The sequence below is a fragment of the Myzus persicae genome, unplaced genomic scaffold, assembly GCF_001856785.1.
Source record: "Myzus persicae strain clone G006 unplaced genomic scaffold, MPER_G0061.0, whole genome shotgun sequence".
Lineage (NCBI taxonomy): Eukaryota > Metazoa > Arthropoda > Insecta > Hemiptera > Aphididae > Myzus > Myzus persicae.
In genome coordinates, this window is record NW_019103958.1 from 31,962 (window position 1) to 103,440 (window position 71,479).

A 71,479-nucleotide genomic window follows, 5' to 3' on the forward strand; every position below is an offset into this window, starting at 1 on the left:
AGGAGTTTGATGTAGGGAAATTATTTCCAAGTATCGACATGAGTGTGGGTTGTGTAAATGAGTGCGTGGGTAGTAAGTAACCAGTAAGTGATCATAAGAGATAGGATGTTGACTACCTAAAAAACACATAAAATGCTTTTAAAAGTGTGAACGTACTATAGTATGAAAAATGTAACAATACATAAAAAATACATTAAAAAACAAACAAATTCAAAATAAAATTAGTATATTCTGAATCGAAGGAGCAAGGAACAAATTTTTAGCTAAAATTAAATTTTATAAGATTAAGGGAAAAAAATGAATCTGTCATAAAACTTGGGTAGTACCTATTAAAAAACAACTTTCTTGAATTTTTTATTTATTTTTGTTCAGCAATATTATAAACATTTGAATATTTTATTTTTATTAAATACACCGGATGAACTCTTTAACATATATGCACATTATACAATATTATTTATTATTACAAAAGTTCAAAAAATTTGGAAAAGTTGTTTTCAAGTAATCAAATGATACATATCGACTATGCTCTATGAAAAGTTCTAATATTATGTTATAGAAATTTTATCCGATGACTAGAATAGTTGTCATGGATAAAATTTAGGTAGAAAACACAAACTTCATCCCCTTAAGAGGATGTAAGATGTAGGTGCATTGTCTCCAACCAAGGTTGGGCAAGTTCACGAAAATAATTAACTGTATACTACAAGTTAAGTTAATTCAATTAAATTGAATTTAGTTAAAGTTAATAGTTAACAGAGAAAATATTTAACTTGATAAGTTTTAAGTTAAGATGGATAGTAAAATAAACTTAACTCAGTTCAAAATAAGTTAACTTTTTCAAACTTAATATTTACTTAATATTTTTCATATAGGTATATAATACTTTTTAGTCATAAAATGTCCTAATCTTTTAATTTATACAAACATTTAATAAGACATTTAACACTGTAAACATCAAATTATTATGATAGATTATTGAAAAATAAATAACTAAAATCGAAAAAAAATCAATAAATAAATATTAAATAATGTCTGTTAGTCCCGTATGATACAAAAAGAAAATTAACTTAACTGCACGTTAATGATATTTGTCTATAAAAAGTTAAATTACAAAAATAACAATTTTAAACTGAATTTTAATAAGTTAATAAGTTTGAAAAATTAATATTTAATGAACTTTTTGACAAATTAATGCCCCCCCCCCTTTGTCTCTAACTCACCCACAATATAGTAAATTTGAGTTTAGCCCAACAAATTATTGTGTGTGTTATGTTCATGGCCTACAGAAGGTCTGGTTAGTATAACCATGTGTGAGTATAATAGATTAGTTATTGACAAACCTACATTTTAGGTAAGGATATTCTCTAAGGTCTCTCTGTAATGTAGAGTAGCTATCCCCTTCCCTTCGTAAGTCTCTGAAGCCTGACTTAGAGCACAAAAATGGTTCTACAACATGGTCTAGACTGTCTATTTAGAAAACAAAAAACAATGCACTGATATGGTCTTAATATGACATTTATGTATTATTATACATTAGCAGTTATTTTATTTTTGTCCTTTTAATCAAACTAGTACATTTTTAACGACAAACACAAATAGTTCAAACAGCTATTTAATACTACTCATCGGGACTGCTAAATAATAGGAACTATTTTTTTTTTTTTTTAATAAAGAACATTGTAATATATGATGAATATACTGTTAATCAAAATTTAATTTTTATTTAGTTCGAATACATTGTGGTCTAACTCACACATTTCAAAAAGTACACAGCCTAATGTTATGTACAGATACTATATTATTATGTATGCGTATAAAGGTATTAAAATGTCTATAATAATACTAAATTGGTAACAAATAACTAAAAAAAAAAAAACAACAAAATTATCATCTTTTCGAATCAATATAATATAATATTAATAACATAGTGAATTGTAACAAAAATGTACAGTAAGATGCTAAGTATAGCAATATGAAATAAACAGCAATGACGCGTATAACAGTTGGTCAATGGTGGGGAGAGGTATATAATAAAAATCTGTTCGGCACTTACTGGATGGACACACATAACACATTTGTAGCGTTCACTAGAATGCGTTATACATCCAAAATTGAGTAAAGCCTACTCACTGTAAGAAAATTGAATAAACATGGTAAAAACTTGCATTTAAAAATAGGGGTCGACTGGAGGGGAGAAACATAATATATTATAATATGGATGTTATCACAGATGGCGACGATATATAAAACAATTAAAAGGTAACAACATTGCATTGCTGAGAGGGGTATAATAAAATGGGCGGAATTAAAAAAGACGCGCCACTTAAGGACTCGACTAGACTTCAAAAACAATAATAATATTAAAAATAATAATAATAATAATAATAATAGTAATAAAAAACACATTTTATAAATTTTCCTACTGTACATATTATAACAATATGGTTGGAACTAATGGAAGTCTCTGGTAAAGAAGTCGCAACAAAGTTGAATTGTTAAATTGTGTTATAGGTATCCAACATTTTTTTTCATATCAAAATAATAGTTCATATGATATTGTAGTCTTAATTATAGTTATAACAAAACGTATATAAAAGTTTTGAATGTAAAAAGGTGGAGGTTGTGTTGCGTCAATTTTACCGGAGACTGAACATATTTCACACAAAAATAAAATAACAAAGGTATACATGTCATAAATGTTTAACGATTAAACACAATATTATAAAGCTATAGGTGTATATACTTAACAAAAAAAACTTAACAAAATTAATCAACATATAAATAAAACCGACATGAGAGTGCGCATAAAATGCTCTTGTCAACAAGTATGTATACTTAAAACAACTAAAAAGCTCAATGGAAAAATTAGAGAATATCTACTATGTATTATAGTAATTAAATAATGTCAACTATAATGAATATAATATATGATATAGGTATTGAATAGTATACATCACTAGTCTATGAGTATAGCAGTCTAAGCGTATAATAATAATAATAATAATAATAATTTAATATAATATGCAAAATGCAATTTTACAACATAAGTAGTATATTTTTTTCACACTCAACACAAATTATATCACAATCTAACATGATATTTCAAACACACTATTTTATCCTTTATGATATTGATGTATAAATATAATATTGGAATTAACTTGGTAACAACAAAATAGCCGAGCAAACAATAATGCCTAATATATTATATAATATGTAATATTAAAAAAAAAAGAAAACAAACTTTTGATATTTAGTAACAAATGGTATAGTAATATTAGAATAAGATCACACTTATATGCCTACACTAAACAGCCTATGCCGAATAAAATTTTGTTCAAAACCGGTTCTACAACGTATATAAAATGTATAAATAATGCAATAAATATGAACTTGTTTATTATGTACTGGTCGAATCTTAAATGAATAGTTTAAAATCAAATTTATTCTAATGTTTAATTACTCAAACCAGAAATTCAACTGAATCGTAAAACTAGTGAACACAGTATTTAACATTTTAAACTAATGAAATGGTAAATTTGAAAAAGCACTTTGTAATTTTGTATAATTTACTCAAAGAAATAGATTAAAAATGCTTCACATGCCAATATGTATATCATATGCCCATAATCAACACATAAGTGATCAAATATAGGTATTAGTATTAGTCAGGCGCGGATCTAGAACATATTTACGGGGGGCGGGGGGAGAGCATTTTAAATAAAATTTCAGCTTAAGTCTGATAGAAACATTGTACATACTATGTAAGATAATAGGTAAATATTTTTATTTAAATCCCAGTTTAGCTTAGATTAGATTTTTGACAGCGACCGATAAAAACGGATACAGCCGAAACAATGCATTTTTTATTGGCTACCGAAAATAGATATAATAGAAAATTTGCCAGAGTCTACGGTGGGGGGGGGGCATGTCCCCTTGAATCCGCGCCTAGTATTAGTATCGACCCAATATGTTTGATAAATCACCAATACATGTAATAGATCTCTTTTATATATTTTTTGATAAAATGAAAGAATATTTTTGAACATTTATAAACCAGTTTCAAATTTATATTATATTTTTAAAAATATATTTAGATGAAAGATGAACCTTAAAAAATTTAATAGGAATCATGAAATTGTATTAATTAAATGTAAAAATTAATAAGTGGTGATTTATATGTTGTTCCGATACCAATAATACGTTAATTATATGTATTATATCCAACAGAAAATAATGATTCTTGTTTTAAAAGTTAATAATAGTTAGAGGCATACAAGTAGTTTAACACTAATCCATAATTTTCTGTTGCGTCAATATTAACAAAATACACACATACTCTTAGTAATAATTAAGTACACTTTTTAGTTTGAACATAAGCAATTAATTTAAATAATTTTTACTGACTAAACTTTTTTATATACAGCCTGTAATGAATATAAATGCCAAAAAGAATTTATTCAGGAACATATTATAAGATTAATTAAATTTCTACTCAATTATGTGGGCAAACATATTTCTTAAAACTAGGATTAAAAACTGTTGAACACATTTAGAGACATTATAACGCAAGACATATGGCTGAATTAAAATAATCCAATGGAATTTTTTGTTTTAGTAACGTATAAGTTACTTACACATTATTATCTCCATCATTAAATTATGAACATGTCAATCAATTTTGAAATCCATAATAAATTATTTTTGGATAAAGTTCTGTTACAACAATGTAATATATTGATGATTATAGATCAAACGCATTATTTTGATCTAATTATTAAGCTTTTAGTTTTTGAAACAGGCTGTATTTATCACTAATATGACAATAGAATAACATTTTATAAATATTCAAGTTGCACACTCATATTTTAAAATTTAGAGTGAATTACGGTACTCAATATGCAGGAACAGACAATTGTTTATGAAAAGTTTAATAAGCCCAACTCTACGTCGAGCAATGAATACTTAAGGTGTTATTATTATTATATTGCAATAAAAAAATATATACCATATCATATTATGATAATAATATTTTAATAATTGAAATACTTAAATATGTTTAAAAAATTTTGTACTAGAACTTTAAGTACTAGAGCTATTTTGCATACCCGAGTACTCATTAATCAAAAAATAATTCAAACTTGGATCTAATTTGTTAGTTAAATTCAAGTACTCATGCAACCTCAAAACATGTTATAATTATTAACTATGTAGTAAGTACCTAGTATCAAAATCCAGGAACAAAAATTCTGTAATTGTCGTGAATTTTGTATTACAAAAATTACTTATTCTAACTTACTAATTAAGTAACCACGGGTATAAAAAAAAAATATATGACTAGTAGACTTGTCACTTTTGAGTTGAATTGCCACTTGCTTTAAAGAATCCTAAAAATAAAATTATTGTTAATTATGTATTAGAAAATAATATTTAACATTCTACTGATATAATAATATATGATTATACCAATATTATTATATTTTAATTAAATAATATTCTTAGCAATTTTGGTTGGACATAGTTGATCTGCAGCCCCTCTGGCATAGTTTTTAAACAGTAATTTTTAATAATTTTTATATATTCATGTTATTTTTAAAAACTACTTACACTCCATCAAAACCATAGACTTCCAAAACTTTTATTTCAAAATCCCGACTTTTACACAATGGTGGGTTGTTGAATGTAGAACAACCCTCTGTTTTTCCATATCGGACGTTTTCATCCATCCATATTGCTTGACCGTCACTGTATTAAAAAGAACATAAACATTCAAAATAATCAAAGCAAACTTAAAACTAGTATGCAAATGGAATAATTAATCAAAAACTTTACCCTCCGCCGATGGTTATCATTTTTTGATCAGCTGCCATAAACAGCTCATTGGCATGATGTACATTATCAACTTCCATACCAACCCATGGGTATTTTGCCTTACCCGGATATAGACTGAATATGAATGTCTCACCAGTACCAAAATAAGCTTGTCTATTTCCACGATCATCCTTTTTGTTTCTCTCGATCCACTTAGAAGAACAATATGCACCAAAAACCTAAAATAAAAATGGAATACAAGAGAATTGTTAAACAGTGCACTAAATTAAAGTATGTAGATATATTATTTTATACTTCATTATTGCAAGTTTTTATTAGTAGAAGTGTTGGTTCATGGTGTTCAACTCTAACATAGAATGTAGTCAAGCTACAGCCATGCTCTTCAGTTGTGTAAAGAAGTATTGGTTGATACATTGTTATCCTTACTGGCAACCAAGACCATAGTGTAAAAAGCTGAAATTAATTAATAAAAACATTTATATGAGCTTATCATTAAATTTAAGCAATTTTATATATTAAGTATTCAATTCAAGGCGTGTAACCATATAGATGTAATACATTTGTAAAACCATTAAGAACATGAACAAAACTTGAATTGGTGAAATCAGAAATCAGAACACAATTAAAATGTTGGCTCCAAATCCACTAAAATGTCAGAAACATTTTTTTTTGTTTTTTTTTTTAATAACACACAAAATAAAAAAGTAACAAATAATATTATACATAGTTTATACCCCAATATTTTAGGGAAAAAAATGCTATGTTTATCAGAAAAATAACTGTAGAAGTTTTAAACAAATTGTTCACTAAAAATGTTGATGTTGTTATGTATTGTACCAATTGAATATCTTGGAGATTGGCAGTGTAATATGATGCAATAAACAGAATCGAAGTTTTCCGTTATGATAAACCAAAACAATTTTAAACAACAAAATATTAACATGTTGTGATATAAATAATTCAGGTTACAAGCCTTGATTTTTTTCTAATAATGTACAATATGATATATTATTTAATTTAATACTAAAATAGAATACATTTTGTACAACTAATAATAAAATTGCTAAATAATACTTGCTCTTTCGGTAGTTTAAATAACTTGTAGACATAACTCATGCATGAATACAATATTTAAAATGTATACAACTTACTAAAATCCAATTTTATTTCATACAAATCGCATTGAATAAAATTATATTTTTAACATATAGTTAGTTAAATGCTAAAATTATGGATGCAGCCAATAAAAAAAATAAAACAACGATTATTTTGAATTAACCTTAGTTTTCATAAAGATGTAATTAATACAAATATGGATGTTGTAGCCACCTAATTTCGCTTTGTTTATCAAGTAATGTAGAACAATTAGAAAAAAAATATACAAAACATTAAACCTAAAAAATGCAATGAAAAATAGATGTGGGGACTGAAAAGATTAAATCACTAAGGCAGTATTTGTAGCAAATATTGGTTGGAAATAAATGTAACAGACAATTTTTTATGTATAAATGTACTTCAAATCATTCTGATCATAAAGTTAATTTAAAATTATGATTATAAAATTAATTGAAATCATAAGTTAACTTTATTTTGCTTTTCCCCATAAATGTGTTTTTTCCCCATTACGTATTCTACATTTTATATATTTTTATAATTGTATTACATTAGACTTCTATATTGTTGTCAGAAATAACTAATAATTTACATCTTCAAAACATGATAGGTAGATGGCAGATAAAAAGTAGTTAAACGAAGTACCAGCAATGTAGTTTTAGCAGAGTGATATAGGTGGAAAATATCAGTAACACTCATAATGGCAGTAAAGCAATGCGTCAAATATTAAGCCATTTAGCTTACAAGAAACTTGCTTTCATATCATCAGTTGATGTAGAAAAATAATTTTGAATGTATAAAAATATATAAGTATTTCCCTAATAGATTAAGCCTAAATTAAATAAATATTTTTTTTTAACTATTTATGTTGCTACAAAATCCAAACCTCAATAATAAAAAATGTATCTGAAACACTACCGAAAGATAAACTTCAGCTGCTATGCATTAATAAAGTTAATGCCTTAACAAACAATTGTTAACATACTTAACCCCTGAACAAATATCAGATGCAATAATTTATTTTTCAAATGATAAGTTGTTATATTAGTGTTTATAAATAAATCTAAATTCATTTATAACATACTTCAATTATTATTGTCTAATGTGCACTTATGATGATTAAATAAAAATTGTAAATTTATCTATATACAGTGATTACTTAAGTAGTTGGTCTGTGTAAACATATACATAGATAACACTCATTGTCTAATATATATATTCTAATATTACTAAAACAATTGATTAACAACACTGGAATTAATCTTGCAAAATTAAAATTAAAAAAATTAAACTATAATGTATAACTAGGGCACTCTAGATCTATTTTCTAGATTTCTAAAAACATAATTATAAAATATAAGCTAGTTGCATGTACTCAAAAAATATACAGAATAAAGCTTGGATAAAAAAATATAAATTAAGTTCAAACGTTCTGCAAAAATAAATAAATAAAATATTTTTAAATATCTCGATTCAGCTGCAGTTTGGATAGTAAACTTACATCCTGATGATTAGCTATCAAAGATCTGATATTGTTAATTGGATAACTGGCCATCGTGGAAGCACGAGGGCTTGGTGAATGTTCTCCCTGAATGTCAGCATAACACATACAAGTTTATTACCAAATGTTATGTTATTGATAAAATGCAAGTATGATTCACTATCATTTGAAGATTTTAATCACCGGATTGTATGTTTTGTATTTAATTCATACATTTTAAGACTAACAGACAACTATAAAAATCATTAGATTCAATAATACAAATCGACTTAAAATAGTTATACTATCAAACACAATACTTTCTTTAGAGCCAATCACAGCCAGGGCCATCCCGAACGAAATAAAGGGGGGGGGGGGTAAGATGCATTAATGTGCCAATTCAAAAAGATTTTCTCGCATCGCTTAACAACTATCTCCTACCTACATTGCTACATGCATAGTAATCGGTAGACACTAAATGACATATTTTATACCATATTATAAAGTATAAAATATTTTATCCTGTTCTCTATTTTACTATCTTTTATAATATATTTTTCATCACATCTCGTCTAGAATATTAGAATAAAATATTTTCAACAGCAAAATGTATAGCACCGTTGCATATTAGTTCTACTATTATGGAATGATTGAAATATATAATGACACAAATGACAAAATAAACAAATATTCAATAACAATATTAATTAAATGGTAAATACTGTCAATGCTGACTATATAATATAAGTGAAACAATTTTAGAATCTTATCACTTAGTCAATGTCTAGGTAAGACGAGTCAACATAAATTATTTGAATTACTTCTATAAATAGAAATTACAGTCGTCAGCGCACAACAATTTCTCATCAGTTATCATAACAGTATTATTAAAAATAATTCAATGATTAAACGAATGTACTCATATAGGCAAATTTGTATACTGTTATAATATTATATAATATATACAATGTTAGGTACTTAAATATTATTATAGTATTTGTGTTGAACAATTGGCAATAGAAAATTAACTTATATTTCTTCATATTTTATATATTACAATATTTTATTATGACATATTTGTACTTTGTAATATTTACATAATTTATTTAAAAATTGTAAAAAAAAAATTATAATTTTCCGAGGACCAACTCAAATACTTAATACATCACTGTGCCAACTGACATATACATATTGTATGCTTGGGAGGGGGACACATCCTAGAACCTCCGTTTGGAATAGCCCCGATCACAGTATATTATAATCCCTATTATTTATGGAATTTATAATGTATAATTTTTTAGTAAAAATAGTGAAATTAATATTTTTTTATTGAAACTAAATATTTAGAATCTTATTAGACGAGCAACTACAAGAAAATTATAATCCGAATGATATTTTGAAAATATAATAAAGGTTAGCTATACTAAATTAATAATCAAATTGACTTTGATTGGTCAGTTGGTAATAATTCAGATACATAGAATGGATGTTTGGGATTGGTTTGTTTACTTATATTTAAAAATATTGGATAAATCATGTAGCTTTGGACCTGTAGCTTAATTTTTTTTACATACATATTATTATGTAAGATGTATATTATATAAAATTGATTTAACAATAGAATAGATATTTAACAATAACAAACTTAAAAACTAAAACAGGATGAATACAACAAAATGTAGAAGTATGGCTATATGGTAAGTATATAATTATTTTGGATTAAGTTGGTTATATTTTGTTTACTTCTTTAATTTTTATCTTTATGACCTCTTTATACTCTAAAAAACATTCGAATATGCATGTAACTATGCTCTAAAAACTGCAGTAAAAAACCTTTGATTACAATAAATACTAAATACTCATGATGAAAAAATATATCAATTAGCTTTTATAGTTTATAAATAATGCCTCGATCAATATCTACTTGATTACATCCCAGTATTTCAAACTTTCATAAATAAATAAATTTTTTTTTGTTCATGATTTTGATTTTAATTTTATTAGATTAGATGGGTGGTAAATTATTTTAATCATTTAACTGTCTAAATATTGATTGAATTCTGAAAACTGATGTTTTTGAACTTATTTTGTTTTAGGTTCACATTTAGAAGAATGGTGCTTACTTACATCAAAATTATTTTAACAGTGTTAAAAAAAATTTTTAAAAATTTTAAATGCATTTTAGTTATGAAAAAATATATGATTATGCCAAAAACTTAGAAATATATAATTATATACAAATTGAAATTGTATACATTGACAGGATGTCTTCCTGTCACCTTAAATCGATTATTTTACCTATTGTTTAATATGACTTGTCAATATAGATATGCAAATGCATAAGCTTACAAGACCTGGTTATAAGATTCATTTCCAAAAATATGTCTGCTTGAGTAGTTTGTGATTTCAGTAGTAATTCATACATTAAAAATTGCATTATGACAACATTGTAATATAATTTGTACTGCAAAAGTATATTAACTATAATTATGATTGCTGAAAGTTAAATAATCCCCAGTCGGATTAGAGCTAAAAATTCAAGAGGTTAAGACAACAACACAAAACGCAACTAAATCTAAGTAACTTAAAGTTGTTATCTCAATATTAAACCATAGAAGAGTTTGAAAATTGCAAATAGATTAATGATGTATTGAGACATTGCTAAAATTGAGTGAATAAGTTAAACAAATGGCTAACAATATTCATAAAAATTGAAGAAAAATATAAGTACTTAAGTTATTTAGGTATTTTATTTTTTAGGTATAAAAAATAATAACTGTTCACTGTTCAGACATTATCAGCAATTATAAGATTATTATCTTACTGTTATTTCACTAAGCACACTTACTAAATTATATGGTATTATACAACTTACCTCGCGAATAGTAAGTGTATGAGAGGCCATCTGAATATTCATTTGAGATTGACTAGTAGGTAAATTTTCACTAGAACAGGAACGGTTTAATTTATTGGAACCAGATAAAACAACTTTACTCTTCAATATCATCTCAGTTTTCACAAAAACTCTATGAATGTATGCTGAACTAAGACCTCGAATTTTAAATGCCGTTTTAAGCATTTTTTGTGGATTTGCCTAAAATAAAATAATTAATATATAAATCATAGCTATTATTTATTTAGTCTAATTTAAGACAATGTATATTTTAATTAGGTACCGGCATTTGACGGCAAAAATTCATCAAAGCCACGTCTACTCCATGACTATTTATTTCTTCGGCCCAAATAGAATTACTTGTAGTTGAGTATTTGTAAAAAAGTTGCAAGATAGCCATTGCCATACGATATAACACTTTAATGCCTTCGTGAAGATAACAATCCATTACACGAACCTAAAATCAAAATATTATATGTTTCTTAGCATAATATACCTTAAAGATACAACTTTATTATATCTAACTAACTGCATGATGAAATGGTAGTCCTTGAAATATCCACCAAATCCAATCCATGTACATTTTTTCTGATTTTTTTACTGGACAATGTTTCCCAATGTGCCCTGCAGCAGATTTCTAAAAAGGTATTATTTTATAAATTAAAAAAAAACCTATTATAATATTTATAGTTTGATAAAATGTAGGTACGCACAACATGTTTTCTACATATATTTAATACAGTTTTCCATGTAACTTCATATAATAATTTTGTTTGTGTTACAAATACTAAGTTCTTGGACGAAACTAAGCTTGTTAGACTATTATAGCATTCCTCTTCTAAAAAAAAAAAATACAAAATACAAAATACAAAAAACAAATTTAAAGATAGTTTCTTAGGTAAAGTATGTTATTAAAATAATTATAATATTAAATTCAAACCAGGCATAAAATGTAGCAGCAATGATGTTAACGAGTATATAGCAGGGCTATAAGTGATGTCTGGACAAGCAAACCCCAGCACGCAAACAATTCTGTCAGTAATATTCTTGCCTGTTGAATCAAGATGATGTAAATGTCTGTGTTTTGACTCAACAAATGTCGGTAAAATAATTGGTTTATCTGGAAGATCTAATAAAATGCAAAGAACGTTTAAATTATTTTCAAAAATAAAAGCTTGAATTCACAACTTAATCTTAAAAAAGGTACCTACCTACCACCAACTATTTTAAATCAGTTTTTAAATATTGACTCTTTCAAATATCAATAGAATTGTTTTTTTTTTTAAATTAAATATATTAAATCAGGTGAAAAACATTAATTTTGTAGGTAATAGAACAGTGAACAATAAGCAGGTGCAGGAGGTTATTACATATTATATTATTGTGTTTTGTTTAAAAAGAAAAATAAGTAGGTAATTTGAATGATCACAGAAAACAAAAGATTTAGTAGGTATCCCTGATCAGTGTTTAACAAAGCATATGACAATAAAATATTGTGCACCTCTACGAATAAAATAATTGAAATATCTCATAAAAATATCAAATTCTGAACCTACATAATTTATTTTTACAGTTTTTTAAAGTAAGATATATATTTGGTAAAAATGGAAACATTTCTAATTGAAAATTCTTAATTATTATCAAAAAAAAATAGACCTAAATAAAGATTTATACAAAACAAATTTCTCAGCAATACATTTTTAAACAAGAAGTGCCCATAAGTAATTAATTTCTTTAGGTAATGTCTAAGTTTTAGAAATGGGTGGAAAAATAAGATAATTTAAGAAAAACCATGATAAACTTCTTACCAGTAGACCCAAACAATTGTCGTACAAGATCCCAGTAGAATCCCTCTTGCATGTTGTTGCTGTTGTCAGACGCGTGTTGTCTGCAAAGCGCTGGCCATAGTTGAGCCCTGATAGGATGGTTGGTCGGCCAGCAGTTGTCACGGAGAATTTTCTTGACGTCCTTCTGGAAGCCCGCAGCGAGGAGGTTCTGGATTTCGCCGAAAGACTTGAGAGCCTGCTTCTTGGCCGTCAAGGGACTGCCGGGGAACGCAGACGGTGGCCCGAGTGCTGTCGGCAGTGGCGGTATACCGTCCACGTTGACGTGGGGCTGGTAAACGTCCGCCGCGGACGACAGCAGCTCCTCCTTGGCTGTCGACGACAACATGGCGCTGTCGGCCACCACCATGGGGACTGACTTAGGTGTAGTCGTTGACGGTCACGAACTTGGTTTTTCTGGCGTTTGACATCACTGGTCCTGATCGCCACCTGCAGCGGACCCGGACCGAGACGCGAGGGCGCGAACGACGACGACAGACCGACGGCGGCGGAGACGGCAGCAGCCGACTGGTGTGTTCATTTCGCCGATGGACGACGGTGTTTCGCAATATCAACAACAACAGCAATGGTCACAATTGTTATTATTACCGTCGTGGCGGCGACACGAACTGATCATCATCCGATCGTCGTCTGCGGCGGAGAACCTCTCAAAACCCGCGGTGCATTATCACTATCGACGGTGGCGGCGGCACGCGACATTCGCCCAGCGCACACCTCTCGCGCGTGCGCGCCCGCGCTCGTGTGCGTCCCGCGACGCCTGCAAAGTCGACGTCGCTCACTTCCCGTATTGCGTACGCGGAGGCGCTAAGACACTACGAACGATATTATCGCCGTCGTCGTTTGGCCTGCGATTCTTCGGCACTCGGCGGCGGCGGCAGCAGCTCCTGTGGTCGGCGCAACCGCCGACGACGACGGTTAATCGCCCGACGTCACCGACCGCGACCGCGGCGGTGGTGGTCTGAAGACGACTAAAACAATGATTCAAATATTATTGTTATTATCAATGATGGCCATAACAATAATAATATTATTATTATTATTATTATTATTGCCTATGACAACAACCGTTTATCACGATATTGATAATTACAATTGATATTAAGCGGCGGCGGCGGTTTTATCACCACGAGATCCGTCACAGAATTCTGTGATTCGTCGTCGTCGTCGTCGTCGTCGTCGACTCTACGTGATAGCGGCGCGGACAACACCTTATCTTGTTATTGATTAAAATGTTCTGGTTCGCGCCGAGCACGACTCGTTGTCGTCGGCGGCGGCGGCGGCGGCAGGGTCAAAGGAATATAGTAGGCGCCCGTGCGGAGACCTCGGTGACGGAGGAGGCGGCGGCTGGTAGGGGAGGGAAAAAAAAGGGTTAAGTCGACGACGTGAAAGCGGTATCTGTGCACGCACGAGCGGCGGTGGCGTTTATACAAAGACATACGACATGGTATTATTATTATTATGTACTTACAATTTAGTATTTACATACATAATAATAATAATAGTAAGAATATTATATAGGTAGAAAGGTGTGCATATACAGGACGCTATATAATAATACGGATATAAAGGCACGATGGCAATAATAACAATAATAACAATAATAATAGTAATAATAATGTTGTTATTATTACGATTATGACGTTGTGGCCACGACTTCCAAACGGCTATTAATGTACAGGTACGAAACGCTTTGAGCCCTTATCGCCAGCCACGTCCTCTATCGATCATAATAATATTATCAAATTATAGAGTAGCCACCTACGACCTACCCCTTTCTTCCCACTTTCCAAAAACCTACGTAGGTACCTACCTATATCGGTTCGCGAATCAGACGGCCGTTGTCCGTGCAGCGTATAGGTACGGACGGCAATCCTGGAAATCGGCAGGTGGCGGTGGGGTGGTGGTGAACTTTTTGATCGGAAAATCCGGCGAAAATCGTCACAGCAGGACGCGGTCACACCTGCGAACACGCAGAAACACTATAATAACATGTCGCTGTAATAAAATAAACATTAAACACATGTGTGGTGTGTCAGTGCGACAGCAGTAGTGAACACTCAAATGAATGTTTGACTTTGACTATCAAAGTTCGATTAGAATATTATAATAAGTAAATATTATAATTATATCAGTATCATGTATACAGTAGGTATACATTATTATCTAGAATAAATAAAATAAATAACACTAATTTGATTTACGCTGAGCGTTAAAATAATAATAATTGGTGTCAAACGGTCTGCTGTCACCTGTGAAGTAATTTCACTTCGATGAATGAAAAATAAGATTATAGCCCATATTAATATTAATATAATAGTTGGACGAAAAATTAGAACAATTTAACATAACATAATAATGCAGTACACCGCCCGAACGAGACGCGACCGACGACTGCCTCGCCTCGTGATGTTTACGATGCACATTTTAATAATATTGTTAATATTGTAATAATATCGTATTTCGTGTTATGCACATCGGCGAATAACATTATATTAGCGTTTAGCGGTCGTACGCATAAAATAATAATATTATAATATTATATTATTACGAGTAGGTGGTATTATCATAGTATAAAATATGTATATAGGTGCCTACCTAATGTTTACGCAATAATAATAATTATTGTTTATGACGGTTTATTAGCGATGGCGATACCTATATTATTATTCACTTAATTGTCTGAATCAAACAACACAACAATAATAATATGATGCGCGTATATAGGTTCTTATATGTAAAAAATATAAGAAAACAAAAAAAGGTGGTCGTTTATTCCCATTCAAAAGCCAGGAGCTTATGCCGAAAGGGTAACATGTAGCTCGCTAGTATTATTTGCAATGTTCGATAATGTAATATAATAGTGTAGGTATGGAATGTGTACCACATCGCAAAAGTTAAATATTAAATAACATGTTTTAATTTACCAACAATTATTTCTAATCGCGGTGCTTACCTACCTACCTATATGTAGTTACCCAACAGCTGTTATATAGTGCTGTACATTTTATTATATGTTTCAGTTACTGTTTGTTTTGTTTCTACCTATATCAGTGCTTCTCAAACTTTTTTGTCATGAGGCCCCCTGCATTTTATGTAAAACTGTCAAGGCTTCCATGGTCAAAATCATCAACTATTTTTTCTTAATTATGACGTACTAAAATTACATGACAATATATTTCACACAGATAAATATTAGGTGTAGTCAATTTATGTTTTTTTATGTAATTTTGAAAAAAAACTTTTTTTTCATAGACGCTTAAGGCCTAGAGAAAATAGCATAGATAAAATAAATATTTCTCGGTCCTCTAGTCATACAGCCACGGCTCCCTCGTGGCCGGGGCCCCCAGTTTGAGGAGCGCTGACCTATATATTATCGTATCTGGATACTGATTTACATAAATTTTGTGTTTTTGTTTACGAGGGCCTACACATTGGAGTTATTAAAATGATTTAATAGTAAATATACACATATCAGTATACGTCCTACTGGAAGAGCATTAAATGCATTGTATAACCGAATAGTATAGGATATATAACCTTGGCCTATCGAGAATTAACCTCATTAGACCGTATATATTCAAAGTGGTAATCGGAGAAGTCGCGGGTGTATTTCGCAAGTGTCAGTGCCACACTTCCACCCCGTGTTCGCGCAATTCCCTAGGAAAAAATTGATCGTGCTAGAGCGAAACAAATAAATTGTTCCAAGTACGTTGTAACAATGTTCGTGCCCTGATTTACACGTTGTGAGTGCAGGCGGTGCGAGCTGCAGACAATTTTTTTTCTTATCAGACATTATATTATGCATTCGAGTATAATTATGTAAAATAAACTGTTAAACCAATGAGTAATTATTAATAGTTATTATTAATTTAAATTTTATGTTAAAATTGTATAGTATTACTTTAGTATTAGTAGTATATAGTATAATCATTATTTAGTCATAAGTATTATAATATCTTCATCATCTTTGATAACTACAAAACCGACTAACCTAATCGTACCTTTTATAAAATAATGTATAAATATTTTATGAGTCATGAATCACGAGAGATAGGTATTTAACATATTATAAACAAGTGTTTTTTCTTTTTATTACCAACGTTTTCTCCTCCACTCTTTGCAGATTTGTCTCAGGAAAATGTTCGATTCGGAGCCCAGCAGATAATATCAACTAGAAAAATATATTATTTTAATAAGTATTATAAACAATATATTAATATTTAATATACCTAATATTTTTAACACTTTCCGCAGATTTGTCTCGGGAAAATGTTCGATTCGGAGCCCAGCAGATAATATCAACTAGAAAAATATACTATTTTAATAAGTATTATAAACAATATATTCATATTTAATATACCTAATATTTTTGTAACAACAATATGGCAGTCAATATGGTCAGACTACAGATCGGACTATCTATACCAATACCGAAGCCTGCGCATAAGAGTTAAAAAGTTAAGTTAATCTTAACTTTTTAAAAAGCATATTTCATTAGCTTAATCTTTAACTTAGCTGATTATTATTGGTATAAATAACGAGTTACTTTTAAATTTCAATCAAATCCAAGTAACGTTAGTTTATAAATAATAAATATAAACAAATTATTATTGATGATGCCATATATTGCATAAACATTTACTAAAATAAGAAATCAAAAATCTGATCTAATTTAATTCTTGTTCCATTGGTGACAAAATTGTTCAATAGAAATAACTTGATAAGTTAACTATTGTAAGTTTCTATATAGCTAGGTATCTATAACTTTTAACCTAACCGAGTTCAAACAAAATCAGGATGACGAATGACTTTAAACTTTTTTAAAGGTTTTCCATCAACTTGACTCAATTGAAAATTATCGTCAACTTTCCCAGGCTTGTCAGACTTTACCTATATCAACGGACTTCGGAACGTGTATCGTAACACTTTCGGGGGCGTAAATGTCGAGTCGTCGTGGGTGAGAGGGAGGTGGGTGGGAGGTGTTATTGTACACACACCAGCATGATATTATAATAATATTATATTATTATAGTCGCAAAGCAATATATCGCATTATAATAATGTACAGCAGCAGCGAAAAAGGTTTATGCGATGAACGAGTGGTCCCGCTGACGGATTGCCAGATTTCGTTCTGCTTTCGCACGCACACACACACACACACACACGTGAAAAAGTATTTGCACTATAATACTATTATACACGTGTTGGGTGTGTGTGTGTGTGTGAATCATTTTGTTATTTTTTTTTTCTCGACAAGTTTGAATTATTTACACAGAGCCGCCGACGCGAGCAATAATAATAGCTCGCGCCGAGAGCAGCCGCGAGAAGAGAGAAAAATAAAATAAAGGCCGCCGCCGCCGCCACTGCGCCGTTTGGCCGGCGAAAATATAATATTATTATATTCTGCGTTGTAATAATAATAATAATAATAATAATCGAACAATTTCGTTGTGCGTGCGAGTTTGATTTATTTCGCGTACATAATATTATAATTATTATTATACTTACGTTATTTTTATTATTACTATTATTGTCGTCATCGTTACACGCTCTCGACGACTCTATCCCCGCCATCCGCCTGCGAGCGGTTTGCCAACCGATTTTATCGTTCGTTTGTTTTCACCCGATCGGAACGACGATCGCTAGTGATGGCAAAACGGCAGCGGCCGAGGTCCCCCGCACAATATTATTATTGTGATAGAATTGGGAGAAAATTGTAATTTTTCACGCTGTTCATTGGTGTAGAGTGATTAGTCTAGAGATTGATGAGGGATCTATGCCTATTTATCCTGGTCGATCGTTTGATATGCCTGGTCCGCATTTGTCGAGGGGGGTAAAACATTTACATTTTTTAATTTTTGTTTCACCATATCTGATTAGCGATAAAGTATTGTTTTGACATGTTTTCTTTCATACAGTGAGTGCAAAAATTATTTATGAATTATAATATGTATATACTTAGTTAAAACTATTAAAACTTAATCCCACAACATTCATTTTCATTTATTAACAAATGCATTTTTTTTATAAATAAAATGTCACCATTGATTTCATAATTTTAGGTTATTTATAAAATTAAATATGTTTCAAGCTCCTGCATAATAATGTTATGATAGATGTCAAAGCAAAATCAACCAAGTATAATTTTAATATTTTGAGGACTTATGTCTAAAAACGTCAAATATATAATAATTATCAATCACTAGTGTGCTGCTAGGTCTAATTTTCAAGCTATATAAGCTAATTACCAATTATAAATAAACTAGAAAACAACCAAAAATAACGATAAGAAGTCAGATCTTATTAGTAACCACTTATTCCGATACCAACATACCATACTTATTAATCGGTTAGTACCAGACTGTTCCAATTACTTAATATTAATTATTAATCTGTAAGCAGCTGCTTTAAAATGAAAAATTTGAAATGTTTTATATCACATTAATACATTATGATTATGATAATTGTCCCAAAAAATCCAAGGTTGGCCAATGGCCCCTACTTGCCACCCTTCAGACCCCTTGATGCTAAGACAGTGAGCACAGAATTTGTTTCAAGACCTAGGTAACATATTTTGACGTTTACCTATTCATTTTTTATTTCATATTTTATCTTTCGATGCATATTTCGGTTTTTTTTTGTTTTTTTAGACATTTTTGTTAATAATTATTAATGCAACATGTAATATAGAAAACAAAATATTATATTTTTATATTTTCGATTAATATCGAAATAAAAAAATAGGTGATGCAGTACTCGTAAGTATAAACGGCTATCCCAAATATATTATATAGGTATATGAAATTATTTTTTTTCTGATAGATTAAATTTAAAACTGGCTACAAAACACAGATGTTTTAAAGAAAAATACCTATTTTTAGTAGTGTTCCATAATTGTCGAATTTATTATCTCAATTAAATATTCGGAAAATAAATGTCGTTTTTGCTCATTTTTTAGCGCATGTTTAAGATTATTTAACACACATTCGGTTAGTATACAATGCATACAAATCCGCAATCTGGTGATTAAATACATTCCACTTGTTTTGGGTTTAATACATGGCTACTGCAGACGTGTAGGTAGGTGTGGGTGGCGTTGGCAAAACCTTTTTAAAACATCGCACTTATTTTTGAGTCTGTCCAGTTTAACGCGGACGACCTATCAAGATCGACGTACAGGGCCGCGGTCGCCCGCCCGCGGCATTGGATTTATTTTAGTTAATATATATAGGTACCTACTACCTACCTATAATATATAGTATACAGTGCATAGGCCCAAATCACTCAAAAATAGAAGGGAGCCTTAAGCACCCAAGACATTTTAGAGGATGCAAAGCCGTAGAGAATATCTGTTACATTTTTTATTGATCTATTAATGAAATAAAATAAATTAAAGATTAAAATCAATATTGTATAGCGCTGTGAATTCAAATTCACCGAAGGAAAATGCAATCTATTGTAGAAAATAACTCTCTGAACACAAAGTTTGTTATAGGTACAAACGAACTCAACTTAGAATTTTATTTTGCATTTTATGAATTTTTTAATTTCAGGTATTTCTTAGCGTTTATTGGTTAGTTTTTTATTCTTTATATTACTTTTTTGGATATTTTTTTACAAATCAAATTTATTGAAAACTTTTTCCAAACATTTTTGAATTATTTTTTAATACCTACTTAAATCTTTGGTTTTATACAATTTTGTATAAGGTTAAAAATGTAGTTTTTTTCTTAGTAGGTACAGCTATTGGTAGATTTTCATACATTTTATATTTTGTATGCATATATACATTATACATATAGTGCATTTAATAGTGAATTTATTGAGATTTTAAACGAATCTTTTAAGGAGTTTTTTATGCATTAAATTCACATTCATAATTGTAACAATTTATGAAAATCAAATAAAGTTTTTTTTAAGTTATATAGTATGTACAGTAAAACTTCAATATTACGAATTGGCATGGGGTCGTGAGCAACAAAACAAACATTTGTGTCAGAGAATTTCGTAAAATAGAATTAATTACATTTGGTTCTAATTTGTTTTGGTTCCCAAAAATATTTAGTTAAACAAAACATTAAAACTATTTGTCTTTTTTTATCTTATATTGACCGGATCATTTTATGGATTTGAACATTTTTAATTTGAAATAAATTTTAAATTCCTACTTGTATTAGTTGTAACATATAATTTTTACTTAAGTAAATTTGTTTATCATGGATTTGTTCAACATTCCTCCCGTCATTTTCTAAAAACACTTTCAGTCGTTTTTGAGTTAATACTTTTTATGCGTACAGTTGCCAAAATTTGTTTTTTTATTGTTCGGCTACCGTAATTTTATTTTTTAAGTCTTGTAAGCTTACCAAATCCATGAAAAAATTCTTCCAAGACAAGTGTACCGTATTTTTGGAAAAATCGAATTATTTTTAAATTTCAAATATCTTTTAGCCTGTATCTCAGTCCATTATTTTGGGTGGATAGTCGAAATGACTTTAAAAAAATTTTCTACCTAACTCTGCAGATGACAATTAATATTATAGTTGCTATTAAATAAAAAAATTCGAGAACCAAAGGAGTTAAGAATTTAAAATTTTCCCAAAATGTGTACTTCACTCCCCCAACTAGAATCACAGTAAACCGTATTTTAATCTAAGGTAGTCAGTCGGAGCCATTTAGTGGAGCATAAAGATGACGGGCGCACTGTAGTGTTTTGCGGACTTTTATTTGTGAATAATTACTATAAAACATTGTCATTGATTTTAAAATAAACCGTATAATGGTTTTAATTTTTATTATGGTACATTAGGTAGGTACCTAAGTATACTATGTACATATATCTATTTTCTAATGACTACAACATATTATTATAAAATAAGTAGGTACATTGTACGTTTTAACTCCTCATTAATAATACATACGCATACCCTTTTCTTTGCGTCAATTCAACTTAATTTGTTTTATTTATTTATTTAATAGTTAGACTTAAGATGTTTGTTTGTTTGTTTGTTTTTTTTTTTAACAGGATTTGTTTATTTACTCAAGTACCTATATCTATTGATGTTTAATAGCATAACGATTTGTTTAATGCACCTACCTAAATATGTCCATATAACTATTTTAACACTATTAAGTGTACCTACTAGGTTAGTAGGTTAGTTAGTCTAATTAAAATTTTTAAAACTTAATGATTATTAAGTGTATCATCATGATGTAAAAGTAAATGGTGGATGAATTCATGAGCGCATCTAGAGGAGGGTGCTAACTGCTAGCCTTCTCCTACAAATCACTCAAAAACCCCTCAAGACAAATATTATAATCTTCGAACTCGAGTGGCTTAATATCAGTCCAAAATTAATAAATAATCATAATTAATATTGCAATAACATTGCACAGTGAAATTCTGAAAGAACGCTACCCGAACATATATTATATTAATGAACGCCAATGCCAACGATAACACCGCAATTTAATGACATTTGTAATGTTTACTTGTTTAATTATGTTTAGTTAACCGTATTTATATATTTTTTTTTGATCTTTATATTGATCGAGGATAATTCTTTTAGCTGCCCCTATTCAGTACAAATTAAAAAGTACATTTCATAATGATACCAACTATACCTAATTTATTTTAAACAACTTGGTGAATTATATTGGATATATTATTATGTGACTTTAAATTTGTCGCGGAAAACTTGAAACAAAGTTAGTTAGTTCTTTTTTTGTTCTAATAAATAATAAAAGTAAAATGAAACTGGGTAAAAACAATTGTTTTGTTATTTATTACTTTTTATAATATATGCAAGGAATGGGAGAGAGGGGAGGGAGGCGAAGCTCCAACGCGTTACTTTTTTAGGAAAATTTTTGTGGTGGGGTTTCACTAATGTGAACAGTGTGTTTGTATTCCACGTATTAAATAGTTTAAAAATCATAGTCGAACGCACAAATGGTCTAAAAATAGGTGTTCACATTTTTACTCCGCACCTCCCCTGTTAAGAGCTCGTTAACCGCGCTTCGCAGTTTGGGAACCGATTTGTTCGTGGCTTAAAATCTTATTATTTTAATTATTATACTTTTTATGGCTCATCATATCATATTAACACAACCAAAATAATAGCATTATTAAGTATTATGTGGTATTATGAATACATCAAAATATGCTCTAAAATGGTCAAAATATCTGATTTAATTAATTGTTTAAATATAAAATAAAAATTATACTCTTGTTATTGGGTTATATTATATAGGTAGGTACGGTATAACATGAATACCTGAAAAATGAAATAATTTATGTTATAATCAATATTTTTTAATTATATATAATTGATTATTTACAGATGCTTGTGTTACAACTCTACTTTTCTAAACTGAAAATACAAACTTTCAAATCTGATCGTCATTTTCTTAGAAAAATTCAAAATAGCCAATTTATAAATCTAGTTTTTAGGAAAGTATAAGCTATAGAAACATCAATCAATAGTTATTTAGTTAACTCAAAGATGTATAAGCTTTATAAAAACATTTTAAGAGAATTTTATAATAGGCATTTGTTAAAATCTAAATATTTTTTTGAAAAGTTATTACTTAAAAATATCCTAAAAACGAAACTGTTTTTAAAGTTTTCAAAAACATTTTTATCAGATTTAAAAAATGTTATTTTCTGATTTAAAAAATAGATCTAAAAATGTTGTATAATATAATACAAAAAATTAAAAAAAATTTAACAATAGCTGATAGATCTATAATATTGTTCATAATATGTAGGCATAACTAAAATTTTTATTTTCTCAAACCTATTAAGTAGCCGTTTTAACGATAATATATTTCTCGTAGTTAGAAATCAAAGTTTAAATCGTGAAAATGCAAAATTTATATTTTAAATCGAAATAAAAGAAAATTGATGTTCAAAATCGAATTAAACATATCATAAATGCATAATACAATTAAGTCAATATTGTGCAATAGTATACGGAATACTCATAAAATTAAGATATTAAAATATAATTTTAAATTTAAATCAGAAAAACAAATGTTGATCAGACTAGTTAATTTGAAACTAAAATCAAAATGAAAATTTTTTATTTCAAGCACTTCTTTGAACTTATATACGAGCTACACTTGTAAAAACAAATTGCTATCCATATATGTTTAATATTTATTAATAATTGCAGTAAGGACATTTTAAAGCTATTATACGAAGGATCTATTATGGTATTCGATTTTTATTGTTTCAACTCAAAATCAAAAATTTTATCATAAAAAAAATACATTAAAAAAAAAATCAAAAATGTATCTATTTCACTTAATAATAATTATTGCATATTTTTTAAAAATATTTATTCATCTAATTAATAATATGTTCACCCCTTTTTAGTATAGCTACAATCATTCGATATTAATCGAATACGATCCTAGATATTTTTTCACCTGACGGAAAAAGGAAACCAAAATCCAATTTATGGTGTGTCAATTAAGAGGCGGAAAAGGAAAAGTTATACATTGTAGTAAAACCTCCCTATAACGGATCACTTGGTACCAAATAATTTTACCGTTGTAAAGGAGTTTCCGTTTAAGCAGGGCGACAAAACATATACGCTGGACCGTTATTATTTTTCCTGTAGGTAATGAGAGTACGGTCTTTCTCCGGTCCGTTATAAGGAGGTTTTACTGTACCTACTTTTGACAGAAACCTAGGGAAATTCCCACTGGTAACCGGGTAAGCATTCGGTAGTAACATTAACTTGGTCTTTCTCAGTAGGTACCTATAGATACTCGTTGTAAATGATATGGTTTTCTGGAAACTATCGCGATATCGCAATATTGATGGTGTTCTAACAATCGTTCGACGACCCAAGGGCTCCCAAAGTGGGGGAGACAAAGGGGCTATGCCTCCCCTGAGAATTTTTAACTGTTCGTAATTAACATAACTCTAACCATAATAAAACTATTAGTAAAACATCTTGTCCCTGATTGGATTTTACCCTGCGGACAAGCCCGTTTTGAATATAACTTTACTCGATTATTATTATATTACTATATTTCTAAATACTAGATCGATCGATTTTTGCTTTACTTTTCCTTTAGAATATCTAAATAGGTAGTATGAATTGTAATATTATGTAGACTGTACTATTGCAGGTAATTATACAGACGTCAAAGCTGTGGGCGTATTTAGAAATGTCTACAATGGCGGGGGAGGGGAAGCACAACAAAAATATTCGTTTCAAGATAATGTCATCGTTTATTAGTTACCATAATACATATTGTGTTATAGAAACATAAAATCGAATTGTATAAGAGCTACAATAGCAGCTGAACACCTTTGCGGTGTTAATACGCATAGGTACTTCTACTCTCGGTAATAAAAAAAAAAGTATAATTACCTACGACGATACGGTAATTACGGGGCTTTTGTGCCCCCTCCCTTAAATTCGCCCCTGGGCAGACAATTTAATATAATAATCATAATAAATTAAACCTCGATTATGATATAACTATTACCTCGTATGACTTGGTGTATGAATCCTTAGACGTTATATAATTTTCAAAAAAGTGTTGATCGTGCACTTCAAGCTCAGCTATAATATTATAGAACACAATGTCTGTTTATTTCAGTATTGATATTAAGTACTTATACCTACCTGGCGACATCAGTTTATTTTTAACCAAGGTTACCAAACAATTATTTTAATAATAATATTATTGCAATTTACACATATTCTGTTCGGATTTGTTTTTTTATAACTCCTGGTTATTTTGAAAAGTACTGGAAAGTTTTATTTACTTTTAAGTTTTGCCCAACCCCCCAGGCACAAACTAGATCGAATTTTCATAATCACAAACAACCCTCAAAGTTGAAAATCAAATCGTTTTCAGAATCTAAAACTAAAATTATATTAATAAAAAGTTTAATGTGAATGTTAATTAAAGGTATTAGTAAAAATACAATCCCCAAAATATACGAGGGACAATAGATTGCCGTTGAAATCAATAAAAAAAATCTTAAAATATAACTGCATATCTTTAGTAATTATTGTCAATAATTATAATCGAACTCTCGCCAAAGCTTAGAAAATATTTTTATCATACAATTATTAATCTCTAAATGAAAAAACATTTTTTGCATATTGTACCAAGTTAAGAAAACAACTATTTTTTTTTATATCTAGGTGTTTTTATAAAAAACCCCCGATTCACTCAATATTTTGTTTTTTAAATACGTCACCTCTTGAACCAAATTGTTATCTCATTTTCTTATCAATTTTTAGAGTAATTAAATAAAAATATGCGAGTTCAATAAGTCATCGGGCTCGAGACTCATTTATCGCATAAGTGGGTACTGCAGCACTGCCGCAGAAGGTGACCGATTATTACCATCGTAATATTATTATTAACACACGTGGTAACAATTGTCCAACAGAATATAATAATGATATCATCATACGCGTCAAAATATATCATTACATGCACAAAAATCGAGTCGATTCGTCCTACCTAATACCTATATACCGATATTATAGCTACCTACTGTAATATATTATTTCGTATGAAAATGTTTACGGTTCGCATATTACGTACGACGACGAAATGCGTATTAATACCCGCGGATTACGATAATACCTATTATTATTAATAAATAGGTACCGATACACTCGATGATCAAATGCGTGCCACGTAATTTTGTGCGTGTTCGACGTTTGAAACCTCAGTACAAGGTTAATAAAAAGTTACACCGTTGTATAATATTCTCGAGCAACAGCCTACAGGTACCCACGGCAGTTGTTCGTATCTAATGTTAATGCCCTCCCCCCCTTTTTGAAAAGAGAACCAAACATGCAGTGTCGTATTTACAGGGGGGGGGCAGTTGTCCTGGACCCCCCCTCCCAGAACCCCAAAAAAGGTTAGGTAACTATATGCCTATACTATACTATATTATATTCCTGTCATACCTATATACTAAACTAAATTATATTCCTATTATACCTTTACTATATTCAAATTTTAATTTTACATTGTATTAGAAGATTTTACAGTAGACGACGTTCACACAAAGACGTTAATAGTATAACAAAAAATAAATAACGATTTTCTAATGTGTCAAATACCTATAAAACGTTAGAATTAACAAAAACCTCCCCCCCCCCAGAAAAAAGTTGAATATTCGCCACTGCAAATATGGATATAGGTAATTATAATGTATCTTCTTGTACCGTCGCTGCGATACTCACAGTTTTTAATTTGGTGTGTTATTATTATTATTATTATTATTTATTTTAAGTTTCATATCGATGGACGACGATAACAGTGTAATATTCAATATGAGTTGTTTTCTCGTCTTATTAATGCGCAGTATAACGCATGGAACATTTTAAGTTCAGAATAATATTCTATAATTTAATCTTTTATTTTAGATTCTGAGTGGAGCGACGAATGTATTGATTTTACAATAATGTGTGTGTGTGTGTGAGTGTGTTTTTTTTGTATCTGTGTACAAGATAATTATTAGTTCGATTTTCAACTTCAATATTTTTTCCGGTGGAAAAGTGAATCTAGTCGGTGCACTCGGGTGGTTATAATTTAAAATTCCCAGTAGACTTCAAAAGCACTGGCAAAAACAAATAAGTTTATTGCGCAAAAAAGGTTCTCGACAAAATCGATTTTTGTTTTCGGCGTAACTCTAAAAAAAACTTCCCGCAGATACATGACTTTTTCATTGAATGTTAATATTAGCATTTTCTGTGCGCCATCAAAATATTTATTTGACTCATGTAGAGCTATTTATTGCAGTATGAAATTTGCGATATTTATTAGTTTTTTTTTTTAAAATTACTGTCGATAAAAATGTTACATATATAAATAACATAAAATGTAATTCAAAGTTCCTCATAAGTATATCTAGCTTTGTTTTAAAAAAACTGACCACTGGAAAGTTAAATGACATTTTAAGTTCAAATTTTTACGACATTGGATATGCACTCGATACGTAGATACATGCAATTTACACAAAATGTTTACTTCATCATTTTCTGTACTTGAAAAAAAATGTCGACATTTTTTACTCGTTTTGAGCTGTTTACGGACATTTTCAATTTGTATAATTTTTTTTCCTTTAAATGTCAATAAAGTTGAATTCATCGGGCCAAAAAGCTTGAAAATGTAATCATTTTTTCGATCAAATGAATTTAACCTACTGCAGTAAGTATTAATGGTTAACAGTAAAATAAATTACTTTAATCATAACCATATCATAAAATATACCTACTTAGTAACATTATAGGCTGGCAGCTGATTGTCTTAGCTCAAAATCGTTTTTCATATACAATGATTTGATGTCATTATAAATCCAAATTTAACAAACCCATTAAAGTCTAACCTAGACACTTTGGTAATGAGCGTCACCCACTTACCCGCTTTTTAAAAACATTTTTTCTTTAGAGTGAATCGACGATGTTAGTTACAATCAAGTATTGTAAGATATGAGTATAATATGATATCATCCAGGCCATCCAACGTGGGGTTCTATTTCTCGTAAATAGACACCAGCCATGATTTAAATTAAGTAGGTAACTGAAAACTTTGATTTCTTGAACCAATTACACTAGTTAATTTTTGATTTGGATAAAATTATCGCATGATAATGTTGCCAACTATTATATATACGATAGAGGTAAGGTGCCTACCACCTATTCACTTAAGTGATAAATATCAAATGATTGGCATTACCTATAGAGGAGCATTAAGAAAATTGTTTTTGTACACAATATTATTAATTATCGTGATATTTTAAGTGCATCTAAAATTAATCTCACATTACCCGTAGGCTGTAAGGTCGCAGTAACAATATTGCAACAGTTGAAGCACCAAGGACGTTCGTTCTCAACTGAAGCCCATCAAAAATTACTTGAGAAACCCAATGAGCCGTAATCGAGTGTCAGCAAACTTACTTAGTACAGCAATTAATAAATGAATAATTAAACGTCCGCAAAATAATGTACAATTTTGCCGACTAAAAAGTTCAAAAAATAAAGTTTTATTGATTCTTATTCATTTTTTTTTTTAAGATACCTATATAAAATAAAGTGGGAATATAATATTATTTTAATATGTTCATTGCGTTTTTACTGGTATTGATTTGGAAGTTATGTATGATTTATGTAAGCGGTAGGCATCTAAATTATTTATAAAATATCCATCATCTATGTACCTTTATAATGTTTACCTAATATCTATATTTAACAAGTACTTATAATTAGAAAGGCAAGTATTACTATAAAAATAGATAAAATATTTTAATCATTGTATCTAGGGTACAGAATGTAACAGGAGGACTTGACAAATTTAATAACCCACGTTCAAATTAATATTTTTTATTTATTTTTATTTCTTAATGCTGAGAATAAAAAATTTAAATCTTATATAAATTAAAAATTAAAAATAACCATATTTTGTGAATCTGGCTATAAGAAACACATTGATTTAAGCCATGAAGTTTATTTTTTACAACTTTTTGAAACTTCATAATTTTTGAATGTTGATCCAATTGTAAAAAAGAATTCTTAAATAGTTTCTATTTTTAAAATCTAAGTTTATTTTTTTAATGTTATAACTTATCAAGTTTTTCAGAAAAAATGTTATCACGAATATAATGAAAATAAACCTTTGATTCAGATCAATGTTTTTACAGTTTTACAGTAAAAAGTGTTTTAAAAAACAGATTTACGAATTGGCTATTTTGAATTTCTCAATAAAAACGCACGTGTTGGCAAATTCAGTGTAACAAAACAAAAATAAAAATTTTGATAGTGTAACGCACGAGTCAATAAATTATATAAAAAACAATTTATTTTAAATATTGATTAGAACAAAAGTAATTTCACTTTTCAGGTCACCTCGTCACACCCTGTATAGTGAAGAAAAGTCGAGAACATATTGTGGGGCATCATGGGGAGAAAATATTTCTTAGTGGATCTTTATAAGCCGCAGATGATGATCGCTCGTAAAACGGACGTGATACGACTAAATAAGGAGCTTAAATAAAAATAATAAGGAACGATAAATATCAAGGCATTGGTATCCTGCTGTCTTCTGGTAAATCTTGCATACGGCATAATATCAATTTGTTCTCCACTGAGCATTTGTTCGATCTTCTTTAACATAATATCAAAACCCCAATTTTTTATATATTCTTTATTTTATTATTATATCTATCGATAGCTATAGATAATATTATGTCATACACAGTGTTTTATTTGTAATAATTCATCACGTTAATATAAATTAATATTAGAAATTTGATTGTATTGTTTAAATTTTTCCCACAGACTGTTCAAAATTTCAGTAAAATGTGCAAAAAAAAAATAAAAGATGCAAAACAAACCATTATTATATTGTATTATCGTGTCTAAAATATGCATTTATTGAATGAAATTCAGAAATACTCTGAAATATGCTCTAAAAATGTTTTATTTTCAAACTTGACCATTTCAAAACAAATTTGAAACGAATCAGATTTTTCTAATTATTTTCCAAATAAATACGCAAATGCATACATTCCAGACCACTTAAATATACTGGTATTAAATAATATTATAATTTTATTTAAATTACTTGTTTTATGTAGTTTTACCAGAAATATTATTATCAACAGTGCCCGCCATCCATTCTCATCGAATAAAAATATTTTACACAATAGGAAATAAAGAACTCCATTGTTTTAATCATAATTTATTACATTACCGGCCATCAATCTTGCCTAAAATTATTTCAGATCTTTTTTTCAATAAACTAACAAAAAAAAATTTAGCTATAATAATTAACTGCTTGGGTAGACGTGGTAGTTAAAATTAATTTTTCACCAGTTCTACTTATTATATAATACGATCAATTAATTAAGTATCAACTATTTATAAAATTGATGTAGTATATTATAATTATGATAAAATGGCAAGTTATTAAATTTTAACAAGACGGGACATAAAAAATTAATCGAATAAAAATATTAAATTGAAATTTTAGTCCTCGCACACAATTATTAAACATATTGTTATTTGAACCCGAATTTAATCCACAAGTGCTGAATTATTTGTTAATAATTAATTATCATACATGTGATTAGTTTTAGAGCATTAGAAATTAATTCATGGCGTGCTCTATAATATTATGTAGTATAGGTAGTATCCTGTCGCTATTATTCGACGGCAAAGTTTTCAGTACACTGAATGAAAAAAACACTAAATAGGCCTATGGGCGCTCTGCGGGCTTATTGAGGAATAGAAAACCATTTGATCATATTATTTTTTGTCCTGCTTGCACCCCAAAGTTTAGTTTTCGATGACGACCGAAGCGTTGGAAAGCGAATTGTTTTTCCACTCATTTTAAAATTTGAACGAATAGTTTCTTAGTTATTGAAATAGTGTTTATATTCAGGATAGCAATCATCGAAAATGGTTTTACAAAAATATAAAATATGTGTAACATATCGGATCTAGTGTTCATTATAATTGGACCATTTTTACAAATCATATCAGTACCTATTGATGGATTATAGACTAAAATTTTAAGATTTCCGTAGCTCCTGCGTATATTCTTCCAAACCCATTTTATCATGGATCTAATATTGCCCTTATATATCACAAAAAGTTAAATAACGCAAAAACTATTCGTAAAAATATTGATACGTACGATAGGTACGTCAACGTTTTCAGAAAGATTATCCGCCATAATTTAATTTTCAGTTGAAAGGGAGGGGGGGGGGTTCTCGATTGAAAAACCATAGTTTGCATCTTCGCAAGACACTATATATTATTCTTAAGCAGTAGGCTGCAGGTACCAAAAATGTCAGGGATTCGAAAATACTACGGTCCGTGAGTTAATTAAAAAAAATTAAAAAATCAGAATTCCAAAAGGTTCATTACTAAATGAAAAATTGGCAGTGTGAGCGTCGTCGGATGACCACCCTGTATGCGGTGCTAAAATTAGTATGCAAAAATCAGAATATTCAAAGAGAAGGAAAACTTCGGTTTTCAAACTTTTTGAACGGTGCAGCGTATACCCAACGCGGTTGTGCGTGTAACCTACCTATTACGGAGCTTTTATCGCGTGTCGGCATGTACCTATTCTATATATATTTTATCGTTTTAATACACCCTCGTCGTGTACCGGTATATAGTATAACTACCTTTACAAGCAGTACCAGTGGTGGTGGGGGGGGGGGAGTAGTACACGGGGGCCAACGAGGATTTTCTATAACATGTTTTGGCGTATAACTATTATTCCATACACCTATATATTTTATCATGCATTTAGAAAAAAAATCTTTAATAACTATAATATTAAACATATGAGTAAGTATAAGTGACTTACCAAAAATTATATAATGATAATAATAACACAAGCCTATATATTATTATATAGTTGATAATTCTATTATAAAATATAGTATTATTACCTGATTGGTTTAAACGAAGATAGGACACATCGCACTGCACTTAGATATATACTACTTATAGCTATTTACATCAAAATCCAAAAAAAAAAAAATAGGTCATATTAAAATATCACCATAGTACGATTTTGTAAAAAAATATAGTTATGATATTAACCAGAGCCGGAGTGGTAACCAAATTAAGGCTGGGAAAAAATAATTCATCCAAGGTCTCTCGCACCTAATAATTGATGTCAAATAGTCCTTTGAAATGTCATAAAAATATATGTTCAATAATAATACAACATTTAAGTTTCTTTACTTTCGATTTTAGATTCCGAGTGGAGCGATGAATGACTCGTTGATTTTACAATGATGTGTGTTTTTTTCTGTGTCTGTGCACACGATAAGTAGTCAAAATAATGCTTCAATTTTCAACTTCAGTATCTTTTCCGATGGGAAAGTGAATCTAGTTGGTGTATTTGAGAGGTGAAAACGTAACCTTACCTTGAAATTCCCTGGCAGTTTTCAAAAGAGCGCCTTGAAGAACAAAAAATACAATTTAGAGAAAACGGCAATTTCTACTTGAAAATGGTTTTTAACGAAATCGGTTTTGGTTTATTGTGATACACTAAAAAAAGAAACAATTTTTGCACGTGTTGCTAGATTTTAAGTGGTCACGATAAAGGTGGTCATCATTTTCATTTTCTGGGTCACTATCAAGATATATACTACCTGCTAGCTTGTCATTCATAAAATATATATTTATTTAGATAGCTCAAATATTTCAAGAACTCTAAGAATATTTGCAATTAATATTTTAGTTGAGCCAGTTAAGAATCCATTATTGGTATAACCCATTTTTAAACGAATAAAAATTTGTTTGAGATCATGTAGTGAATGGTCAACAAATAGTTCATTATTATTTTAAAAACGCTTTCCCATATTTTCAATAATTGACATTATCGTCTTCCTAACAATTACGCGTTTATTACTTCGAAATTGTTTTCATTTTGTTTACAACATTTTGTCAGGTACTTTTATTTGACCTACAATTTCTAAATTTTAAATTTTAGTTTAAAGTTTTGACTCAAACATTTACAGATTACAAAAATTTATAAAATTTATTACTTGAAAATAAATAAGCTTAACGACTTTTCCGGGAAACAATAATCTAAATCACCAACAGCTTTCTCTGTTGCGTGTTAAGTGTAAACCGTAAACGCGGCCGCTGCAGTGAGTATTTAAGAAAAGTTAATAATTCGTGTTGAATTGAAAGGAAAATAGCTATTGATTTAGCAGGTAGCAAATCGAATCTAATTTGTGCACCATGCCTCTATTGGTCAGCCAAAACATTTCCAGTATAGGTACTTTTCATTCAAGAGTCAAAATAAACTAAAGGTGTGACAAATTACGGAAAACGAATAAATACTATAAAATAGTATCGCATCGAATCAAAAAACCATTTTTGTGTTCAAGACCATTCACCGTGCATGGCCACCGCCAATGTTTTCGTTTACCAAATGACGAGTTTATTCAAATTGTGACTTTTGTGATTTTTAAATATACTCAAAGATTATATAATATACCTATATGCCTATTATCAAACATTTGAATTATCTCGTACTACTTAAAAAGTTTCCTGTTGTGATACCAACATTTGTTTTTTAAGTGTGAAATTTGACATTTTTTAATGCAAATTATTTAGTGGCTAATTTTTTTTTTTGTAAATTTTAAGTAAATAAATCAAAATTCCGACTAGAAGTGAGTCTCAGTTAGGTATTAACATTTTTAAACTTTATAGCGTTGCTTTGAATTGGAATTCAATAATATTTAATTATTGCATATGGAAAACAATTCTGAACAAGGACAGTCGATCAGCCTATAATATTACTGAGTATATTTAATGATATTTTTGGTATTAAAGTAATAATTATTTTATTTTACTATTATACATTAGTAATACAGGTCAAGTGAATTTTTGTCGAACAAATCGTATTTTTAAAATGTCATTGTGTGCATACATATTATAATAATAAACTTTAAAATTTCAAAAACTGGGTTCGTAAATTTTGGTTGCAATGTGAAAAACTTATGAGAAACGTTGTTTAAAATTTTCAAACCTTAGATATAAAAAGAAAAATTTTCAATGGCAACTATAGATAACAAACTACAAAAACTTTTTAATTTTAAATGTCAATAAATAGCTCAGAACAAGTCAAATGTTAGGTTAACTATTTACAGTCATTCGATTTTTAATAATAATAATAAAATATGAAAACCATAATTTATTAATTTATGGGTGAAGAATATATTCTAATATCGAAAATATGTGAACTTCAAATGCTCATAAAAGTAAATTTGAAATTCCGGTCAACTTTTTTTTTGTCGAGTGTAGGAAAACTTAAGGGACATCTTGTATTGAATTTTAAAATCTTAGATAATATATTACTTATATTGTAAGTAGAAATATTTTATGAATTTCTAATTCAAAATAATTTGCAATTTAAGGGTATTGTGGATTACGCTCAACTTTTTTAAAAAATTTCTTTTAATAACAACTTACTTATCAGGAACTCCGTATTAGTATTTCATGTTTTTTGACCTTGTAAATATTTTTTTATCGACTATATTGGTAATATTTAATTAAACTAGTTACCTTGTTTAGTAGCTATTGTTTGAGTTCGAGTAATTTATAGAGTTATAATTAGTTGTAGTTGTTGTTTCTCCTGTAAATATTGAGTATTATAACGAGTTATTTAAAAAAAAATCCGAAAGTTAGTACAAAATAATTTTTTTTATGAACTATTCTTAAATAATGTACAACATTTTTCGAATCCCGGAAATTCAAAATCCAAAATTTCGAACAAAAACTTTTACTAAAACTTAAATAATATTTGAAGTTAAGTAATTTAAAATCATAAAAATTAAAAATATCCTATCGTTGGACCATAATATTATTTATTATATTTTAGTTCTGTTTTCTTTGTATATTGTATTGTATTTGACCTAACCTAAATTATAATGTTTTTTAAAACCAACATTTTTTTCTAACTTTTCGGCAACTTTGTTGGAGTCTTAATCAACTAACTAAATTAATAAATTTTTAAGTAGGTAACCCAAATAATATCTATCTAGTTATAGTTTTTTTTTTTTTAATATTCAAACTTAAGCTATATGGTTAGAAATTATCAATTACTCAGTTTGCAGACCATTGATAACATTATATGAAGTACAAAGTACACTCAATGTAGTTTACATCGATATTATTATATTATTATTATTATTATTATTATCATTGTTATTTAATGTTAAACATTCATTATAAATATTATAGTTATCTACAGTATTTATCTTCTATTTGAAAAGTTGTTTGTTGGTAACTGCAGGTAAGTTCATCAAACTAGAACGGCTGGATCGATTTGCCTTATTTAAAAAAAAAATTTGTAATATTTTGAACGAGGTTTTAACGGGAATAAAAAGGAGAAAAGTTGCTTGGAAAATTTGGAAAAAAACAGAAAGGCCTTGTTCCTCTGGATTTTTATAACGATATAAATGGTTGCAAAGTGTTACAATATTATATTATTATAATAATACAGCGATAGGTAGCAAGTCAGCTATTTTTTTTTATGTGTAAATGTGGTCACCACAGGTCAGATACACATTTTAATGTGGTCGATCGGTTTTAATAATTTTGATACACGTATTTTGGTCAGTATATATATTTTTACCGGCGTCGGTTGATCCGGAGTTAATAGAGTCAAAAACTACTGGACCGTTCTTATAAAAGTTGTATCAAATATTGATTTCTGATCGGGTCCTGGAGGGTGTTTATAGTTTATTTTTTCAATACCTCCGTAGGTACCATATACACCCAGGTATCTCGCGCATGGATATTTCTTCAGCTCACGAAAAAAGAAGATATTTTTTTTTTGTTTATTAATTATAGGTTTGCCATCGATTACCCACGTATTACTCACATATTATATTACTGCTGTAAGACCTCCAGTAACGGACGACTCCCCGATAGCGGACGCTACCCAATAGACTCCCGATTCCTTGGGGAACCTACTACTGTAAAAACTCTCTGTACACGATCAGCGGGACCCTCCGAATAACGGAATCCCATCATGCCGCGAATAACCGCAGCAGACACTATTATTATATGAGGTATATTTCAGCGACCGAGAGTGTCCGTTGTTCAGAGGTTAAGCACGCTGTATCGCGACGATATCGGCAGAAATGTGGTATACATTTTTTTTTTTTCAAATAAATTTACAAAACATAAAAACTACAAATGTTTGGCTCGGGCAACGCCGGCCGGGCGGGACAGCGCTATATAGTTTATATTTTATGTGTAAATTATTACGGTCAGCATTATATATAGTTATTACGGTTACACTGCAAATACGCGATAATAATAATAATAATAATAATAATAATAATAATAATGCGTTCCTATATTATACTATTTTCGTCGCGGCTGAAGTTAACCAGCTACATAATACATATATATATATAATGTATATGTGTATATAGACAGACATTTTAATGTATACACGATTCGAGTTGACCCCGGTTTGCGTTTATACCATAAACCTTATATATATACTGCACTAGCGCGTGTATATATACATAGAGTATCGCATTTTCACGTACAATAGCGTATGTGTGCGCGACGTACCCACATTACAGCGCGTTCATCCCTATTATACGTGGGTGAGCGTAAATAGCAGGCATGTACAGGGTGGGCGGCCGGCCTTCGCGCGTTTCGCCGGCGAGTGGGACGTGGAAAAGCGAAAAGAAAACTGCCGGATCGCCCTGTACAATACGTACATATATACGTATATATGTTATATAATATAATACGATGTACAGTGTCGGATCGCGTCGGACGGGCTTGCACGCGGTAAATAACGTTTGGGGACGGCGTGGTATGTATACAGAGTGATTCGCCGCGAGCGTGCCCGCCCCCCCCTTTTTATTCTCCCCGACGAGTGCAACCGTTCCGAAAATGTGATTTTCGGCACTCGTTAATCGTAATAATAATATTAATGTGGCTTTTCCTGCGAATTCTCGAGATGTCCACCGAGGAGGAGGTACAAACGTTTGTTTTCACAAATCACCCGCCCCCCCCCTTCACACAGGGAGTCGTAGGGGCCCATTCAGTCTTGAACTCGAGAGTGCTGAAATGTTTTACCCCAAAGTCACCTTTGGGGGATTTGCACCCTGCCCCCTATTGGGCTGCAGTATATAATGGTTACACACTGCGCCGGCCATAAATCAATTTCATTTCAAACAAAATTATAATAAGCTACTGCGTTAAAAAAAATCAAAGTACGCAGTGAATCTGATTTTCAATAAAGAATTTTTTTTTGACCGACACATTATTATAATAACCAATTATTTGAACGTCTATTAAATTATTCGATGGACAAGGGCGCAATCAGGGTCATCCGCGTTTCCACTACTTTCATCGTTTTTGTTTTTGTTTCGTTCAATTTAAACATATTTAAACGGGAAATATATGTCCGGGGCATTAGGGTATTACCAATACAAACTGGAATAAACTCATTCTTATAGACGCACAATATTACACTTCAAACAATATTTTCAACTCAAAATACACAGGAAATATAGAAGTTATTTAGTGAATAATTTTTCTGAAAACTTTTGAGTGTCAAAACCGAAATTCGAACGAGTAGCTTTTGAGTTATTCAACGTTGTGCACAAATATAATGGCGATGGAAGATATTATGTACGGTTGCTATGGTGATTCGAACGCTTTAGTCATTAATATTAATCCGTCAAAATTTGTATATAATTTCTAAAAATGGTCCAAGTACAATAAACACTAGATAAAAAATGAAATTGCATCTATTTGATATTTTTGAAACCCGTTCATAATAAGGACTATAGTTATCTAGACACCTAATATGCTGTACCGCAGATCGGTACCCATCTTTTTTTCCAATAAAATTACCAAATTAGGTACCCTTTATTTATTCATTAATTTATTTTAATACATTTTAAGAACAAATTGGTAATATAATATGTAAACATAAGTATATGCTTAAAGTTTTGTTTTTCATGAATAGTAATTTTAAATTAATAATTTGGAAAAGGCGTTGTGATTTAAATAAATTTAAAAGACAATGAACGAAAGGTGTCGAGCAATCAACAATCTTCTCGGCAAAAAACAAAAAGAGGAACTCAACATAAGCCACCTTATTGAAACAAGTTTAGGTCCAAATACTGACCACGATATCAACACAGTAGAATTATTTGAAACAATGAAAATATTAAAACTAATTTAAGATAAAACCAACAATTGTTATGTACATAAATGACTAAATAATTGTATTTTAAAACTGTATTTATTCAATTATTTATTTATTTTTCTTCTATTTGTATTCTTTTCTCAGTGCAATAAGTTATTATTAAAATATAAATGTACACACAGATTTAATGCAATGACCTTGGTTGTCGGAGATGAAATTTATAATTTCAAAAAAAATAAAAAATAAATTATGGTCTTCTTTAGTTCTTTAACAAGCATTTTACGTAATTTCATATTGTTGATTATCATTATACTTCGTTAATATTGTGTTGACAACATAATTATTAAGTTCCAGTGACATTTTTGAAAATTAAAATAAAAACTTTAAGTCCTTACGTAACCACTTGTAATGGAGTGACTTTAAGACTCATAAGTAATGTGACTTGACCGAATAAAAAAAAACTACACAAGAATAATTTAATTACAATTTCAAAAGGTAATTCGTCGTGATGTAATTTAATTACCGAAAAAATGTAACGTCCCAACACTGACAATATTATATTTTATTTACTCAACCCCCCACACAATAATGTTCATTTGACTTGTTGAAAAATTAATAATAATTACAAACATAAAATGTATACCAATAGGTACTCAGCGTTATACCACACACGACATATTAGTTGAGGTACATGTTATGTGGTGTAATAGTGCCTGATCAATAATAACGTTGTCGAATAATTGTTTGAGTAATCTTATTATAAGTTTCAGAGACAAAATTTCCATTTTCACACTTATAAATATAGATATATATATATAAATTATAAATAAATGTATTTAGTCTCTTTGCTCCGTTTCTTTTCCTTTAGATTTTTGGATTGTTAATAATTAATAATTATGGAAATGGTAAGATTCCGATTTCACCAATACGAGTTTATATTATATTATACAGGTACCTCAGTATTGAATTAGGCCAAATACTATTGTTGTGCATGGTTAATTACTATTTTAGTAACTACGTGTCACTGTTTAGACATTATTACTATCTATACATGTTCCAACAGTTTTCTGGCCAATAAAAGTGTATTATTATTGTTATTTTATTGTAATCAAAGTGACATTGCACCACAATGATTACAATAAGTGCAACTCACGCATAAAAAACTAACTTAAAAAATGTATATATTACAAAATTACGCATCTAAATGAGGTTTTTGTATGCATTGCACGCGACGTGTGATAAATTTGCAAAATTTTAAATAAAATATTTTTATAGTACCTATAATGCAGTCCAGCAGTGTTTTTTTTTTTTTACGAAACGATCAATCACGTCATCTGGATTAATTTCGATTTGCCTATCGATATATTTAAAAGAGCTAAATAACCTGTGAGACTACGTACTTGGTCCAATGGGTTTCGTAAACAGTTTTTTAATCTTTTTACGTGAGAAAATGGTGTTGAAGTGATGCGCAGCTATAATAATTTCAATAAAAAGAAATAAACTTGGAAAAATTCAGAATTACATTATAAGCTTACCTTTAATGTGGGCTGGTCCATTTTCCTGCCAAAAATTAGATACCGTTTTTCTCCGCTGTACATTTTTCTCAAAAGAAAAAAAAATCCGAATTCGAGTTAAAGCGACAGTAAGGGTATAGTGTACAATAAATGATGGTAATCCGTCGATAAATCGTTTCTGACACATTAATTACCTATTATAATTTATATGTACACTGCAAATACTGAAATGCCAACAAAATTCGTAATCGCACGATTTTATATTTATTTAGCCACAATAATACTTTAATAATACTTAAGCGTACAACGATATTAACAATACAAACATATAATAATTTACAACTATTATTTTATTATTAGTGAAACATCATGGTGAATTATTGTGATGAATTAAGTTTCATAAATTGTATATTAAATTAAATTTAAATTAAAAAAATTGAACCCCAAAAATTTCAGTAAAATAATGTCTTGTTTGTTGATTATTTTTATTTTAGGGCACGGTTCGACGTTCGACTTTGATGGCGGTTTCTGGCAGTGCGAATTGGATCCAGTAAGTGGTATACTGCTTGGGGTGGTCAAAAATTACCAGTATAGGCACCTTACAGGATAATCTATACGGAAAAATGGCAATACTATGTGTTAGGAACCACTGTTTTTAAATAAATGCTGATTTTTAAGCATGCTCATCCAATTTGTATGCTTAAATTATGCATAATTTGATAAAATTCAGATTTTAGAATTTTTAAATACACTTGAAGACCATTTTTCGAAACATTGAAATTTTTGTACCAATACAAACTTCAGTTTTTCAAATGGGAACCTCTTTCTTAATTTTTAGTTAGGTATTAAGCAGATATTTTTTTGTTAAGAATTTTGATGTATGTAAATCAAAATTCAAGCTAGTAGCTTTTGAGTTATGTAACTTTGTGTTTTAAAGATAATAAGTCTATGGTAATGGGTTAAATAGATAGGGGGCTAAGACGATTTGAAAAAGTTGGCAATTACTATTGATTTATCAGTATAAATAATTTGTAAAAATGATGAAAGTATAATAAATAATACACCTGACATAACGTAAAGTTATTATTTCTATAAAACCATTTTTAAGGATTATTATCTTCAGCATAAACATTTTAATAACTCAGAAACTACTCATTAGAATTTTGATTTAGATGCATCAACATTTTCAAAAATATCATCCGCTAAATAATTTTCAGGAAAAAAGAGGGGTTCTCATTTGAAAAATAAAAGTTTGTATCTCCACAGGTTACTCCTTAAGTACTTAGTACAAAAAGTATCAGGAATTTGAAAATATGGTCTTTAGGTCTACTTGAAAATACTAAAAATCAGAATTTGGATTGAACGTATTATTAAATGGAAAATGAGGGGTGAGCATAATTAAAAATCACCCTGTATGTATATTACTGTGTATATTATGTTTTCCATGCTAATATTATATTTTGTATTTAAAATATTGTAATATTGTATTTTTGCTGTCGCCAGGCGGAGGAAAAAATGTGCTGAACAAGCTTTTAGAACGGACTACGCCTGTGGAATGGACAGACACCGGGACGCGTGTACGAGCGAGGATCCGGTTAATAATAATATTGTCAGATGGTTCATAACAATGTCGTCCATCTTAGGGGGGGGGGGCAAGTAGGGGCAGTTGTTTCCCGCCCTTGGTCCATTTTTTCTGTGTCGATTATCATGACCATTGTGTGATGTGGAAAATCACAAAATAAATATTGTTTTCGAAATAATAAAAGAGTTTTAACTACTTGGTACCCAGCGTAGAATGGAACTTTGTATTAGTCATAAAATAGTTTATTTAAAATGATCACAAAAAAATGATTACCTTTTATTAATTATTAAATTTTTTGCAATACAATTTTCATTTATCAAATAACATAATCATACAATTGTCATAATATTATGTGTGTTAGATGATTTAATATTAAAAGTTATATAAAAGTTTTTATGATTTATTTTATGTACATTTTCTGTATATTAATATGTGAGCAGACATTGCGGACTATTAAAGTTCTAACCAAGATTGTTTATTACAGCTAAATTTTGTAATTATAACAGTTATGTCTTGTTAATAAGTAATAAAAAAAAAAACCAAGTTATTTCCAAATGGGTTGGTAGTTAGTTATCTTTATATTTTATTTTATAGAAACTAGAAGCATTTAGTTTTACAAACAACCTTATCAATGGTAACATTTCATTTATTATAAAACAAAGTGCATTTGTTAATTTAATAAATTCCATTTCAATGAATTAAAACTATTGCCGTAAGATTGATTTTTGACCGACTATATCTCTAGTTGAAAAGTTAAAAATTTTGACCCCCTAACTCCTCCTTGACAAATTTCTGCTGACGCCCTTGCTTCTGAGTCTTAATTATTAATTTTTAAAAAGTTTTTCAAGGAATATTAAGAATATTAGAGAAATACATTTTATTTTAAAATGGCGCTTTTTCTTCAGTTATTTCCGCTCGGACATAAACTATTAAATGATAATCTGTACCATACAGTGATCTGTATAGTAATGCGTAACTCAAATTACAAATTAATGTGACGAAAATACTTTTGCAATAACTCTGTACAGTAATCGTATCTAAACTGAATTAACGCAATTGTAACGAGATTACTTTTTACTATAGCGATTTGTATGGACTAACCTGTCCACATTATTAAAATGAGTTATGGATGTAAAATGTATGGAAATAACTATGGATTAGGATGTTTGAGAAAAACTAAAAATCAATTAAATTCGTTAATGGTTGAACATGACGTTTTTGAACGAAAAATTAACGTTGTGTGTGATGAAAATAACGTCAGATGACGCGAATGTAATTAAAATAAAAGTTTTAAGTTTTCAAAAGTAATTTACTCAACATTCACTGACACCGGACTACAACATATTAAATATACATTAAACAGTTCCCCACAAAATCGATTTTAATGTTTTGTCATAATTCAAAAATGTAAAACCGTGTACACTATCAAAATTCTACATTAATAATAGGACGTGATGACATTTAAAAAAAAAATAGTTTAGCTCACTTTTGATTTTTTCAATCAAAATCACGAGAACGAGTAACCTATTGCCTTTATTTTGTAATTCAAAAATCACATGTCTTTAGTTTCAACGCAATGGATAGGTACACAACATGCTCGGGTTTTTAGTTATAAGCGTTTGAAGTTCAAATTGGTCAGTTCAAATCATGAAGTGTGGAAAAATTATTTTGTACTTAAAGTGTATACAAATATTAATTTAAAAACCTAAGGCTTGAGATTAAAACTATCAAATACCCGAAGAATTTTTTTACAGGCATTCGATGCATTTTTGAAGTGAAAATAACGACATTTCCCTCTAACGATTTTGATTGTTTTTTACTTTTTCGTTCAGGTGTTTTCTATGTATTCACAATGAAATATTAAAAATATTTAGACTTATTTCGAGCTATTTTTGTATGCCACAATCCTATTCACATTTCCTAATCATTTCTATTTTCTAGTTTATAAGCGGAGCTGTGAGTATAATGTATTTGCATGATTTTTTTTTTTTGATGCACCTTATAAAAAAAATGGATTCGGCTTAAATTTGTTTTGACCTACCTATTTATAGTTCGAACAAGAACATTTTTTGCATATTTTATGGCTTAAGGCTTATAATTGTATGTTTTCAAGATTTCATCTAATTAATGATTATTTTCTTAAAATGTTATTATTTTGTCGGTCTAAATACTTATAAGTCCAAAAGACCTATAATATGATATGTGTTAAGTATTTCTTCAATTCAGACCACATAGAACAATAATCGCAAGATCAACAAGATTAAGTACTTACATATAAATAAAAAATGTTTTAATTTCAGACCTTTTTTTAAATTATAATTTAATGATTTCAACAGTTTTTCAATAAAGACGTTTTTTATTGAGAATTTTTAAAATTTAAAATTGATATTTTTGTATTTTTCTGAACTTTTAGTGCAAAGTTTTTGAATTTTTCAGCGCATATTTCAAAGTATACATTTTGCCTGTTTTTAGTTTATAAATACATGCATATTTCACACTTTTTTAGTGCAATAAATATTCACAGCCCTATTTATAATTTAACGAATCAAATAATAATAATTATAATGTATGTTATATAACAATATGCGATGTTTTGTCAAAAATAAGTTTGACTTACATTATAAGTTATAAGATAAAATGTACAATTTATTTTTTATTTGAAAGACAATAATAAGTTACAATAATATTTTCTATATTGATCTCAGTCAAATTATTACTGTGACTTTGACAATACGTCCGTGTGTGGAAAAACTTCGTTTCACGTCAACTCTTGTTAAGGGTGAATATTTAAAACTCTGGCAGCATTTTGGGGGAAAATGTTTGATAGAAGAACTCTACGAGTCAACACTCTTACCTTGGTGTATTTTAGAAATTTCTTTTGAAATCAGCAAGCCTTTATTTTTATTAATAATTTCAAAACATTTTTTAAAAATTAATGCTCAATTTTATTTTTTTAGAAAGATCAATACTGGAATTTGCAACTAGTTCAAAAGTTTCTAAAGCATCTATGAGTATCAAACCTGAAATATCAAGCTTTTTAATACTTTCAACAATAACCGAATAATGTGTTTTAATATAAGTTAAATCGTTGATTATATTTCGATTCTAAGCGGAAAGATGAATTTATTGATTTTACAATAATGTGTGTTTTTATATTTATTTTTTATTTTTTAGTAAACCAAAGTTTTTCCCACAAAAGTCAAAGTGAATATTCGATTTCCTTCAACTGCAGCTTTTCCAGTTGAAAAGTGAATCTAGTTGGTAGTGTTGGTACATTTGGGAGGTCAAAATTTAAAACGCCCAATTGTTTTCAAAAGCAACAGGAAAAACAAACAACAAATCAAGGGAAAATGGGAATTTTTACGCATAACCGGTTATCGAAAATATCGATTTTGGTTTTTAGTGTAACTCTAAAAAAAATAACGATTATAGATAAATGAAATTTTCACTGACTATTTGAGTTAGCATTTACTCTACTCCATACAATTTTCAAAATATTTTGACTCGTGTTGAAGTATTTATAAGCATATGCAATTTTCGATTATTATTTGTTTTTTTTAAACTCATGTCCATTAAAAATGTGTTGCCAATTAATAAGCTAAGTTTTTCAAGTTTTCGTCAAAAAACTTGAAAATGTAATACAAGGTTTCTCGTACATTGTTATTAGTGGAAATTAAAAAAAAGCTGAGCTTATTTCTACAATATTCTTTTATAAGGGTTTGAAATTAGAATTTTGACAAATTTCTTAAAAATCACTAAAATTAACAAACTATTTTGAGTTAGAAAATAGAAGTACATAAATATGTTTCTATTTATATCTAAGATTTAAAAAATTTAATACAAGATTCCTTACAAGTTTTTTCTACCTTTACCAAAAAAAAAAAATGTCCACCGGAAGGTCAAATTAAATTTTTATGAACGTTTGAAGTTGACATTCTTACAACATGGATATTCACTTGATTTGATTTATCGTATAGTGATTTTCTTATTTTGCTGTAATTCAAAAACGAATTACCGTAGACACTTGAAATTTACACCAAATTTTTATTTCATCAATTCATATACTTGACGAAATTGTCAAAATATTTTGACTCGTTTTAAGCTGTTGGCGGACATTTTCAATTTTCATTTTTTTTTCATTTTAACCCTAAAACAACCCGGGACTCAATTCGTCATAAAAGGTTATACTGGGACTCAGTTCGTATGCAGCCAGTACCCCCCGTTCTTTTATATGTTGAAGCTGTAATGGTTTATTAGGTAACATTTCATGATAATATAATAGAATTCTATAAGGAGATTTCAAAAATACCCTTTTCCGTTGTTAATTAAATAGTTTTTTCATTAAAAATATCCATGATCTTTTCTGCGATCCGATGAATCACATGAAGAAACACGAACACGATTTCATTAAAATGGTTTTAAATTGTCGCCAGTCTTAACCATATGTGGGGCTGCATCGGATAATATTAACCAAACTTTTTCGTCGTTACCTCCCTCTGGCAATAATATCCTAAAACAGTTATTTACAAATTTTGCTATGGTATTATTATTTGTCTTTTCAAGAACTTTTGATGCTAAAACATACGGTTTTGATGTTGAATCTGCATTTAATTTTCCAACAATTAAGTTCGCAACATATTTGCCTCGTGGGTCAGAAGTTTTAAGAGTATAATAATTTTCAAAAATGTATTAACTAATTTCCTATGTTTTTTCGTATTTTTTTAAAAACATCTGTGTAACCTTTGATTACATAATTCTTCCTCAGGGTACTTTTATCCGGTGTATGTAGACGAGTATATTTTTCAAAAAATGATCTGAAATTGGGATTTTGTAATTTATGCAGTGGTATGTTAGAAGTAATAATCGAAGCTGAAAAAAATTCTTGGAAAAATACTGATTGATTTTCACCTAATGTCGACTGTTGGTTGACAAATGTTTGTTCAGAAGTCGGAATATTTTTCGTGTGAAAATGACTTAACATTGTGCTGATCGATTTGAAACTTTTTTCTACTACAACTACTTTATTACAATACTGACGAAAAACTGAATTATTATTCCATGCTTCGAATACCTCAACCGATTTGTTATACGGTTCAATCCATTTTCTAGGTGATGGTAATTTTGAACTTGGACACTTTGGCATTGTAAAGTTACAAACACATACACTGTCGCATAAAATGAACACGTCTTTGTAATACGTTGGTCGTTGACTATTATTGCCGAATGTATACCCTCAAACCTATATAGTCTTCAGTCTATCGTGTTCCGTAGTATTGACGATAAGTCGATAATGTTAGTCGAAGTAGACGAGATAAAAATATCTGATGATAGGAAAACCAGTACGCAGTGTATAGGTAACCGACCTACCAACTAATAAGCAATAAATAATAATGATACTCTGATATAATGATATTTTCAAAAATATTATCGATTTTTGTGTTGTGGAACAAATGTATAATTCTACGTAAAATTATTAAATTAAATTAAAATTGTTCATTTATACGTATTACGCAAAAACATGTGGTTTTATGGAAAACATGCACTTGTACAAAAAATATGCGAAATAATGCAAAGTTTAAATGTGTAATATTATTTATTTAAGTATGATTGATGAAAATCCATTCACTGGATGTAATTGCTCGTACAAATACGAACACGCATTGTATATGCAAAATCCGGTCTGTACTTTAAACCTTTACCTAATTAATCTATACACTGCAGGAGGAGCAGAAAGACCTGGCAAATACTTTTGTTCAAATAAATATTAAAATTTTTTAAATATACAATACACAAATTTTGATGGTGTAAACATTTATTTAAGTCAATAGTAGTTTATTTTTTACTATTTTATACTTTTATAGGCTAAAGATATTTTGTCGCACGTTTATTGTTTTTTGCTATTTCGTGCAGGTGATTTCTATGTTCACAATATGAAATATAAAAAACATTTAGACTTATTTAAAGCTATATATTTATAAACTTCAATCCTATTCACACTTTCTATTTCTTTCTGTTTTATAATTTATAAGTTTAAACACCAAAATAACAATATAATGCGAAGCCTTGTCAAAAATATATTTAACCTACCGTATAACTACATCTAATTAATCTGTATACAGGGTGTGACGGAAAAACCTGGCAAATGAAATACGTAACTTTTGTCCTGATCAATATTTAAACATTTACTAGTATTTTAAATAATCTACAGGAAAATATTGATGGTAAAAATATTTATTCTAGTCAAGTAGCCCATTTTTTCGTAATTTATAAAATATCAATATTTATTTGGAGTAAATTCATTTGAAAGGTAATAACTTTTTTCAAATTTTCTGACATAAGTATTTTTCTTAAATTGTTTACTATCCGTACAATTGTTGTCAAACAAATTGTATTTATCTGGTGACATGCATAATCATTATTGGTGTATTTTTTCCTTTTTAACAAAAATTCAATTAGGCTATTTACAGTTGATTTTAATGAAATGGGTAGGGATCCCATTCGTTATGTATTTGTATGAAGTGTTTGCCGGCTTGAAAGTTCCCTAATATATTATGTACCCCTTTTTAAAATTATTTCAAAAATGTAATGTTTTGTGATCATATAACATATTGATATTACAGTTTAAATGATGTAATAGTTAAACAATAAATCCTATTATTAATTGTTTTAACTGGGTACTTGTATATATTAGTTTTGACTATTGAACGTCCAGATTATTTCAAAGAGAGGATAAAGAACACCGAGGCCAAAAATATAATTTAAATTATCAAAAGACTACTAAGAATGTGTATAAGAAATATCACATAGGTACTTATTTAATTTTGTAATTGGTAATAATATGTTAACATACAGGTCCTAAAATCCAAATTTAAATATTTTTTCAGGTACAAGAAACCTAGTAGCTGGTACTTATTTATAAAGTAAAAATAAACTTTTATATGGTTGGATTATGACTTTTGAATTTTTGTGGGACTACGCCCTCACCTCCCCTTAATTAAAATCTATGCAAACAATTACAAACACGGGGGCGTATGATTTAAAATGTCCGTATACGACGAATAAAAAAATTAATTCGGCTCCCTAGCCTGACCCCATACAATCATCCCGTGCACAATTCAGAATTAATTGGACGAACCGCTATGTATAAATAATAGTATTTTTATTCCTATACTACATTATATTATATTTTCTGCGTCATTAAAAATATAAGGTGGAGTGGTGTAAGTGCCTAGCCGGGGTAAGTGCAATTTCAGATTTTACGGCGAGAAAAATAAAGTTTATCGCACTCACATCAATAATGGCAATCAACCCACAACACAATGGGAAATCAAATATGTAGTTTGCAGTACGTTTTTCCGTTTTCCGTTTTCTGCTATTACAGAGTCGATGTTAACAATTATTGCTTCATATCACTCGCGTTTCGAACAGCAGACTTATTATCTCAAGTTTTTTTTTTCGGTTATTCAAATTTATTCTTCAGGCTTATAATTGAGGTGAGTTTTTTTATTTTAAATTGATTTAATATAATAACAGACGTCAGCTCAATTATTTAAACAGTACATTAATAACAATGATCGGTTTATACAATAAAGTTTCGATTATGATACATTAAAACATAGTTGTACAATAATATAACGAAAATTAGAGGCTAATACTAAAACTACCTGTGCAACTCGGTAGTAAGTTAATAACAATGGAGGAGAGAGAGAAAATAGAGAAAATGTATTTTTATTTAAACACGCTCGTGTTATATAATAATAATATACATAATATTTTTAATCGAACTCATTGGATATAAATATTATAATTAATGACATTTTGTCGAGAGTATAATTTTTTTTTTCTTATTGTTCATTAAAGCTTCGGCAGCATCATATTAGGGCTGTAGCCACCTGTAGGACTTAAGGTATACGTGATTTTGCATAATTTTAATAAATCGTTTCATTTTTTTAAAAATTGTCTATAATATACATTCGAATGAATATAATTACAATAGATTTATTAATTTTTTCGATTTTTCTTCCATTGTACAACTATTTTTTCTTGAGATTTCTTCCTTAAGTTTTTGTTGGGGGGAGAGTTTATAAATAAATATATTTCGCTTTGCAGTTTTCATAATACATCAATTACTATATTATGAACAACGAGCCACATGAAATTGATCTTTTAAATGTCGATGGTATGACTCAGCTGTATTTGTAGTCCGTAAACCTCATCATCGGGGATTTCAGCCCAAATTTTAGATAGATATATTCTAGAACCAATGTATGTTTCTAAAATGTAATCACTACACTTTAAAATTGTTTGATCTTCAGGTGCGAATGCATTAAATCTGCAAAATCACCATTAGTTTTTGAACGATATGTAGTTCTAAATTTAATATCTGTTAGACTACTATATACCTACAATAAATTTTGGAGCTTTCATACGATACGATTTTTTTTTCTCATCTAATTTTGGCACTTATGTCTTCCACCGCATCATAGGCCATAAGCTTTGTAGATTCAAACATTACTACAACTATGTACCATTTAATCATTAAATGTTTTTCTCCATTTGTATAGTCTTGATACTCTTGATCAGCGGTTCTCATACTTTTTTGTTCGCGGAGCTCTTATGTTCCTAAAAAAAAATTACGGAGCCCCCAAAATTCAGGAATGTCTATTTGAGACAACAATAATTCATAGAAAATGATGTTGATTATAAAAAATATGTGGATTTATTAATAGTTTACAGTTTTAAACTTTAAAATAATACATATTGGTACTGTTCAAATAATAATGAATAGAAGTATAAAAATTAAAAATGTAATTAAGAAATAATATTTCTATTATTATTATATTAAAATAATAATTTAATAATTTGAATTTAATTAATACAGATAATATATGGGAGCCACGGAGCCCCTAGATTACTCTCGCGGAGCCCCAGGGCTCCACGGAACACAGTTTGAGATCCGCTGCTCTTGATGAATGAAGTGACGCTTTTTGGTCGGCAGTCGGTTCCGATTATCTCGTATAGTCCTATACTAGTATGGTATGTTATGTGTTTCCTTTCTTTTTCGTTGCATGTCCATTCAGTCATCAAATGTTTTACTGCGAGTTTAACTCCGGATCAGTTGCATTCCGTATTTCCGTCGGTGGTTGGTTTTTCATCGGGTGTCCATGTGTGAGGTGAGTGTGGCCGATTCTCAGTAGGTCTATTGTTATTTCTGTTTTTCTAGATGTTTTCGGAGGCGTAACACGTTTCCACCAAAAGTGTAACTTTCCCTTTTCCCCCATTACCCGTTTTCACCAAAACTCAAAAGTGTACCTTTCCCTTTTCCACCAATACTCGTTTCCACCAAGACAAGTTCTATATACTACGCTTATAACTTATAAGTTATATATTGAAAGCTGTTAAAATGTAATAAATTAATATACAACATAATAAAAATGTACAAATTTAATAAAACAAAAAATATACAATAAAATGGTATAAAAGTTAGAGCGAGACAGCTATAGTAATAATATATATGTTCCGGTATTAACCAATTTTTTTTAACCTATATTGTATTTAATACAATATAATACACTAAATGTATTAATTGAAACAAAATATTGTTTTAAATTACAAGTAAGTGCTATCTATATCATACAATTTTTTAAACAAATATCCACTAATTATTATAAAGTAACATTCTAATGTTATATAATACTATTAAATTATTTTTTTTTTTTATAAAATTTATACATTTGACAATTTTGACAATTTTGACTATTTTGAGGTAACATATACATTTATATTATGTTATATATCAATTTATTACTTTTTAACAGCTTTTAACATAACTTATAAGTGTAGCATATAACTCTTCTTGGTGGAAACGAGTATTGGTGGAAAAGGGGAAGGTACACATTTGGTGGAAACGGGTAATGGTGGTAAAGGGAAAGGTACACTTTTGGTGGAAACGGGTACCGCCCGTTTTCGGTAGTGGCCCGGGATTTATGTTTTTTTCAATTTCTCGTAATTTATTATTTCGTTTAACCATATCTATAGAGAATAGTATTATATATATGATACATAAAAATAACAAAAGTTGTAAACAAATATTTGTATTACTATTAAGGTATATGACTCTCGGCTAATAATAATATATTTATCGGGGATTGTGCCATCAATTATTTTTGAGTAATTTGAAATGAGAAGAGTGTTTTGTTATGCTCACCTATATATTATTATAATGGTTAATTTCAAACGATATGATACTAATGATATAGGAATGAATCATATCAATATAACATTTCAATAGTTCAACTAGAAACTTGGCATATGAATAATATGTTTCTCCAGTGTTTAATGTTTGTAGATTTAGTATTTGAAAAATTTGATCGTAACCACAGTGGCTAAATATATTGTATATTTATGTGAAATAAAACGAAGGATTTTATCTTGTAGTTCTTCGACTTGTTCGCAATGCGTTTTATCCCTGTTTTCCACATACGTATACAGGCATACTATCTAGACGAGGACGAATATGCGGGTAGCCTAAAGGCTTAAAAAGGCAGGTACAGGGATCTCTGAAATGTACACAGTTTACTAATATTAACCATGCCATTAAACACCGACTTAGCCGCCAGTGAAGTTGTGCGGTTTTATGTCTAGTTTGGGTTTTAAGTTATATTTACGCGCTTAATTGTCAAATAAATATCAGTTAATGCTGATTATGCTCTTCCTCCGTGTAACAATATGACCAACGAGGCAACATGCGACAGTCGTTTGTGGATAAGTGCGACATGACATGACGTACATTAACTTGTATACAAAAAAAGTCAGAAGATAGTGTAAACATAAATTGTTTGGTAAAGTTTTGTGAATTATTTTGATTGTTGTTTTTTAAAAAAAAAAAAGCTATACAAATTGGAGAGTGAAGTGAAATGTATAAAAATAAGTAAGGAAATGTTTTAAATCACTTTTAGGACGTGTTTAGTATGTACCGAAAATGAAGTGAAAAAAAATTTAATTTTAAATAGTTGTTATTTATAAACTGTTTAACGGCTCCTCTGAAAACGTATAGTATTAAAATTATTTGGTATTAAGCACTCCCCCAAGATTATAATATATCAGTGATATTTATATTTTTCAACGGTCCGCATTTTGCACTTACCCGTTGTCAAGGGACAAGTGCGACATTTTTATTTATTTTTAAATTTTCAACCGTAAAAATGTCTTATAAATATTTTACGCAATTTCGACGTTGCGGTATACTTAAATCGATACAATATTGCAACAACCTTCATGACTGTTGGTTAAATATTTCCCAAGAAATCACCAGTTGAATGGTTGAACTATTATTCAAAATCGAGTCGCTGCTGTTCGATTTACAAGAATATCGTTATCGTATTGGTTAGGTAGTGAATATTTTATACCGCGATGGGCCAATTCGAATTTATTATTCAACATGTTATACGCGCAAGGTATTTAATAGTTTATTTAGCACAGAGCTTTACGACTTTTATCGGATGAATTACCTGCAGTAGTATATTGGGCAGTCAATTTCTCGGCGAACTAACGAGTGTTTCGTACGCATCGGATGAATATTTCCAGACCTGATAACAATATGATAACAATACACCGGAATACATATTTTATTTCGATTTGTATTGCAATAGTATAATGTGCACATTTCAGCGTTACTTTTATTTTGTCCGTGTTTTTATGTGTAAAATGTAGATTTAGCTCGAAAACCTGAGGAACAGAAACAAATATGTGTATTATGTTTTGTGCTTTTTTTAAGTGTCGGTGGAAAAAAAAATTGTTTTTCCGTTGCCAACAAGTCGTGGGCACATGACGATGATTTAAATGTACTCTTGCGTAAACACACATGCTTCGGAGTTAAAAATTCGCCCATAAAACATTTACATTGACTATGTATCGAGAAACGTTATAAATCAAATTCTAGTTTGTTGTTTCTAAATTAGATGCATTATACGATGATATTATGTTGTTTACTCTACGGAAAATCACGAATTATGTGGCCGGGACGGACTAATCGTGATAAACAATAATATTGTTATTCATTATTACCGTGTGTACTTACGAAATACTTTATAGATCGGGTACATTTTCTTTCACGTTTTTCGTCGCAAACATTATCAAAAAATCATTATGAACATTTTACAAAAATTTCTCATTCTTATAAATCCACGGACATTCGATAATTATAATTTATATTTAAAACTGTGTACTTGACTTTTGCCGCGTTTGGCATTTGCCCATTTTAATATATTATTGTACAAATGTGCATTTCTAACTATTGTTATACAATTTGTATTTTTACTTCAGTATATAGCGTTCAGTGTAAACGTTGTCCTACTTTTATTGATTTTCCCATTATTCGTTATATTTTATTGATCGATTTATTTCCACGATTTTATACTAACTGCTTTTTAAGTGTAGTTTTTATTAGTTTTTACCCAATTATTACAAATTAAATTATCTTATAAATTCTCAGAACCAACATAAATTAATATGAATTGAAGGACAGTTTTTAAAACAGTAAAATACGAAACAAAAATGTTGGTCGTTGAAATATAACGGTAAAAAAGAAAAAAGTATTTAGTGTTCTGGAATATAAGGAAAAAGTAATTTTAAAGTACACTTGTCAAATATTACTATAGTAACTATGGTAACTACCAGAAAGTTTTATGAAAACCAAGCATTGTCATAAACTAGTTACAATACTCGAGCTATGGTAAAAGTCAAGTTAATTTCAATTTTTTAGAATTTAATGTTCATTAATTTATTTTTTAAATGAACTGATTTTTATTGTTATAAACTTAATAATAATAACGACTTACTTTTAAACGAATCCAAGTTACGTTAATTTTTAAATAAATATTATAAAATTATTATTGATAAAGCATATTGTATAAACATTTGCTTTTTGATAATTGACTATTTATGTGAAAAAAATTAACTAAATTGTAAGTTTCCATAAAACGTGAACTAAAAAAAAATTAGATTAACTGTATTAACTTGATTACGTTTGAATATGTTTTCTATCAACTGACTTTAACTCAATTAACAATTATCATAAGCTTGTCCAGGATTGATGAAAATAATATTTCTGAACGGAATATTTTGAATTTCTTAATTTACACTAAAAGTCTGCACAATGTATTGATTAAGGGTGTCGGTGCCGGTCTTTTCAATTATCCGCAATTCTATACAATTTGAAAATTATATTTTATATTTTAATTGCTACCCTAATTATGATACTTTTCCACTAATCCACCACCCGATAACTCTTTAGGGAGGGCGATGAATTCTCACCGCGCGTTGATACGTCGAATTTTCATAGTTTTTTTTTTCTATCTGAAAGACGAGAATTTGTTTCAGGTCGGTTTAAAGTCTGAATTTTCATTTTACTTGAATAGTGCTAGAAAAATACGTTTGAAAAATAAAAAACATTGTGCATTATTAAAATTCATGTTATAGCTTCTATAAAATTATAATTTTTTTTAAAACGGGCTTTGGTCTGGCCTGCAAAATTATCTGTCATTTTAAGCAAAAATAAAAATTTAACGAATTCCTACAATTATTCTACAAGGCGTGAGGGTTGTGATTTTTGCCTGCAAGAAGTGTATTCGTACTAAAAAAAGCACCGTCTTTGACCCTGAAAATGCTAAAAAATGGAAAATAAGAGTTTCACCTTTGAAGTACCCGCCATCGCTGTTATATATGAAACGAATAAATAAATAGGTACTTGGAATGCATTGTCTCGGAACATCTAAAAAATAATGCACTTTGCATTGAAACCACTCAAAATGTACTCATAACAATACTTAAAAATATATGCCTACACGTGAAAAAAATATTAATCTTAATACGTGTACAGTGCGAATGGTCGCGGGCAACGAGAATATTATTGTTTTATCACTTGACTCATTCCGTTTTAAATTGTATTGTTTCTTTTCAAAATTCTATACGGTTACCTACGACCTGGCACACACTGTCGCTTACGGCAGAACAATGACATTTTTTAAAAATTTTTTATCGATCAAAAATAATTTTTACCTAATATACATAATAACTTTAACTTGATGAAAACTAATACAGTTTAGTAATATCGGGGCTGTTATTAAATCAATCGACAATGGTTGTCAAAAATATTTGTTCGACCGTCAACCTCTGATCGAAACGATCGATTAGATCGTTGTTTTTCCGTTAATGTTATTTTCAAAAGCTAATCATAGATTAAAATGCGATTTTCGATCGAGTTTTCGACGAAGTATCGAAATGTTTTCACTTAATTTCGAATTATTCCACGAGAAAACGCTGTATTCGGCTGCTAACAATAAATTATTTACAAAGACTGGCTACTCGATGAATAGTTAAACACAAAGTAAAAATAGAAAATATTTTGATCGCCAAATGTGTGTAATAATAAAAAAACTTATAAGAGGTAAGTTATTTCGTCGAAAAAAGTTAATAAATTAAATTGTCAATAATTTATTTGACAAATAATAAAATGTATTTAGCAACTCTGTCTGTGATGTACTTAAGTACTTCAATAAATAATTGAGTCTTCTAGAAATAACTATATCGATATATATATGTTACATCTGAAATCTTTTAATTATAAAAAATAAAAATATAGGTATTTTCTTTTTAACTAATCCATTGTGCAAGGACTCAGTGCGTTTGAACCATATATTTTTTACAATTTTACTTAATATTTGTATTAAAATTGTCCACATCTATATGGTAACATTTTCGAAATATTTTTACTCTTTTTGAGCCATTGATATTTTATAGCCTCAAAAAATTGTTTTTAAATTACTCTGGTTAAACACTTTTCCACTCAGTAAAACAACTTTTAAACTTAGTTTTTCATAAGTTAATTTAATGGGAGTTCAAAAATATTAAAGATACAAAGGTATTTTTTATATGCATTTAAAGTTCAAATTTTTTCTTACGCTGATGGTTCTAATATAAAAAAAAGTTCAAATTTTAACGAAATTCATCAAAATCTCGTAGATGTTCAAATTGATTTTTCAGTTAGAATTTGATTTACCTATGAATTCAAACATCAATACACATCCATTGCAACGACTTTCTCGACGACTACAGTACAACTAGCTTTACCCACTTGTTCACCTTTTTTGATTTTTGTTTTTTTTTTCTGGTCAAAACAAAACGCTTCAATGTCAATATTAGCGTACAGGTGTTTAATTTAAAAAAAAATATTTTTTTGATATTTTACTAAATTAAATTAAGTTATAATATAATTCTGACATTTTCAAAAACTTTATGAATTTGGTGTTCTTCACCCGCTCTCAGGATTTCGAATAATTGCTCAGGTGCGAGTCATGATTTTTGTTTTTATTATAGCTTAATAATTTCTGTTTACTTCTAAGTTCTGCGAGTTATTGGAGAGTAGAGAATAGTCAATGAACTTTTGACCACATGTTGCGGTTTTTCGTAATTCACTTAAGCTATTAAAACCCAAAATTATGTCGTTCATTGTTGTATTCTTCTATAATAAATATTTATTGTAATAGACACTACTTTTTATTTTTCTTAGTCCAATTGATACCAATACTTTGTGTACCAATCTTACTGGTAGTTTAGGTACCTTAAAATCTCTACTCAAAATATTTATATCGGTACAAATAATTATATATATTTATCATTCGAGACTTTGACATAGTGAGTCTATTTTTATATTGTCCCGCTGATTAAGGTGCAAATGATTTGTAACTTTCACGCCTTTATCGATTGTATATATTAATTTAAAGCCGACAAGTTAAAAAGTTAATTTCATTTTGATGTTTTAATTATTAGTTAGTTTTGGGTTTCCGTTAATTTAACTGCGAACTTAACTTATACCTAATTCCTCTTTAACTGGAGTGAAATCAACAAATTCAATTTTAGTTTTATGAAATACGGTCGATTGCTTGCGTTTCCAATTTAGTATATTTCATCACACAATCGATTTCGTTTTCGTGTCAAAAAATATTTCTAGTAATGTTCGGCGTGAATTGTTTTATTTTTACTGACGAAACACTTCAATGAAATACTACGCTATATATTATATTGTGTCATAAACACTAAAAAGGTTTGATAGTTGATAAAAAAAAAAATGAAGTTCAAAATAAGCTAGTGGAATATAATACAAACAAAAATCAAACTCGTTTTTCTCGACAAAAAGTTGAAAAAAATTGTGTTAGTAATTCTCTCACCGGTGATGGCCAGTTGTACTCCAGTCATGAGCCAGACCGACTCCACTCGCGTACATTGCCCTCATATAATATTATATCACGACAGCACATAATATTATAATATGGTTTACTACTAAGGGGACGTGACTCTCAAATAAATATTTCGTTATTTTTATTTTGTTTTACGGGCGAAGGTGTACGACAATATTAGTTCCTATATACCTGCAGCTATTACCAATATAATATAGTTCCAATACAAATTATTGACAACAAATTCGTGTGCACGCAATTATTACAAATCGATAGAATCGAATGGTTCGTGACACGCGCGCGTCGCTATATATAATAATAGAAATATTGCAAAAAACTATATCATCACGATTACCGATTGCGGAGGTTTCGCTAGTAAGGGTTATTGCACGTGTGGCCCCACCGCGCGATGATGGTGTCCGGTGGACAGTGTTTTAAAGTACCCGCTCGAGTAAAAGTATTCAAAAATTAGGTGTTGTACAGGAAACCCTTGTGATTGAATATCGATAAAAAAATAGAATAAATTATAATTTGCCGCCGACGAAAATTATTTTGAAACAAATTAAGTACTTATTGTAAATTACCCACTGGATTGTAAGAAAATGATGGCTAAAATGACTTTTTAATTCTAAACGACGATAAATGCAAAATTTGTATAACGTTTTACAATAATTGTAAGTATCACGAGGCGAATTGTTTTGTGCAAATGTCAGCTCCAGCTGATTCGAACGTTTTCAAGTACTCGGAAAAGAATTTTAAATGAACATTTTGTATCAAATTTATATATTTGAAAAAAGTACTTCAACGAAGTATTTTGAATAGGAAAATACCTACCTGTACATACTTTTTTAAAGTAACTGTATTTAATGTTTTTATGTGATTTTTAGATCTTTTGGTTATGGAATAAACTACTTATGTGGGGCCTTGTTTAAATTTTCAATCCTTAGCTATAAAAATTGAACATTTCATAAACTTTAAGCAACAAAATAGTTTATAAATTTTCAATTTGATAAATTTTGTCAAAACGTCAACTTTAAATGTTCATGAAAAATTATTTTTAGAATTACTCTTAACTTTTTTAAAATGTATTCATGCAAAAACTTACGAGGAACATTGCATTACAACACCAGCGAAAATTGTTTTATCGATATTTGTTTAAAAAAAAAAAAAAAAATGAATAGTAATCGAAAATTGCATGTGTCTATAAAAAGTTGAAAAAAAATCTCAACATGCGTCAAAACAAGATTTTATCGAAAAACGATTTCGCGTACAAATTCCGTTGCTACTTAATCTTTTCTTTGTTTGTCCCGGCGCTTTATGAGACGACTTTGTATTTTAAAATTTGACCTCAAAAATGCACCAACTAGATTCACTTTCCCGGCGGAAAATATATGTACTGAAGTTTAAAATCCGAGCATTTTTTCGACAGCATAATATCGCGTACGCAGACAAAAACAAAACAAAACACACACACACATAATTGTAAAATCAATACGTTCATCCCTCTTCAAAAATGTTCACACATTTAAATATTATGTCTCGACGAGATTTGAAGATGCAGATTTTTTCAATTTATCTCACAACAAATTTTTACTACAACAGTAACTGTTCGAAACTATTGGTATGGCGTTGCTATATTAGGTGTACTTAAAATAATACCGTCCATATAATATATATTCTTTTACCGAATTCGTTGTTCGTCACTATAATATATACTATCCACTCGTCCGTTTGAGTAATATTTGTTACTCAAAATATTATTACGTTTGAATTCGAAGTCATCTATTACAACTGCTGCAGTGTGTACCCGTAACGCTGTCCCGCTGAAATTGGAATTGGAATTGCGTTCCGTAAAATAAAGATTATTGCTAGGTATTATTATAAATAATACAATGCGCGCTTCGGCGTAATAAACTTCAACCGGAAAACCCAGTTGTTGAACCCTTAATCGTATACATATAGGTAGGTACGGGTAGGTATAGGTAGGTAGGTATGTATATATAGTTAGTCAGTATTCCTGCGAGGGTAGTTTGTATGCATAAAATCAGCGCACCTACCCCCGTTATACGTGTGTGTATTGGGTTCCCGAGGCCAAAACAACACATTTCTCCTCTAAAATATATAACGTCATTATTGCCGTCGGATAGACGCCATCGCATAAATAATAATTACTTTCACATACGAGACGCGCCGCGAATCCGCAGGTTGCTGCAGTACCCATCGCGTGCACACATAACATTTTAATATAATAATAATTTATTTAGCCTTTTTTCCAGGAAAATGTCTGTTCGACGCGCCAATATGACGTAGGTATAGGACGTATTTGAACGTTTTAATATTTTTCACCCGTCACGTACTGTAATTATTATTATTATTATTATTATTACGTTTAATTTGTTTTTAGATTACAAACAATAATGTTATGATAATTGCGTTCCCCGACAGCTAAAACCTTTTGCGATGAAATAATAGCTCGAAGCATATAATATAGCCGGTGGGTGCGCGCGTAAATCGAATGCTGAGGACGAGCTGAGAATTTTTTTTCAATTCACTCGCGGGTACGCTAATGTTATGCATTAATAAGAAAAAGTCAATTTAATTTTGGGTAGACTTAAAGTTGAGTATTATCTAAGTTTTGACACCCGATTATTTATGATGTTTTGTCGAGATGAAAACATGTGTTTTTTTTCAGTTTGTACCGGGTGATTCCTTTAACATTTTGAAAATATTTTTTTCCGACATGTTTTAGAATCGTTACAGAACAACGTTTTAAGTTTTAACTGAAAACTTATCTTTTAAATATGATTTTTTATCTTCATCATTTTTTAGTTTTTAGTTTGTATACAGTTTTAATTTCATCTTCGATGGTAGAATATTTTTCTGAATATTTCGATTTATAAAAATTGAATTTAGTATAAATTCTACTTAAAAGCTGGATTTATATAGCACTTATTAATTATTATAATCATCAAAACAAACTCCAAAAATAGAGCTTAAATATTTCATTATAAGCACTTCAAAATATTAAAATAAGCAATAAAAGAGTGACAAAACTATCAACAATTTTTTTCCATACTATCGATTAATTTTTAAACTTAGAAACATAAAAAAAATTAAACTCATCTTTAAAAAAATCTAAAACGTTTTTATAAAGCCTTTTTGAATTTTGAAAACATTTTGACTTCTTTATTATACTTCTTATACCTAGACTTCCTTAAAAAATATCTGTTAACCGAAAAAAAAAATATGAATTTGACCGATTAGTTTACAAGCGAGTAAATAAAAGTGTTTTTTAGTATGAATTATGATTCAAAGAAGATCAATTATTTTTAGTTCTAACCTTATCATGAACAAATTACAAAACCAACAAAAAAAACTAGAAATGAACTAAAATTTCTAGGTTTTGTCGGGTGCAAAGTATCATTGTAAATCATAATTAAGCAGAGATATGTATAAAACCAAAAATAATCAGAAAAACTGGAAATGAGCATTTTTGTTAAAAAATTGTTGATAAACGCAAATAAAAAAGCACTTTTAAATTGAATAATAATTGAACATACCTACATATTGAAACATGACATATTGACATACACTTCCATAGCGCTCTGTTAAATCTTATGTCAAACCATACAAATAAACAAAAATACTATGAGTCTCGAGCCCTGCTTATAAATAATTTATAATATTTTATTATTATAATTATTTAAAGTATTTGATGAACGGAATAGGGGACCAACAATATGCGGCCATGCGGGGTAACTGTCTCCACTCATCTAAAATTTTAGTTCCAAAATATATTTTTCTATGTATCCGAATACCTCGAAAATTATTCTGCTTTCAGAACATAAAATTAAATCTGTATGTTGTCGTCCAAAAAAGTAAAAAATTTATTATATTTTGAGGATAAAAAATATTTAAAAATACTCTTTTTGTTTTTAAAATGTTGTTTTTTAATGACTGGAAACCGTTAAAAAAAATTTATACTTTTCAAAATTTGAGTGGTTTATGATAAAATAAAAAATCACCCGGTACAACACTAGCTTAGGAACTTAATTTTTGTGCCAACTCAAAATAGTATAATCAAGGGTTCATACGCAGTACTATAACATTGTTTTTGTTTAGTATTTCGTTGAAGTTTTTCGTCACTAAAAATAAAAATAACTCACACCGAACATTACGAGTATAATATTTTTTTGACACGAAAACGAAATCAATCGTGTACTTAATATAAAATAAAGCAAATGAAGTTGGAAACTTAGGTATTAATTAGGTATTATTTTGTTGATTCCGAGTCAGTTAAAAAAAACAATCGGGCTAGTTCAGTCGGTTTAGTTAAATTGACTAAAACTCAAAGTAACTGCAATTAAGTTAGAAAATTAAAATTAAATCAACCCTGAGCTTCGAGAAAATGTACCTATATTATGAAAAATTGTTTTTCTCTCTCTTGCCTATACCCATTTATTTTAATGACCAATATTTTTTCTAATATATTATTACAATCTGGTAATATCTTTTAAATTGTTAGTGATATTAGGTATACGTGTAAAAGCAAGTTGTGTGTTATTAAGGTTATACCTATATTTATAACTGTGCACGAAAAACGCGATATATAGTAGGTATATATATGGATTTAAGGCAATAAAACAATCATTAAATGTACATTTTAAAAACTTATTTGCGCGTAATTTCTATAGGTAATCACGCGATTACGAAAAAGCGATGTTTAACTACGTCAAATACCATTAGGTAATTATTGGTTTCGGACACTCTTAAAAGACTAGTCGATAACTTAAAAATAAGATATGTTAATTCGAACTGCTCACAAGGACCGTATTTAAGCTCCGGAGAGTCTTACAAAATGTTTGTTTCCCGAAAATGATACGTTTCGTGTGAAATTGTTCATATTTTTTCCAAAACGTATTTAGTCCGGAAAAGATCCAATGCTTTGCAGAAAACTTTTAAACCTTAAAAAAAAAAAAAAACATTAAAAGAAAAAGAAACCAGAAGTGTGAAGAATTTACAAACAATATAAGAATATTTTCTTGATTTTTTCAATACCCTTAGATGTTGTTTATACCAATTCAAAATACCCTAAACGGAAAACCTGCAGTACAAAAAAAAAAAAATGAAAATATAGAAAAAGTAAGTATTGAGGCCCCCGAATTGTCATTATTTAAAAATAATTGTTTACAACATTAATAATTATTTAATTCTTAAAAAAATAACATGTGACGTTCTGTTACTTAAACCTTTCAGTGGATGTGCTGGCGAGGGGGCTAAAACCCTCCATGCACTTCCCCCCCATCCAACCGTAGATCCTTGTCTGTCATCGTATAATGCATAATATTATATCCATTCGCGTGTCACATAAATAGAGGTTAATAGTATTTTTTATATTGTTTTCATCGATCACAGAACTTAATTCGTGAGATTTGAAGGCACGAATATTTTTATCCAAACCGAGTGCTATAGACCTGCAGTGTTTCTCAACAACCATACACAGTATAGTCACTCGGCAATTCGAAATTCAGAGGACAGAACTACAAATTCGATTTATTGAGGTTTCTGATTTGCCTAGTGTTCGAGTGATCGAGGAGAAAGAATAAATAATTCGAATTAAAGATAGGCAGGTGAAAAATGTTGATACATACCTACGTTGTACTCATTGTTTATTACTAGGTCTGTGAATTTAATGCACTATAAAACCTTAAAAAATGCATTAAAAATGTCAAAATGCAAAATATGCACTTAAAACGCAAACAAAAAGGAATATAAAATGCCAAAAATTATAGTATAAAATTTATTAAAAATGGTTTTTAATTTAATTTTTTTATTTATATTAATATTGGATACAGGATATTAAACATTAGTACAAAAAAGTGTTTAAAAAGTATTTAAAAAAAAAAAAAAAAAATAGTACAAATGTTGATTGAATTTGATTTGACGATATGCCACAATAACTTATCTAAGTTATCTAGTTGTCTAGCAATCACCTTATTTTATCGAATCGTTATCTTTGCCTAACCCGTATATAGCGTGTGGCTAGTGTAAAATATTATTTAATAAAATATAAATTTGACATAATATATACAGCCCGTGTAAAATAAAAAAAAAAGTTTTCAAACAAGTCAATTGTTGGAAATTGATTAAAAATACTAAAAAATGAACTAAAAAAGTAAAATATGACCTAAAAATACGAAAAAATGACCTAAAAATTAAAAAACGTCAAAAAATGCAAAAATATTCAAAATAAAAGTTTCATAGATGGATTCGTTATTACATAATTCAAATTATGTACTCGCAAAGCTATGTCTTACAATCACCAAAAAAAAATGCACTTTCCTATGAATTCACAGCCCTATTTATTATACATTTTAGTGTATCAAATTATTTATTTCATTGTTTTATTCTTCATACATTCATTCATTTGCCATATACATTAATATTATCTGTTATCGAGGAAATCTGTTTGATTGCGAGTACGTAAAATGGGTTATTCATATTGTGTACATATCTTTATATATAATCGTGTTTAAAGAAATTCGTATTACAGAGGTTCTGGCAAAAAAAAATCGAATTGTAGAGTGGTCTCCCAACTACAGACATTTCGAATTATCGAGGGGACCATATACGTTCGATTTATGGAGTTTTTCGAAAGACGGAGGTACGATAATTATCTAGTGACGACTGCGTAGGGTCGCATGTATTAAATGCACCAATTATAAATTCACTTAGTAGAAGGAATGCCGATGCCGAGAATCGGAGCATTTCAGCTGCCCCAAATGTTAGATGACAGAAAAAAACACACACATCATTGTAAAATCAATATGCATTCACTCGCCATGTTCAGAATCTAAAATTAAGGGGCGGGGCGGGTGGGTAGCCCCTAACTGAACATTATTTTCAAAAAGGTCGCATAAAAATTAAGTAAACGTCTTGGATCGATCTGTTATAGACTTTATGTACACAGGGGACTGGTAAATAGTTGTAAAGTACGTTAGCCGACGCTGCATCAAATATTCCAGTCGGTGGAATGGTTGTGGGGGGGGGGGATCTGGACAAAGAAGCCATGCCGAATACGACAATGTAGAAAAATAAATATTGACCGCTTTTATGAAAGCGTTCTCCGAGAAGAACGAAAGTTTTAGATTGGACTTGGACACAATAATAAAATAATATTACATAAGTACACATCATAAACATATAAGTCGCTTGTAATAAATGAATACAAAATAAGAAAAGTTGTAAAAAAAGTTATATATTTTAGTGGGGCGTGTATTTAATGTCATTTAATATCCTGTCATATAATACCTAAGTATAAAAGTTATCTCCAGTGCAAACAATATACGAATTTAATTTGTATAAAGTTTTTATTTAATGGCCCTCCCCTTATAGAGATCCTGGCCACGTCACTGGTATATTATTTTTTTATTACTTAACAGTAAAACGTTTTTGTAAATATATATTTTCAAAGCTACATTTGTCCTTATTATCTGTACTTATCACTTAAATTAATGAAGTGTAAACTGTAAAGTGCCCAATGATATTGTCGTACCAGGTGATTCATTTATCATCATCGAATACTCATTGTTTCAAAAAATATAATTGTTTTTGAAAAAACAAAATTAAATACTTGGGTATAACTCATAAACTGCTTACCCCAAATTGTATCGAAATACTTACAATAATGTTCTGCCTTCGAAGATTTAATTTAAAAACTTAATGTTGTAGTTCAAAAAAGTAAGGCATTTTAAAAACTATGTAAGGATATCAAATATTTAAAAATAAAATTTTTTTTTTAAAAAACCTTGTTTTACAGTGACTTGAAACCATATCACAAAATTTGTTTTCAAAAACATGAATAACTTTTGAATAATGAGTGACTTAATTTAAATGAATCATTGTGTGTAAACGTTTTTAAAAGTATTGTAATCACGTTTCGTTGTACATCTATATCATATTGCTATTTTTTTTTCAAATTTGAATATTCTTTGAGAAAAACGTTTTAACAGTATTTTTTACGTAATTATATTGTGATCAAATTTAAAAAAAATTAAAACAATACTAAAATAATTTTTAATAATTAATGTTAACTAAATTAATATTTATCATAGTTTTTTTTTGGTAATTTTTTATTGTTGTAAAAAACTTTCATGATAGATACTATATGCATGTCTCGGAACTCCATAGCTCTGCATGGAGCTTTATATTATAATATACATACGCATTTTCACTGATATTGATTTTCTTAGTTATTATTTTTTATGAATACTGTCATCATTAATAGCATTATATTTTTATCGACAAATTCAAAAACAAAATTAAATACATATTGTGTTAATAATATATAATATATGTATGCACTATAAACATATAGATCATAGAACATATATATATCAAGAATAATTAATAGGGAATCATTGGAATAGACAAACAAACAGGACAAAAAGCGTCCTGAACGAATTTTGTCAGAACAACAGGACATACAGCTAAAATTAAGGACAATCCTGTAAAAAACATCTGGTCATCTTATATGGTCATATTAAATCATATGAAACTTTGATAGGTAGGTACACACGTCCGTGAGGTTTGCCCTGGAAAGTTTTTGAAAATTATGCCCGGAGTTATCAATATTAGTTTGCAAAGATTTGTGAGGCTATTTTAAAAATTTTTCAAGAGCAAATTATGTCAGAAATCGGACATGTTTGCACGAAAGGGCCGACTTCATGCAGCTCTTCTGCAAAGTCGGCCCGGAAAGTCTAAACCAGGTTTAAAACATTTTCTACGGTTACCAAGAGTTTGCAAGTCAATTCTCAGAATTCGAAAGTACCTAAGTTCTTCGGCCGGGACGAGCTTTCAAAATTCTATTAGCCCTTCACTATTTCAGCACTTAATATACTGCACGTTTAACTTCAACCCTAACACGACAACAGTTGATAACTAACTTTTCTTGGTTTTCTGTTTCAGATGTAATATATTATATTATAATTATCACGTATGATGAGTGATTACTGATGAATAGGCAGAGATGAGCTGACTTTGTCGTTTAAAAAATGTGATAAAGCAATGAGAGTATATATTTACCGGTAGGTATACATAACCGCAGGGTCCGAGAATCAAGTGAAAAATGCATAACCCTCCTCCCGCCTACTTTTAAAAAAAGCTGGGCACTGTACCGAAGTAAAAGAGTACAAGACACGGCTAGTGGTTTTCTGTTTACCACAATATGATTTACTGTGTTGTTTACCAATTATTAGTTTTAGATTTCAAGCGTAGAGAAAGATTGTATGGTTACTAACCTGTTGATTTTATAATTATATGTGTGTTTTTTTGTCTGTCGTCCAACTTTTGGGGTTTTAAAAATGCTCCGTTTTCCACTTATCTTTTCTGTCAGGAATCAAATCTAGTTGGTGCATTCAAAGGTTAGAGTAATTAAGCTTTTGAAAGCAGCTGGGGAAAATAGGGGTAATGGGAATTTATACAAAAGTTCCAATTTTGCTGCAGATATCGATTTATACATTTGGGTGTAATTAAAAACTAGTAACCGAATTTTCACCAAATTTGAATATGATTATTTTCCATACATGGTAAAATTGTCCAAGTATTTTGACCATCTTTGAACTATTTATGACCATGAGAAACTAACGATTTTATTTTTTTTCAATTTATTATTGTCGATAATTGTTTTTTTTTGCCAGATCAAAATACTTGAAATTGTAATACAGATACCACATTATATTATAAGGCTGTTAATAAAAGTTGAGCGAAATCCACAGTACTTACATGTTTATGATTGTCTGAAGTTCAAATTTTAATGGATGTTGTCAAAATCCCAACAATTTTTAAATTATTTTTTAGTCACAAATTCATAAACATTTTTTTCTTTTCATAGCTAGGTTTGAAAATTTGATAGAATGTTACTCAAAAGTTTTTGTTTTTATCGTACCTTTAACAACACCAAAACAATTTAGTTGAAAGTAACGCTTATCGGAGCCATCACCAAAACAAATTTTTTAACTATCAAATTTGATTATTTATTCGAGTGTGCTATACACGGACACTCTTAGAATCGTTTCTATTTTTCTAATATTTAACTAAATTCAAATTTAACACATCCGGTTCAAAGGCATACTCGGCAACTAGGTATAGGTACTGCAAGTACAGCAGAATGGCGCCCACTTGTAAACAAAATGTTCTTTTTATCATTTCCTATAAGTCTTGATAAAACCTTCAAAATATTTTGACTAGCTTTGAGCTAGAGGGTTATAAATGTCAATGAAATGTTATTCGTTGGGCTTGAAAAAAATGTAATACACAGCATCTTATATTCTTATCATATATTGTTAAAATTTCAGTTGAAAAATATTAAAAATAAATACGCACGATTTTTTTTTTAGAATCATTTGAGGTTTGAATGTTGACCAAATTTATCAAACTTAAAATGTACAAAATGTTTAACTTTTATTGCTGATGATTGAAAATTTGAAACATAATGGTTCCGCGTAAGTAGTTAATTCTGTAACCGAAAAATTTAAAAAATCTATTTTTTTATAGTGGTTTTAAGTTCAAATTTGGACGAAATAGATGTTTTAACAGAGAATAACGATTTTAGTTGTGTGTTGTAATTTATAAATATTACTCATGGGTATACTTGAAACTTCTAAAATAAATCATCGTATAAAATTATGAAAATGTGCATGTGACTGCATTATTGCAACCTTCCGATGGCGGATATACTGCAGTATAGTACTAATAACAATATTAATATAATATATTATGTCCTAGGCCGACAAACTAGCTCAGAATCGATTTTCGTATGCAACGATATTATAGCCTGCTGTACGGTAACCACTTGTCCACCTTTTTTTCGTTTGATATTTATCAATATTATTAAATAACAATATCTTCGCGGACAATATTGACACCATTTTACACACGGCCGCTCGAATGGATGCTCACGCATTTTATTCTTAAAAAATAATAAAAATAATTCGTAATGGCGTTTTTTTTTCAAACATTATGTTTTTTCGATAATAATTTTTCCTCTTCATCGTATACCTGAGATCAACTTATTTTAACACGACGTCCAGGTCCTATTATATCGGTCAGCGTTTACATAATTTATTATACTAACGTCGTAATATCGCGTAATAAATATTAATGTCTACTTAAGAATAAAGTTAGAATAGTTACGCTAGTCGTATAGGTAAGTGCTATATGTATACTGTAATAATGTTTCTATACGAGCTTTTTTTTAATAACTTTTTTGGCAGTAAACTCATATTATGTGACCTAAATAATCTAAGTGACTATTTTGTGATCGACATCATATGCTGTGGCCTATTGTATATAGGTACTTAAACATATTTTTATAGTTTTATATCGAACACCATAACTGCATTATGTGCCCACTAACGTTTGTCGAAAAATATTAGATTTTTTAGAAATTTTAATTCTCATCTACATAGATATATACATCCATATAGAGCTTGTCTAAGAAATTTTCAGAGCTGCCCAACACATTTTCGTACGATTTAAAAAAATATTCCGATCGCTTCACAACCAACATCTAAGAAATTAAAATTATACATTCCAAGATACTATAAAATAACATCTTTTGAAAAAAAAATAACTGAACAAAATTATCAGTTTTGTTTTTTGTTTTGTTACATAATTATTTTGTAATCGCTTTGCTATAATTATTTTAAAATTAAATGCAAATTAAAATTAAAAAAAAAAAAAAATTATCAGTTAAATACTTTTTTTTGTATATCTTATTACATTTAATATTTCAATTACAAAAAACCAAAATGGAAGAAAATGTTGAAAAATATTTTTCTGACTGAAAACCATATAATATACTATGCTTTTATTACGTTCCCTGCTTGTTTTTGATCTTGTAAATGTGCCAGCAAAAATGGTTTTATTATTTTTTTTTAATTTGTAAAAATATTAGTACATAATATATTAAGTACGAGCCACCACAACTATGTTTCTATTCACCCCTAAAATGGCAACAGTAATTAAAACCCATCTTATTAACTAAACTAACTATACTTTTGATTTATAAACAATAGGAATATTTAAAACAAATTATAACAATCAAAATAAAAATTTTAATTGTTTCGCAGCAACAAGAAAAGTTGATTTTCGTAATAATTTATTATGAGTAATGACAATCATCAGTGTTGTTGCTTATGAATGTTTATCTGCATGGAGATAGAAATAAACGGAGCGTTAACGTATTAGGTTTAGCGAAAGTTTCATATTGATTACACAAATAATCGGTCGAGGAGACATTAAATCAATGGCTTAAATTATTTTGTTTCTGTATTCACCCCGTTTTACGGTATTTTAAGTACTGGCCAAATGCATACGTGCAACGCATTACTGTTCATTTTAATTTATAGCTGCGACATATATCGGTCAAAATACCAATCCTTCCTCAACTCAAAATAATTTTTTCAAGCAATCTATCATATCGTTGATGTCGTGCAAAAAGTGCAATAATATGGCCAAATAGCACTCATAATCATCCTTCAACTGTAGAAAAAACGACCTAAGTGAAACTCTAAAAATATACCAAGGTATACTTTGACAAAGTGTTGAAAAAATGTCCAAGTGTGTTAGTTCAGTTTTTACATAACTTTAAATATTATTATCATTGTGTGAATTTGGACAGTTTTGTTACAGTACGATACCGACGAAACACCTATTTAAAATAGAAACACTTTTTTAACCTCCATCAATAAAATAAATGATAATAGGCAATAAAATAAAATTACTCTATCGCTCGGCGATACAAGCAATAATATTTCTATTTAATACATTGGTTGACCAAATAATTTGAGTAAGTAATTTAGTTATTTCTTGATTTGATCAAGTAATTAGAAAGTTAGTTGATTGTTTAATCTATCCTTTTTTATGTTTTTCAACTATTCTGCTAGTTATTATTATAAAATATAAAATTGGATATAATTCAAGGTAAAAATGACTTACGTTATTATACGTTATAAAACGTTATTATACGTTTTTATGAACTTTTTTAAGATAAAAATTCAAAAGAAATCGAACTGGATTATGAATTTCCAGACTATTGAGAATATTCAATTGTAGTTTCCCAACAAAGTTAAAATTTCACACGGACACTTTTTGCGACGATATAAATAGTAAAATAATAAAGAACCATCCTGGTAGGATTTATTTTATTTTATTTTTCAATTTTATTTTTTTATATTCAGGATATAATATCAGGGCCGTAGCTAAAGGGGCTTTGAGG

General features: G+C 29.2%; 1 protein-coding gene across 4 annotated transcripts; it reads right to left on the reverse strand.

Moving 5' to 3' along the window:
• Positions 1-1,688: 1,688 nt before the first annotated feature.
• LOC111036928 (TBC1 domain family member 24-like) lies at positions 1,689-15,218 on the reverse strand. 4 transcript variants are annotated; one of them, XM_022319218.1, is made up of 13 exons: positions 14,976-15,218; positions 14,797-14,882; positions 13,130-14,133; positions 12,262-12,450; positions 12,035-12,159; positions 11,851-11,958; positions 11,605-11,778; positions 11,304-11,522; positions 8,450-8,536; positions 6,130-6,288; positions 5,836-6,053; positions 5,611-5,748; positions 1,689-5,390 (listed from the first exon to the last, which is right to left on the reverse strand). In XM_022319218.1, exons 3-13 carry the CDS (start codon positions 13,512-13,514, stop codon positions 5,381-5,383), a joined length of 1,812 nt encoding a protein of 603 aa, XP_022174910.1. In that variant the 5' UTR covers positions 13,515-14,133; positions 14,797-14,882; positions 14,976-15,218; the 3' UTR covers positions 1,689-5,380. The 4 variants fall into 4 exon arrangements, with proteins under 4 accessions (XP_022174910.1, XP_022174912.1, XP_022174914.1 ...); XM_022319220.1 differs by lacking the exon at positions 14,797-14,882; XM_022319222.1 differs by lacking the exon at positions 8,450-8,536 and having other exon boundaries at positions 14,976-15,217.
• Between the last annotated feature and the right edge of the window lie 56,261 nt (positions 15,219-71,479).

Bases quoted from the DNA above. Each gene is read 5' to 3' on its own strand.
- LOC111036928 (XM_022319220.1), bottom strand. From the start codon at position 13,514: ATGGTGGTGGCCGACAGCGCCATGTTGTCGTCGACAGCCAAGGAGGAG. The intron at 12,160-12,261 runs GTTTGAATTTAA...TTTTTTTTTTAG, and splicing joins GCTGCTACATTTTATGCCTG to AAGAGGAATGCTATAATAGT. The intron at 6,289-8,449 runs GTAAGTTTACTA...AATTAATTTCAG, and splicing joins TGATAGCTAATCATCAGGAT to CTTTTTACACTATGGTCTTG.